Genomic DNA, 68,360 nt, shown 5'->3' with positions numbered 1-68,360 from the left:
GAAAAGTTAATCGTGCTGTCCTGCGCAAACTGCATCTCTGATCTTTTAATTCCGACTCCCTAAATGCCTCCAGCAGTTTCATCTAGTGTCAAGTTTTTTCTTCACCTCCAAGTGCTGTGCGCTCTTAGCTGTCATGCTCTCCTCCAGCAGTGGCTGCATTGCAGGGGAAGGTGGATCACTGGATAGCTGTACCTCTCACTGAATTCGCTTAAAGTGCTTATAGATTCTCAGAAGGGGCAAAGGTCTTATATTGGAGATCTCACACTGCCAGTGCAAAAACACCCTTGGAATTTCTAAATATTACAGATGACAATTTCCCAACTTAGAAAGTGTTCCAACCAACCCAGGGGAATTCTATATTAGACCTAATCCTGACAGAGAAAGAGAAACTGATCACAGAACTAAAAATTAATAGCAGCTTAGGCATAAGTCATCATGGCTTGATCACATTTATAATGTGCAAGCAGAATAAAGTCCAAACCAGTTGTTACACACACACACACACACACACACACACTTAAAAGGGCCAGTTTCACAAAGCTGAAAAATCATGAGCCAAATCAGCTGGGAAAAAGAATGTAATCAGAAAATTTAAGAACATTTAACAAGATGCCCCAAAATTGAGGAAGAAGGCCGTATGGGTTAAAAAAAACTGAACTAGGTTAGCGGGGAAATTAAGGCAGCTAAAACAATTATATAACAAATAGAAGAAAGGGGAAATTGATAGTAATGTAAATCAGAAGCTAGGGATTGTCAAAAACTGATAAGGAAAGCCAAGGGGCACAAGGAGAAATCTATGGCCAGCAGAATTAAGGACAATAAGAAGGAGTTTTATTAAGTATGTTAGGAACAAAAAGAATCCCATCAACGGTAATGGTCGACTACTAGATGGAAATGGTAGACCTGTCAATAATAATTAAGAAAAGGCAGAAGTGTTCAATAAATATTTCTGTTCTTATAATAGGGGAAAAAACAGATGATGTAGTCAACATATGATGATGATAACACTCTTTCCATTCCACTAGTATCTCTTGAGGATGTTAAACAGCAGCTACTAACATCAGACATTTTTAAATCAGCAGGTCCAGATAACTTGCATCCAAGAGTTTTAAAAGAGCTGGCTGAAGAGCTCACTGGACCATTGATATTGATTTTCATTACATCTTGGAACACTGGGGAAGTTCCAGAAGACTGGGAAAAAAGCTAATGTTGTGCCCACATTTTAAAAGGGTCAACGGGATGGCCTGGGTAATTATATTCTTGTCAGTCTGACATCAGACCCAGGCAAGATAATGGAGCGGCTGATATGGGACTTGATTAGTAAAGAATTAAAGGAGGGTAATATACTTAATGCCAATCAACATGAGTTAATGGAAAATAGACCCTGTCAAACTAAATGATTCTTTTTTATTCGATTACAAGTTTGGTTGATAAAGGTAATAACGTTGATGCAATATATTAGACTTCTGTAAGGCCCTGGACTTGGTACTGCACAACGTTGTGATTAAAAACCGAGAATGATACAAAATTAACAGGACACATTAAATAGATAAAAAGCTGGCTCAAAACTTAACTGTAAATGGAGAATCATCAACAAGTAAGTATGTTTCTAGTGGAGTCCCACACAAATCTGTTCTTGGTCCTATGCCATTAAACATTTTTATCAATGACCTTGAAGAAAACATAAAATCACCTCTGATAAAGTTTGCAGATGACACAAAAAGTGTGAGCGGTAAATAATGAAGAGGACAGGTCAGTAATACAGAGCGATCTCAGTCGGTTGGTAAACTGGGCGCATCTCTAGAGTAGGAATAGAGCGATTAGTTTCTCTCTGTATTTGTCACTGGTGAAACCGCTGCTGGAAGCCTATGTCCAGTTCTGGTGTCCCCTATTCAAGAAGGATGTTGATAAATTGGAGAGGGATCAGAAAAGAGCCACAAGAATGATTAAAGGATTAAAAAACCGCCTTATAGTGAGAGACTCAAGGAGCTCAATCTATTTAGCCTAACACAGAGGTTAAGGGGTGACTTGATCACAGTCTATAAGTACCTACATGGGAAACAAATATTTAATAATATTGCATCTGAAGAAGTGAGGTTCTTACCCACGAAAGCTTATGCTCCCAATACTTCTGTTAGTCTTAAAGGTGCCACAGGACCCTCTGTTAAATATTTAATAATGGGCTCTTTAGTCTAGCAGAGAAAGGTCTAACACAATCCAATGGCTGGGAGCTGAAGCTAGACAAATTCAGATTAGACATGAGGCATACATTTTTACCATTGAGGGTAATTAACCATTGGAACGACTTACCAAGGGTTGCGGTGGATTCTCCATCACTGGCCATTTTTAAATCAAGACTGGATCTTTTTTCTAAAAGTTCTGCCCTAGGAACTATTTAGGGGAAGATCCCTGGCCTGTGTCAGTCTAGGTGATCACAGTGATCCCGTCTGGCCTTGGAATCTATGAAAAGTGTTATCGTCAGTGCGGGTTAGGGATCTAGCTTCCCTGACTGTCTCTTTGCCTTTTTAAACAGCCTGGCAAAGAACCCTAAACAAGAGAAATATCCAATGCCTGCGCTCTGTGCATGGTCATTGAGCTAAAAATACTAACGTTGGAGCTCGTAGTTCTAATAACAATGCCTCCCCTACAGAATCACAAAGGCTTTGCAAGCTGTGTGGACAGAGATCACTGAAATGCAGCCACCCTAGCAGTGGGTAACTCTTTATTCCAGGCTCCCTCACCCACCACTAATATGCAGCACCTTCTGGGGTGGGGCACAGCAGCTGTTTATACAGGGATCCCTCACCCAATGCTGAAATGCAGCTGTCTCTGGACAGGGGCGGGAGGGGGGACGGGACGCGCAGGGGCTGTTTATACAGGGATCCCTCAGCCAGCACAAAGATGCAGCCACCTTGTGGGTGGGGCTGTCTATCTGTTTAACAGCTCAGAACAACACTGTTCAAAATGTCTGAGGAAAAAAAAAAAACCCAAACAGAAACTGTTCTGGGATGTTATCCATACCCAGCAAATACCGAGGCACCTGGCTAGCCAACCTGTGCCCAGACTGCCAGTGAGGAGGGGCCTGTGCCCCAGGCCAGTTCATCACCCCAGAATTAGGTAATTCTGAGGTAGTTACTCTATTAAAACCCTCTCTATCCCCACATACATGCTCTATCCATCCATCCCCTCAAACACCCACTACCCATCCATCCCCATATACACCCTTCCATCCTCACACACCCTCTATCCCCCTACACGCCCCATTATCCATCCATCTACACCCCTCTATCCATCCATCCACAAACCCACCCTCCATCCATCCCTTCACACACCCCAGTACCCATCCATCCCCATATACATCCTCCCAACCTCACACACCCCTCTATCCCCCTACACGCCCCATTATCTGTCCATCCACACCCTCCCCCCATCCCTCTATCCACCCATCCTATACATAAGCATCCCTCCATCCATCCCCATATGTACCCCCTCCATGCACCCCCATGCACACTCATCTATCTGTGGATTTTCCCTAGTGCCCATCACCCTGGGCACCTATGAACACAGATGTCCTTGCCCTCTTACCATCCTCTGGCTGGCATCATTTACATAACAGACAGGCTGTCCAACCTCACCCACCCTTGGGGTCTGTTGTGCCATAAGATGTCAGTTACACAAGCTCCTGGGCCCGTGAGTTAGGGCTGCCACACAAACGGATATTATTTTGCAATCCAAACGGCTTAGCTGGCACCGAGGCCAAAGAAAGATGGCAGAGGGAAGAGGCAGGGTGTGCCAGAGAGATAAGAAAGAGGGAAGTAGTTGGAGCACCTGGAAGGCTGGGCCAGCCAGGTGGTTGAACTCATTGAGTTTCTCATTATTACAAATCCCCATGCCTGGTCTCTCCCCGTACCCACAGCGCCTCGCAGGAGAGAATCCGAGATAAGCAGCAGCTGTCGTGTTCTGAGCTGGTGGGACCTTAACTTCCCCACGGGACTGCCCCTGCAGACGCAGTGCTGATGATCTCAGTTCAGAGGCCGGGAGCTAGGCTGGGTGGGTGATCGCCGGGCCAAATCCCAGGTCGCTTCTGCAAGGGGCTCGTCTCGCTTGAGACAGGGCTGAGCCCCCAGCTCCTTCGGGTGCCGCGTCCCAGGAGGGGTCTCAGGTCTTGCCAGTTTGTGGCTGTTAAAGACCCCCAACCCTTTTCACAGGAGTGGAGATGGCAATGCCAGCGTCCTGACCGGGGCAGAGCCAGGCTTTGCACTAGGTCATTGGCGATGGGCAGGAAAGCAAGTCCACACAGCACCCACCTAGCAGTGATGGCTCCTGTCCTGTGGGGCTGGGCCCGGTTCCCCATTCCGGGTGTTGCGACCTGGCATTCTTCCTTTTGTCAGTCGCATAATACGCTTGAAAAGGTGCCACACATACACCAAAAGGCTGCCGGGGGGTCGAGGGAGGGGAGGGCTTGTGACCCCTTGGTACCAGCTGGCAGAGGGCACAGGCATGCATAGGGTTACAGGGATCCCGTGGGTCTGATATCTACATTATAGCGCGCCAGAGGGTGGCATGTGAGGTCTCTACCCACAGCCAGCAATGCACGGGACGGCATGACAAAGGCAAAATGTACGTACCGATGATATTTAAGGCGCTACGTCTCTATACTCAACATTATGGTCTTAAGGTCTGTGAGGTAAAGCAGGTCCCCAAGCAGGAGGGAACAGACACGTCTCCCTTTCTGTCTGGGTATGTGTATATTGCATGTCCCAGGGCTAACTCAGTCAGCATATAAAGCAATGGACACCCGTGAGACAAGCTATCTTTGCTGTCTGGGCCAGGGGCGGGCTGGAGGATTTGCAAAGACAGAAGAAGCCCAAGATGAGTCTCTGAAGGGGGGGGGGGGGGCTCTTGGGGGAAGGGATCTTATTCCATAGCTGCATAACAGAAGAGGAGAGGGGATGAGGTTTAATCTTTCACCTAGGAGCTAGGCTGCCGGCTCAGGGTTGGCACGTGCCTATCGCTCACCTGCGGCGGGGCAGCGGTCGAGAGGGGCTCTCAGCCCCACCTATAGCTGGTGGAGTCGGGGGGCTGAGCCCTGACAGGCCCAGACCAGGCTTCCTCATGTTAACGGCAGGTGGTAGCGAGGGGCCTTGCAACCCTCGGTACCCCCGGGAGGTGTCACCCCACCACAGGGAGTTCGCCCCCCACGCTTCCCTATCAGCTCTCCCAGTGGCGGTGATCTCCTTTTCACCCACTCACTGTTTACACCGTTCCCATCACTCTGGTTCCGGAGTGCTTGGGGGGGTTCTTCGGAGGAGGACCGTTGCGGGACGCTGACCAGCGGAGGTGTTCCACTCCAGAGGGGGCTCTGGCATGTGACATGGTCCCTATACACGTGTACCAAGGCAAAGAAACCTACAGTAAGTATGGGATTAAGACTGAGAGTCCAGATCAGTAACCGAAGGGTAAAAACAGGACAGGGATATTGTACACCAGGACTTTCACAGTGACATCCAAGCATGTTAAGGCTGGAAACCCACAGTTAAGGCACCCAAACAACCTTAACTCTGCCCATGCACTGACCATAACTTTATCCATAGAGATTAAGGGCAGACGGGATCACTCCGAGTCTGACCCAACAGCGCAGGCCATTACGCTTCACCCAGTTATCCTGCGCTGAGCCCAGTGACGCGTGTTTGCCTAAAGCCGCTTCCAGAACAGGCCGCCTGTGTGGACGGAGAGCCATCGAGTTCTGCTGATTCCATCCCTACCCCTGGCCATTTGTCCCATGGGCAAGCAGCTGGATTTAAACATCGGTGCCTCATGGTTCAGCTTCCAGCCATTGTTGTTTGTTCTGCCTGTCTCTACTGGAATAAAGAGCCAGGATTTTCTCCCCGTGATGGCGCTGAAACAGCCACCTCATCACCTCGCTAGCATTTTGCTAAGCTCAACAGCTCCAGCTCTTTCAGCCTCACAGTCAGGCATTTCCTCCAGCCTGTGGGGGGGGGGGGTCCTTTTTGTGGCTCTCTGATTTTTCAACATCCGTTTTAAAAGGTGAGCTCCGGTCCTGGCCCCAGACTTCCAGCCACGGTCTCCCCAATTGTGACTTAACAAGTCTGACCAAGGCACCTCAGGTTGTGCTCTGCGCAGCGTTTTTGTATAGTATAATTATTGCTAGAACTGTGACTTTGTACAGAGACAGTTCTACCTGTGCAACCCCTGGTGTGAATGCACTTATATCAGCGTACAGGTGCCTTATGGGACCCCTCTCCCCTCCCAGAGCTGAGACTAGAACCCAGGAATCCTGCTTCCCAATCCCCCCCAACCCTGCTCTAACTACTGGACCCCGCTACCAGTAGCCAGACAGGCCAGTTTTACGCCCTGGGACAGCAGTTGCGGAGGCTGGATTTTAAAGAGGGTGTGCCTTTTGTTTATCACTCTTACTGTGCAAGAGTTACAACCCGTAAAAAGCTGCTCCTCAAACCTTCCTCTTCTTCCTCCTCCTCCGAGCCTCCAGGAATGTGGCACACGTGAGCGTCAGACTGTGCAAGCCAATATCCTGGTGAAGGCGGAAAGAGAGAAGGGGACAGGATCACATGCCCTGAACAGCCTGTTCTACAGGCAGAGTAAGGTGTTCCCATTGAGACGCCAACTCAGCCTATACTTGGTTTAAACTCAGGACAGGAATGATGGTGGAGGAGAGGGGGGACAGTATCCAGGGACGGGGGTGGCTAGTGGTCTGAGCAGAAGCTCACCTGATGAACTCCGGGTCTCTAGTCCTTGGGAAGGAGTGGGGGCTAGCAGGGGAAGGGAAATGGGAGTCGGGACACGGTTTTATTCCCAGCTGTGGGGGTGAGGGGAGAAGCTAGGAATCAGGACTCCTGGGTTCAATTTCCAGCTCTAGGAGGGGACTAGGAGTCAGGTTCTACTCCCAGCTCTGAAAGGCGCCACGGGGATAAGAGGAGTCTGGAACGGAGGACTCCTGGCTCTAGTCCCAGCCCTGGGAGAGGACTACGTTCACCCACTGACCTGTCCATTGTCTGTAGCTCCAGGAGAACAGAACATCCACTAGTGGCTGGTCCTGCTTTGCCTCTGTCCAGGCAGCCAGCAGGTGTTACTGTCCAGCCCTCTCACTAGGGCTGCACTAAGGAAGTTACAGTGAATCCAGACCACCTGCCCCAGCGCCACGCCCTGGTGGCAACCCAAACAAAAGCACCTCCCAGGCTGTAATTAGCCCATTATCCTCCATTAATCCTCAAAGGCATTTAGGCTCCTAACTTCCACCAAACTCAGTGGAATGAGTGGAGGGGAAGGGCAGTGGATCATGAGACCGATTTCAGTGCAAGTTAAGAGCCTAGCCACCTTTGGGGATGTGAGCCAGAGAGACGTGCCCACCCAAGCCTGGGAGAGAGCAGAGATTTGAACCCAGGCCTCCCAAATCCCACACTAGCACCTAACCACTGCACCACCCTTCCTCTCACAGAGTTTGGAACAGAACCCAGGAGTCCTGACTCCCTGTTCCAATCACTCCTGGTGCCCAGCACCCCTGCTCTAACCACTAGACCCCACTCCCCTCCCACAGCTAGGGTAGAACCCAGGAGTCCTGACTCCCTGTTCCTATCACTAGACCCCACTCCCCTCCCAAACCTGGGAATAGAACCCAGGAGTCCTGGGTCCCAGTACCCCTGCTCTAACCCTCTATACACCATTCCCTTCCCAGAACCCAGGAGTCCTGGCTCCCTGCTCTACCCTTCTCTAATCCATTAGGCCCCAGTGCCAGGGATAGAACCCAGGAACCCTGCTCTAATCTGTAGCCTCCCTCCCAGAAGAGAGCTCGCACTCCCCTGTTTTAAATTTAGTTACCAGAGAATCTGGAAATACCAGAGGGAAACTCCTGGAGCCAAATGAAACTGCAAGTGTGTGGGATGGGGACTCCTTGGCAGGTGGGACCTAATTACCAGGGTGCCAATTAACGCCCTGACCCTTGGGACAACACCGCAGCACCAGTGCTGACCACCAGGGGGCAGGGCCTCATTTCTCAAATATGCCCGGGTGCCCTTTACAGTCTCTTCCATTCATTCAGAGCTTCTTGGGGGGAGGCTGCTCCTGAGATTTTCCTTGAAACCTTTTATCAGCTGGAAGGGGCAGAGCTGAGCCATGGGAACTGCCCACTCGCTCCTCCACAGCGACCCCCGTCCTGCCCCCAGGACCCTGGAGAACAAAACATCACAGACCAACTGTCAAGCGCAGTTGACTTCCCAGGCCCACCTGGGGGGGGGGGTGATGGCTGTGTCTCCGCTGAGTGATTAGGGATCAGGCAAGGGGAGCCCTTAGCATCTCGCACCCAACTCACAAACCCAGGGGGGCATGTTTAGGGAGGAGGCAGAATAAGCAGCCGGCATCTCAAATGAGTTTGGAGGCCGTGCGATGAGTTCTTGAGATCCAGAGTCCTCTGCTAGGGTCAGCTGCTCCACTCACGAGGGATGGAAAGGCTCATTAGATCCTGCACCCAGATTCCTGTCCCCTTGCAGTCTATTCTTGCCTGTTCCTAGCTTTAAGTGTCCTCTGAGTGATGGGGCTCCCACCTTTCCTTTGGGGACACTTCCCCCACACGCATCACTGCAGGGTTTAGGGGCAGTCTCCGCTGTCAGCCCCCACGGGGTCCCGTAGAGGACACACTGGTTGGTTTTATCTCTGGCAGCGCTGAAGATATGTCTCCGTTGAGATATCAAGAGCTCTGACATGACTGGAGGGTTTTTTTAGGGGTCTGTATGGTTTAGGGCAGGTATTCCCAACCTTTCCCATATTGGGACCATTCCCACACACCCCTCCTTCTCACTATGGGAAGGGCAAGGTGGTCGCAGCATCTCCACAGCACCTGTCATGACCCCCCGCTGGAGAACCCCAGACTTAGGGGGGAGGGATTCAGAACCTTTCACGGCTACGCTGCCACTTCAGATCCAGCCCAGGAGCGATCAGAGCCCATTCCCATCTGGTGCCCCCACCATGTGATATGAGGTTGCTGGGGCTCAGCCAAATTGGTCGTGGGACAGGTGCCCACAACACCCAAAAAGGCAGTTTATTTAGCACAAATCAGCTCCCGGTTTAGCAGTGTTGGCAGAGGGCGTGGCGAGCGAGTGAGCCAGGAGTGAGCTCTCTTCCCTCTGGGATAGGGGAGCAGCACCTTGGTAGGGGGCAGTGAATCTTGCCCTGCCAATGGCTGGGCTGCACCTGAATTCACTTTCTATTGCTAGAACTCATTAGCTAGCTTCGCCCATAAGCAAACAAGCTGTGTATAGCCAGCAGGAAGTTGTAATTACACCTACCAGGAGGCCCCAGGTGGATTAAACTTCCATGGAGCCTACATTGCATTGCTGCCCGCTGCCCAGCTGTGGTTTCCATCTGCCACGGTGCGGGCGGGTGTGTGTGTCTGGCACACCCCCTGCCTGGTATTTAACAAACAGATTTTGTTCCATCATGATCCAACACCCATCATTATCTTGACAATTTGTAAGGCTGCCCATAGAGAGGAACTGCTGTTCATCTTCGTGTCTGGGTTGCCGCTTTAGGTGATTTTATCACAAGTCTCATGATCTTTGGGGTTTGTCTTAAAGCGCCAGCTCCCAGAGTCATGGGATTACAGGAGAACTGCAGCTTTCGTTGAAAGAGAGTTTCTTGACCTTGTAGTTGTGGAGAAAAGCTTGAAAATGTAACCTGGATGCGGCCGAAAGGCTCAGACATGAGAAGGCAAAGGAAAAGAACCCAAAATTTATTTTTTTAAAAGATGATTTTGAAGCCAATTTCATGATTTTCGAGGCCTGACTCGTGATTTTTGGATGCTTGGAGTTGACAGCACTGCACTCCCCCTGTTGGCACGCGTGAATAAGCAGCCCTCCGGTTTCAGTAGCACCGGATGTTTCGCACGCTTGGTGCACACACAGTGCTGCTGGAATGCAGCCACCTCTGGGCTGGAGAGAACCAGGGCCAAGTTGCACAGCAGAAAGGGGAGGAGTCTCAGCCCAGCTACATGGTAACATCCACCCGTGGCAGCTGTGCTGTAATATCCTCAGGCAACAACCAAGGTGACTAGCCTGTGCCCATCGCCATGGTAACCAGGTGCCTTGGCGTATAACTTGGGCCCATCACCATGGCAATGGAGTGCGTCCTCACAGCATAGCCTCGTGGCGCCTCAGAAAGTGTGATACACATGTTGTCATGGTAACCAAGTGCCTCATGCCATCCTCACGCCATGTCACAGCTGCCCAGGTGGGTGGGATGGGCCCATCACCATGGTAACCAAATGCCTCACCTGATGTCACAGACACTCGGGTGGGAGGGATGGGCCTGTTGCTATGGTAACCAAGCCCCTCATGACATCGTCCTCAGGCCATGTCATTGTGTCATGTCTCTGGAGGCCCCAGTGACCCCCTGAATCTACCCACCTACGCAAGCCTGTCCTGTCTTCCCCCCTCCAGGCCCCACACCCACCCCACAGCTGGGGATGGGGCCTCATGGGAGGGGCGCTGCCACACCCAACATGGCGGCCAGTGAGACCCTTGTCTGCATGCCCCTCGCAAGGTGGCGACTGGGATTTGCCGCCTTCCCATTTAGCCACACTCAAGATGGCACCTGACACGAGCTACTCCATCCTCCCATGTTCAGGGATGGTGGCCGCGGGGCTTTAGCAGGAGCGCTTTTATGCCACACTCAAGATGGCAGACACCAAGCGGCCCTCACGAGGTTGCCCTTCTTGCCACACTCAACATGGCGTCCGTCCGCTCGTCGATCGATTCGTGCCACGCCCAAGATGGCGCCCGAGTTGGGCCGCCCCTTTTGTGCCACACTGAAAATGGCGGCCACCGCGTGGTAACGAGAGAAATGCCATATCCCCCGGAAGTGGGTGTGTTTTTTTTTCGCCAGCACTTCCGGGGCGAGAGGTCACCCGGTTTTTCCCCGCCCCGCCCCCTTCGGCAGGGATGTCCCCCGCCATGGCGACGGACGGGCCCGCGCTGGCTGAGCTGCTGCTGCAGCAGCTGGAGCGGGCGGGGGGCGGCGGCCTGGGCAGCCTGGAGGCGGCCGCGGCGCTGGGCCTGGAGCACCAGCAGCTGGTGGGGGCCGTGAAGAGCCTGCAGGCGCTGGGGGAGGTAGGGCCGGGGGGGGGCGTGGGGGAGGGGCTGTTGGGGTGGGAGGGGCTATAGGGGTGGGGTTCCCGGGGGGAGGGGCAGTGGAGGGAGGGGTTCCCAGGGGGAGGGGCAGTGGGGCGGAGGAGGGGGTCCCAGGGGGAGGAGGAGGTCCCCAGGGGGAGGGGCAGTGGGGGGAGAAGAGGGGCCCCAGGGGCAGTGGAGGGAGGGGTTCCCAGGGGGAGGAGCAGTGGGGGGAGAAGGGGGTCCCAGGGGGAGGGGCAGTGGGGGGAGAAGGGGGTCCCAGGGGGAGGAGGAGGTCCCCAGGGGGAGGGGCAGTGGGGGGAGAAGAGGGGCCCCAGGGGCAGTGGAGGGAGGGGTTCCCAGGGGGAGGAGCAGTGGGGGGAGGGGGTCCCAGGGGGAGGGGCAGTGGGGGGAGAAGAGGGGCCCCAGGGGCAGTGGAGGGAGGGGTTCCCAGGGGGAGGAGCAGTGGGGGGAGGGGGTCCCAGGGGGAGGGGCAGTGGGGGGAGAAGGGGGTCCCAGGGGGAGGAGGGGTTCCCAGGGGGTAGATATACCTATCTCATAGAACTGGAAGGGACTCTGAAAGGTCATCGAGTCCAGCCCCCTGCCTTCACTAGCAGGACCAAGTACTGATTTTGCCCCAGATCCCTAGGTGGTCCCCTCAAGGATTGAACTCCCAGCCCTGGGTTTAGAAGGCCAATGCTGAGCTAGAGGCGGACAGGTGGGCAGGGCAAGGGGGAGCAGGGGGGAGGGGAGGCTCATAGGGGAATGGGGGTGGGGAGGGCCACGTCGAGGTGGCCTTCAGGACAGCAGCTTCTTCCACCCCGTCCCCCGTTACAAAAGGTCCCCTTCTCCTGTACAGTAACTCCTCACTTAACGCTGTAGTTCTGTTCCTGAAAAATGTGACTTTAAGCGAAACAGTGTTATGCGAATCCAATTTCCCCATAAGAATTAATGTAAATGGAGGGGGAGGGGTTAGGTTCCTGGGAAATTTTTTTCACCAGACAAAAAACTCTCTATTCTGTAGCTATACACACAGTGTACGTTTTAAACAAACAATTTAATACTGCTCACAGCGATGATGATTGTGAAGCTTGGTTGAGGTGGTGAAGTTAGAGGGTGGAAGAGGGAGGGATATGTCCCAGGAAATGCCTTGCTGCTAAATGATGAACTTGCACTCGGCTGAGCCCTCAAGGGTTAACAGGTTGTTGTTAATGTAGCCTCTCCTAGTCCGTGTCCCCTCCCTGCTCTATGTGGAGAAGGGGTAAGCGGGGTGCAGGGGGAGGGGGACACCCTGACATTAGCCTCCCCCTTCCCCCCCTGCACAGCAAGCAGGAGTCTCTGGGAGCAGCTCCAAGGCAGAGGGCAGGAGCAGCACATGGCAGGCGGGGGAGGGACGGCTGCAATTGATAGCCTGTTGTGCAGCTGCGGCACAGGGAACTTAGGGGAGCGGGGAGCTGATAGGGGGGCTGCCGGTCCACCCTGGTTCCAAGCCCCCACCAGCTAGCTGCAACGGGCTGCTCTTCTTGCAAGCAGTGGACAAAGCAGGTGACTGCCAGACAACGTTATAAGGGAGCATTGCACAACTTTAAACGAGCATGTTCTCTAATTGATCAGCAACGTAACAATGAAACAACGTTAACCGGGACGACTTTAAGTGAGGTGTTACTGTATCTCTCTTTACCCTGATACCCCTCCACACACCCACTGCCTCTGAAATCCCTCCTTGATCCTCTCCCCCAAACCATCCTCCTTGTCCCCGTCCCAGTCATTTCTAGTATCTCTTTGATCCTTGCAGGACCTCTCTGCACTTCTCACACTGCCCTTCTTGAGCAGCCATGGAGTTGTGCCAGGTCCCGGACGGCCTGGAGTAGGCCGAGCTGTGGCTGTTGGCGTATCCATGGTATCCCTATAATCACTCACTGCCTTTTTAATCTTGCTCTGTTGGTCTCAACGATGTCTGGTGGCAGCAGACTTTTCACTTGATAAATCTATAACCTGTGGAACTCCCTGCTGCTGGATGTTGCTGTGGCAAAGAGCTCAGCAAGATTCAAAGCGGAATAGCAGAAATATACTGAAGGGCGATTGCTGATGCTAAAATAAGAATCCCAGAAGGGATAAAAACACCTCATGCTCCCCAATCAATCTAGGAGGGAACAGGAGGAGACCTTCATGGGGGCAAATGACCCCTCCCTGCCTGCTGTGTGGCTCTCATGACTTCCTCTGAAGCCCTTGGTACTGAGCACTGTCAGAGACAGGATACTGGGCTTAAATGGGCCTTGGCTCTGATCCAGTGTGATGGTCCCTGTACTTCACAGCTCCCCTGTGTGCTCCCCTCAGGTCATCGAGGCTGAGCAGCGATCCTCTAAACGCTGGGAGCTGACGCCCGAGGGGAAGGAGATCGTCCAGGAGGGAAGCCACGAGGCGCGTGTCTTTGACAGCATCCCTGCCGAAGGGCTGCCCCAGAGCGAGCTGATGGTGAGGCTGACTTCCCATCCCCCATGCCTCACGTCTTCAGTGTCTCATCTCCTGCCAGAACTTCGCTGTTCTTCTACGTTCTGCAGCCTGGGAGTCAGGACTCCTGGGTTCTCTTCCTGGCTCTGGGAGGGGAGTGGGGCTAGTGCCTGGAGCGGGTGGGGGCTGGGGAGCCTGGGTCACATTATAAAATTGGGATGACTCTGGCCTTCCCCATGAGGGTGGTTGTGATGCTTGACCAAGTGCCTGTAAGCAGCTCTGAGCCCTGGGATGGGGGGCAGAATTCCTGCTTGTCCCACCTTTCCCTGGGGGTGTTTCTCTTCTGCTCCGCCTGGATCTGAAACCTTCCTTGTGTCTCGTTGCAGAAACTGCCGAGTGGGAAAGTGGGATTCAGCAAGGCCATGTCCAACAAGTGGGTGCGGCTGGACAAGAACGCGGACGGGGGCCCACGCATCTTCCGGGCTGTGAGTGTTCCGTCAGAAGGGAGATTTCCAAGCCGGGCCCACCTGGGCCCCAAATCCCCCTTTGAATCTCCCCTCTTGGGCCGAGCAGAGACCCTTTAGCTCTCGCAGGCCGGGCGGTTGGACCCCTGGGCTGAAAGGCACTATAGAAACGTACAAGGTTCTTCCACCCTCTGCCATTAGGAACGGCACGGTGCTGTCACAGCTCGAGCCGACTAAGTCCCTGGCTTCCGCTGGGCCAGGCTACCTTGGGCACCTGTGGAGGCTGCTTCCCTTGCCCTGCTGGGGATGGGGGATTGCTCCCATGCCCAGAGGTGTCCTCACACCCAGCTGCACGCCTCTGGGGGGTGCTCACTGCTGCCCTCCTGTCCCCCAGGTGGAGAGCGTGCGGGACGCGGTGCGGGAGAAGCTGCAGCTGGTGCAGCAGGGAGAGGCTGAGAGCCTGGAGGAGAAAGACAGGAACGAACTGAAGAAGCGGAAACTCCTGATGGAAGTGTGAGCTGAGCCCCCCCGTCCCCTCCCCTGGCTTGGATCCCTCTGCTGCTGCAGCACGGTCGGGAGTCAGGGATTCTCCCCAGCAGTAATGTGGGGTGCTGGGGCTCCCCTGTGCTCAGGGAGTAGGCATGGGTCTGATTGTCCCTGTGGGGTGCACATTCCCCTCTCCCCACTAGAGGGCAGCAGCTGGTGGGTCTGTTTCCCACTGCATCTGGGCAGCGTCCCTAATCCAGTCACTCTCCAGGCCCCTGCTTCTGGTCTCTCCTGCGTTGGTGGGGAAGCTTGCCGTGTCTGACAGCCCCCCACTTCCCCCCAGGCTGTGCTGCTTAGCCAGCCCCTTGCCTTTGCCAGCCTGGCTGCTGGGCCCCCAGCCGGGACGTCCAGTCCTGCCGAGGGCCGGCTGTGGCCTGGCTCGTGGATTGTAGCAGCCAGCGTGGGTGCAGCCCGCTCAGACACAGCGCCCAGCGAAGACGGAATGGGCCACGCTGGGATTTGTCATCTAGAGGAGCTGGGCGGCCAGTAGAAGTCCCAAGGGCCCGATGTGGTTCGTTAGGCAAATGGGCTGCCTGGCTCTGCTGGGCTCTTCTCCCAGTCCCAAGCTTCCCGTGGGGGTCACCTCTCCGCTTCCCTTCTTGGGTACAGGATCATCAAGACCTACTGGATCCGGAAAGGCAGCGCCTTCAGCACCACGGTCACCAAGCAGGAGACGGACCTCACTCCGGAGATGCTCGCCAGGTGAGGCGCACGCTGCCTCCGTCCGAGCCTGCGGCCTTGCTCTCCGCGCTGCGCTAGGCACGTGGGGGAGCTGCCGCAGCGCACACGTACACATAGCTCTTCAGAATCTCTCTGCAAACGGCCTCTGGCCACTCCTGCCCTGGCAGGGCTCTGTGGCTTCTGTGATGGCAGACGGGGGCGCCCCCAGTGGGCTCGCACGCTGTTTAAAAGGCCATGAACGAGGCTGTAAGAACATTGGGAGCTGCGATACCGTTGCAGGAACTGTGGGGGGGGGTTATGGCTGCCGCACATTTGAGTGGTGGCTGTGGCCCTGCGGCGTGTGGGGTCACAACGCCACTCAAAACCCCCCATTTTTGTACAGTTTTGGATGGGGGGTGGCACATGGGGTTTGATGGCGTTGGAACCGAACTCACCAAGGCTGCAGCGTTAACAAGCCACGACCACAACTTTTGAACTAAAATCTCTCGACTTCCTGACAGCCTTCGCCCTTCCCCAATGTCTAGACGCTAGGGGTCGCTCCTGGGCGGGCAGGGGGCGTGGCGGTGAGGGGATGCTAGTGTCGCCTGAGGGGCTTGGAGTGCCAGTACCGCAGGGCCCATGGGGCGGGGGTCCCGATGGCTAGGTGGGTGTGGGGGGGGTACAGAATGTGTGAGCATCTTCCCAGTGCCTCAGGCAGAGCTCGTTCCCCCACTTGGCGAGGGGGGTGGGGCTGGGGGCTGTTGGCTCAGGGAGCAGCTGGAGTTGCTCTGTGCTTGCTGACTGGGCATGGCGGGGGTGGGAGTGTGAAACTGATGACACCCGATTCTCCCTCCTGCCCCGGCAGCTCCCACTGCTTCCTCTTTACCCGCTTCCAGCTATGGCTGAAATGTCGACTCCGCCCCATTCTCTGGGCTCCAAGCGCCAGGTTTTCCTCCACGTTCGCTGCGGGTTCAAATCCCCCTGGGCCCCCCTCCCGTCACTGGTAGATGTACAAAGCCCATGTGGCTCAGCCTGATGGGTCTTTCAGACAAGCCCTGCCCACCCTGCATGGACGTTGGCTGTGGCCTGGGTCCTCTTGTCCCCACTGTTATGTGCTGGCTGGCTGCTGCCCTCCACCCCAGAGGTGGCTGCATTTCAGTGGCACCATGGACTATAGTTGGGTGGAAGGTGCTGTACAAGGCCTGTTACTCGCTCAGTCAGTTCCCCAAGGCTCGCCCCCTGTGACCTTTCCCCACCCTTCGTCCACAGCGGCTCATGGCGTGACCTGAAGTTCAAGGCGTACAACTTCGAGGCGCTGGGGATCATGCCCGAGAGCGGGCACCTCCACCCGCTGCTCAAGGTCCGCACCCAGTTCAGACAGATCTTCCTTGAGATGGGGTGAGTAGCCGCGTGTGCCCCTTCAGTCCCTACCCTGGTGGTTGGCATGGGGCATCTGCCCGGGGGGCAGCGGTGCAGAATGCAGAGCATGTCCTGCAGTGGTGGTACCGGCCAGGGTCTGCACAGCTGCTGCCAGCCCTCTTCTTTGGGAGGGGCAGGGAGACAGAGAGCACCCGCTAGGTGCCAATCAGTCCGGCCCGGGACTGTTCCCTTCAGCATGATCTCCAGTGTTGCGAGCCAGGACTCCTGGGTTCTCTCCATGGCTCAGGAAGGGGAGGGGGTGTAGGGGTTAGAGCAGGGGGGGCAGGGAGTTAGGAGTCCTGGCTCAGCTGTTCCTTTGCTGGGTAGCTTTGGGCAAGTCACTCCCCTCTCTGTGCCCAGTGGGGCTGCCCAGTGCTGTCCCCCAGGGGGGTGGGTGCGCGTGGAAGCTGCTCTGGGCTCCTCTTGTGATGTCTCCTCTCACCATCCAGAGGCCTTGTGCCCCTGCCCATGTGGGGGGCAGTGCCCACACAGGGCCAGGCCTGCCCTGCGCGCTCTGGAGCGGGGGGTGCTCACTGGTCCCGTGTCTCGCTCAGCTTCACAGAAATGCCCACCAATAACTTCATCGAGAGCTCCTTCTGGAACTTCGACGCCCTCTTCCAGCCGCAGCAGCACCCGGCCCGCGACCAGCACGACACCTTCTTCCTGCAGGGTCAGTCAGCCGCCAGCCCCTGCTGCCCTCTAGGGGGCGCCGCCACGGCTCCTGTACGAGCTTGCAGGGTCTCCACCAGTCCCTACCTGGCCAGGGCTCCTCATCTCAGTGGCACTGGCAGAGGCGCTGTGGGGAGTGCACGGAGTCCCAACCCCCCCCCGGGCTGGGGTGCAGTGAGGGGCTGGGCGCTCACCCAGCCCTGTGGCTAAATGGGGGGTATCTAGCTGGGGGGGGTGCAGCATCTTTCACCCACATTAGCCCCACTTGCCACCTCTGCTGCCCCTCTGGCTCCCTGCTGCCCCTTGGGCCCCCTCCCAGACCCTCTAGCATCCCCAGTTCCCTGGGGGCTCAGCCCCCTTTGCGCCTCCTGGATTCCCCCAGATCCCGCCGAAGCCACGGACTTCCCCATGGACTATCTGAAGAGAGTGAAGAAGATCCACTCGCAAGGAGGCTACGGCTCCCAGGGGTGAGCGTCCCCCGCTGGCCGGCTGGGCTTGGGGCCCAGAGGAACAGGCTGATCTCGGGGTGGGGGTGGGAAATGGGACACGGGGCCTTTCCCCACTTGGGGGCGCTAACTCTGATCTGGCCCCAGGGCTGCAGGGACTGGCTGGCTCAGGGGGGTGGGGAATGGGGGCACGGGGCCTTTCCCCTCTAGAGGCCCTGGCTCCGAACCGGCCCCCGGGGTGGGGGGACTGGCTGGCTCAGAGTGGCGGGGAAGGGGACATGAGGCCTTTCTGCTCTAGGGGACACTGGCTCTGATCCAGCCCAGGCGGGGGGGGCTGCCTGGCTGGGGGGGCAGGGAATGGGATTCGGGGCCTCTCCACTCTAGGCTGCTCCTGTGGTCTGGGGCAGCTCCCCTCCCCCATTGCTGCTTGTGGCACCTGCCTCTGTTCCTAGGGCAACCGCTCAACGCTTTGGCGCCTGGATGCACAAACTCAGCTGGGAGCTCGCCTGCGTTGGGGGACTGTAGAGTGGGGGGACGGACGTTCCACCCTCCCCTTCCCCCAGCAGCCTGGTGCCATGGGGAGCTCTCCCTGCCCACGCCCAGCGTGTCCCGGTCTCGTCCCCCCCAGGTACAAATACGACTGGAAGCTGGAGGAGGCGCGGAAGAACATCCTGCGGACGCACACCACGGCCGTCAGCGCCCGCATGCTCTACCGGCTGGCCCAGCAGGTGGGAGGTGCCACGGCTCCCCCTCCCCCACTGTGCCCGTGCTGTGCAGGGTCAATCCCCTGCTCTCCCCCGGGGGGGCAGAGCTCTGCTGCCCCCAGTGACTGGGGCTCAAGGGGCCGGGGGCTGGGATCCCATGCCGCAGTGGGCAGGGGATGGGCTGGGGCTGTGACTGACACCTCTCTTTCCTGCTCCCCCCCCCCCCCCCCCCCCCAGGAGAAGTTCACCCCCGCCAAGTATTTCTCCATTGACCGGGTCTTCCGGAACGAGACGCTGGACGCCACCCACCTGGCCGAGTTCCACCAGATCGAGGGGGTGGTGGCCGACTACGGCCTGACGCTGGGGGACCTCATGGGCACCCTGAGGGAGTTCTTCACCAAGCTGGGTACGTGCCCACTGCCGGGGGGGCAGAGCTCCGTGTGCGGACGGGTGGGAAAGCCGGCCTCCCCGTGGAGCTGGCAGCATGGGGGTCCCTGGTAGGGGGGCTGGTGCTGGCGTTTGGGGGCACTCAGCGGTACCTGCTGCCAGCGAACGCCCTGGGCAAAGCCCAGTCCAGGGCTGAGCTGCGGCCACCAGTAGGCACCAGAGGAGGGTCCTGGCAGGGGGCCAGGCAGGGTGGGGATGCAGTAGGGGACATGGGGTCTGGCAGGCTGTGGGGTGGGTGCAGGATGGAGGGCCCGGCGAGGCCGTGGGGTGCAGGATGGAGGGCCCGGCGAGGCCGTGGGGTGCAGCAAGGAGGGGGCCCGGCGAGGCCGTGGGGTGGCTGCGGGCGGCCCAGCAAGGCCGTGGGGTGGCTGTGGGGGGCCCAGGCAGGGCGTGTGGGTGGCTGCGGGGGGCCCGGCGAGGGCCTGGAGTGTGGGGTGCAGGGAGGAGGGGGCGTGGCGAGGCCGTGGGGTGGCTGCAGGGGGCCCGGTGAGGCTGTGGGGTGCAGGGAGGAGGGGGCCCGGAGAGGCCATGGGGTGGCTGTGGGGGGCCCAGCAAGGCCGTGGGGTGGCTGTGGGGGGCCCGGGCAGAGCGTGTGGGTGGCTGCGGGGGGCCCAGCAGGCCGCAGGCTCTGACTGGCCCGTCTCTCGGCAGGGATCAGCCAGCTGCGTTTCAAGCCGGCCTACAACCCCTACACGGAGCCCAGCATGGAGGTGTTCAGCTACCACCGAGGTGAGGGGGCGCCAGCCCCTCGCAGCCAGATCAGCCCCTTCTCCTGCCGGGGGTGGGGGCGGGGCAGCTCCAGGGTCTCGGAGGAGGGAGCTGCAGGTTGGGGTGGCATGAGCCCCCCATTCAGGAGGAGCCGTGGTGCCCACTGCAGCGTCTCCCGCCCCCGGGAATCAAGGGGTTCCCTGATCCTGAGCCGCACAAACCAGCCCTGGGCGGCGAGAGGCCCCAAGTCAGGCCCTGGGCTCAGCAGGGGGGTCCCCTCCCCCCGGCAGGCTGGCGCTGCGAGGCTCCTGCTCTCCACAGACGCGCCCTGCACAGCCGTGCCTGGCCTAGCAGCAGCAGCCAGGCCAGGGACCTGCGGAGCCCAGCCCAGGCGGGCTCAGCCCCCCACATCCAATCCCACAGAGACAAAGGGGTCAGGGTTTGAGGTGGGGGCTGGGCCGGCAGCCCTGGCCCCATGGCAGGGCCTTGGATCCCACTCAGAACAGAACCGTCTGCTCCAGTCGCTTCTCTAGATGCCCGGGAGCGTCTGTCCCCCGGCTCCACCGCCCTGCTCAGGGGGCCCGGCCGGGACTAACCGAGCTGCCATCTCCCTTCCCGTTGCAGGGCTCCAGAAGTGGGTGGAGGTGGGTAATTCGGGGATCTTCCGCCCGGAGATGCTTCTGCCAATGGGGCTGCCGGAGGGCGTGTCGGTCATCGCCTGGGGCCTCTCTCTGGAGCGGTGAGGAGGACGCGGGGGGAGGGGGTGGGCACGCGTGTGCTCACAGGCGGCTTTGAGGGTGCCAGTGGGGGCAGTCAGGGCCCCTTGCAGCTCCTGCTAATGTGGGGGGCCATAGGGCTGGCCATGCTGGGAAGGGGATGGAGACCCCAGCGTGTGCCACGGCTGCAAGGCAGCTCCCAACTCCTCTCCCTGTGCCCACCTGGCACCCGGCACTCCCCGTAGATAGTAACGACTTGTGCTAATCCCCATGTAACCCTGCCCCTGCAGGAGGGGGCGTCTGCAGAGCCCAGGCGGAGCTCTGGGGCCCAGCGCCCCTCTCAGCCGGGGTGACTCGGGGCCAGGGGGCTTCCAGCCAGCAACAGCCTAGCTCTCTGGATCTGGAATGGGGGCATTGGCAGAGCTGTGGGGTGGGAGCCCGGGGCTGAGCTAGCAGGGGGCTGCGGGGCGGGACTGAGGGGCACTGGCAGAGCTGTGGGCGGGAGCCCAGGGCTGGGCTAGCAGGGGGCTGCGGGGCGGGACTGAGGGGCACTGGCAGAGGTGTGGGGCGGGAGCCCAGGGCTGGGCTAACGGGCTGCAGGTCGGGAGTGAGGGGCACTGGCAGAGCTGTGGGGGGGAGCCCAGGGCTGGGCTAGCAGGGGGCTGCGGGGCGGGACTGAGGGGCACTGGCAGAGGTGTGGGGCGGGAGCCCAGGGCTGGGCTAACGGGCTGCAGGTCGGGAGTGAGGGGCACCGGCAGAGCTTGGGCGAGAGATCCCTCCTCTCCTGGGGTTGGGGACGTGCTCGGCCTGTGCCCTCGGCTGCCCAGCGGAGGGTCCCTTACGGGGGGCCAACAGCAGGGCTGCACCCGCCTAACACCCGCCTTCTCCTCCAGCCCCACCATGATCAAATATGGCATCAACAACATCCGGGAGCTGGTTGGGCACAAGGTGAACCTGCAGATGGTGTACGACGGCCCGCTCTGCCGCCTGGACGCGTAGGCTCCCGCCGCCTGCCCGGCCCCGTATTTATTAGTGTTCGCTCCGGGGGCGCCCCTCCCCCTCTGCAGCTGGGCGGGGCTGCCCCCTTCCTCGGCCCCCTTCCGTCCAGGCCCCTGCTCCGCCCTCCCCGCTGGGGGACCCGGCAGAGCTGCCCGGGCTGGCGCCTGCAGCCTGTTGCGCCCCAATAAAGGGCTGGTGTCTGGACTGGCGACTCGGCTCTGTTTGGAAGGGGGCGGGCACGGGGCCCCCTCCCCATGGAGCACGCTCCTTCTCGGGGGTGGAGAGAGAGGACTCCTGGGTCCAGTTCCTGGCGCGGGGCCCTGGTGGGGGTGGGAGTCAGGACTCCAGGTTTTCCCCTGGCTACGGGCGGGCAGTGGGGTGTAGGGGTTAGTGCAGAGGCCTGGGCGCTCTCCCTCCCAGCCCTGTTTGTACATGGGGTGACTGCACCCCACATGATGGGGGCAGGGGCAGCATGTGTGTGTGGGGGGGATTTCCTGACCCCCACCCTCTGCCCGGAGTGTGTGCTGGGGGCTTTGTTCAAAGGGGGTGGGGCCAGCACAGAGCTAGGGGGAGCCCCATGGCCACTTCCTCTGCAGGGCCTGGATGGGGGGGGAATGGGAGTGAAATCTCCACCTCAACCCCAGAGCTGGGCTAGCCAGAGGCTGTGGGGCGGGAGTGAGGGGCACCGGCAGAGTTGGGGCGGGAGTGAGGGGCACCGGCAGAACTGGGGCGGGGCAGGGCTGGGCTAGCAGGGGCTGCGGGTCGGGAGTGAGGGGCATTGGCAGAGCTTGGGGGACGGGGCTGCGGGTCGGGAGTGAGGGGCACTGGCAGAGCTGGGGGGACGGGGCTGCGGGTCGGGAGTGAGGGGCACTGGCAGAGCTGGGGTGGGCAGGACTGGGAGAGCAGGGGGCTGCGGGTCGGGAGTGAGGGGCACTGGCAGAGCTGGGGGGGGCAGGGCTGGGCTGGCAGGGGCTGCGGGTCGGGAGTGAGGGGCACTGGCAGAGCTGGGGGGGCAGGGCTGGGCTAGCAGGGGGCTGCGGGTCGGGAGTGAGGGGCGCTGGGGGGCAGGGCTGGGCTAGCAGGGGGCTGCAGGGCGGGAGTGAGGGGTGCTGGCAGGGCTGGGCTAGCAGGGGCTGCGGGTCGGGAGTGAGGGGCGCTGGGAGAGCTGGGGGGGCCTAGGGCTGGGAGAGTACAGGCTGTGGGTCGGGAGTGAGGGGGGCTGACCCCGGGGCTGTTTCAGGAGCCCCCTCTGGCGCGTGGGGCTCAGGGCTGCGTGAACCAACGACCGGAACAAGGGCAATTTTCAGCGTCAATATTTTATTTTACAAACCGCTCTATCCCTGGTGCTGCCCGAGCCCTGGGGGGCCCCCTCCCCCACAGGTGCCTCGGGGCAGGGGCCGTGTCCAGACCGAAGTGCCCCCCTGTCCCTGGGGCTTGTGGCTGGGGCAGAGCCCCCCCCATCCCCCCCGGCTGGGGGAAATGGCTCCCGCTGTGACCTCCCGTCAGAGGGGCCCGTAGGCAGCACCTGCCCTTCCCTTCTCCAGGTCTTGACTTGCTCCCCCCCCCCCCAAGCACAGACCCGCCCCCCTGTGTCCCGGCCCCCTCCCAGGGGGTTACAGCCACAGAGCCAGGAGGCAGCTCTGCTGGGCGGGGGGCTCACTAGCCACTGAACTCCCCCAGCTGGGTCGTTGGCGCCGGGTGCAGGACACAAAGCGACAGGAGACGGGGCTGAGTCCCCCCTGCTGGCCGCGCTGGGGCTCTGGGCTCTGCGGCGTGTGGGGCTGGTGGCCGGCGCAGCCCGCTGGGCTCTGGGTGCACCCGCCGGCTCAGCCCCTCCTGTCCATTGCCGGGCGGGGCCTGCCCTACGTGGGCGGGGCCGCCCCCTGCAGCATGATGTGCACCTCGCCGGGGCTGTGGGGCTCGGCCACAGGGGGCTGCGCACGGTAGAACCCTGAGGGGGGCGGGGGCGCGGCGTCTGCGTCGTTCTCCTTGTCGGGCATGTCAGGCTGTGGCCCCAGCAGCCAGTCTGGGGGGAGATGGGACAGCAGTGAGGGGGGGGGGAACGTCTCCCTGCCCCCCAGCTCCACCCTGTGTCACCACCCCTCAGCCCTGCACTCTGAGCCTCTCAGGCGCTCTTGGGCTACATCTGTGTGGGGAAACTGAGGCACAGAAGTGACTTACCGGAGGTCACTCCAAGCTGGGAACAGAGGCGAGCAATCCTGCTCCTATTTAGGACTCTTGGGTTCTAGCCTGGCTCTGGGAGGGGAGTGGGGTCGAGTGGTTAGAGCAGGGGGGCTGGGAGCCAGGACTCCTGGGTTCTATCCCAGCTCTGGGAGGGGAGTGGGGTTGAGAGGTTAGAGCAGGGGGGCTGGGAGCACAGTTCTCCAAGTGTCTTTATAGCTGCCACTTCCACCCCTGCAGGGGCAGCTTGGCTGGTTCTCAGCCTTTTGGGGGTCCCCTGGGTCACAGTCCTGAGCTGCTTGGGGGGAGCCTGGGCCCCCGTCCCAGGGAGAAGGACTCTTCTCTCCCCGGGGGGGGAGAAATGGGGGGAGGATCCCAGCAGGAGGAGCAGGGGCTCATTCTCAGTGGCCCAGTCACCCCCTAGCTTCAAGCTGCTTGTAATCAGCCTGCCTGGCTGCAAAGACTTTTTTTGGGGGGTGGGGGGCATTTGAAACCTAAAAGCCTCAATTCGCCCCCTCCCCCCAATGGTGTTCAAGTTTTTAAAAACTCTGAGTTTTAACGGCAGCTTTTGGAAACTCTGCTGGTTGTTTTTCCGGGTGTGAATATCCCCCCCCCCCCCGAACGATGTCAGTGCCGCTGCCAGCACTGTCCACACGGGCGCTTCTGGCCGGGCGAGAGCTCTCGCCGACGCAGCTCCAGCCGCTTGCGGCGGTGGGTTTATTACGCCGACGGGAGAACGTTCTCCCCTTCACCAGAAGCACTACAGCCTGCAGTGTGACCTCGGACAAGTCGCTGCCCTGCTCTGGGCCTCGGTTTGCCCTTCTGTGAGATGGGGCTAATGCTGCTACCCTTCCCGGGCTTAGGGGTGCCTGAGGAAAAGCGCTAGATAAGAGCGGTTCTGACATACAGGAGTCCCTCTTGCTGGGGTGGAACATGGCTGCTGTTTAACACCCCACAGCGCCAGCGTGGCAGGGGAAGTTGAGGCTGCCCTCGTGCTCCAACCTGGCAGCAAGGGAGGATGGGTCCAGCAGGATCCGTCCGTCTCTCCCGCCCCGACTCACCTACGAGGTCGTGGGCCAGGTCCTTGATGAGGTGCCCCACGATGGCGTAGGCCACACCCACCACCACCAGGGCGGCCATGAGGAGGTAGAGCACGGCCTTGGGCAGGGGGATGAGGTCGCGGACGGGCGGCTTGTACTCGCTGTACAGGGGCTGCTCGTTGGCGGACGAGTGCTGGGACAGGAGCCCCAGCGGCTCGGTGCGGTTGAGGCTGGTCAGGTTCACGAGCTGCAGGGCGGACACGGCTTCCATGCCCTGGCGGGGAGGCGCCCGGACGCCTGGGGCGGGAGCTTCAGGGTGGACGGAGACGGCCTGCAGCATAGGGACAAAGGTCTCGTTATCCCTGTTATGGATGGGGAAACTGAGGCAAGGGGTGGCGCTTGGCTCATGTAGTGAGTCAGTGATGGCTGGGACTCGAACCCCGGAATCCTGCCTCCTACCCCCTCCTTATCTGCTTCATTGCGCAACTTCCTGCTTCAGGGAGAAAAACCCAGTCCTGGCCCCACCTCTAACCACTAGACCACATTCCCTTCAAGGAGTTGGGATGAGAACCCAGGAGTCCTGACACCCTGTCTGCTGCTCTAACCACTTGACATCACTCCCCTGCCAGAGCCAGGTATAGAATCCAGGAATCCGGGCTCCCAGCCCTCCCCCACTAGCTCCCACTCCCCTCCCAGAGCTGGGGAAGGAACCCAGGAGTCCGGGCTCCCTATCCTCTGTTCTAACCATTTGACCCTACTCCTCTCCCCAAGCTGGCACCAGAACCAGGAGTCATGACTCACCTTCCCTCTAATTGCTTCATTCTACAACTTCCAGGCTAAGAACCCCGGAGTCCTGATGTTCCACGTCTAACCGCTAGACCACCCTCCCTTCCCAGAGGTGGGGTAAGAACCCAGGAGTCCTGACCCCCAGTCCATTTCCCCCCTGCCCTGCTGGAGCTGGGAATAGGACCCAGGAGTCCTGGCTCCTACTCCCCTGCGCTGACAAGGTGGTCAAGCCCACGTATCCCGATTCCATAGGCTTTACTGTAACCGCTGGACCTGCTCCCCCCACCCTGGGGGCAGGGGAACGGAGGGAGGGGGCTGCAGCTTGGGCAGGTGTGGAGCAGGCAGAGTTTAACCCTGCGCTTGCTGGCCCGGGCCCTTTGTCATTTTCCTTGTGCTCTGGATCTTGGTCTCACTAGCAGGCGGAGCTGGAAAATCACTGACCCCTCCGCCCTGCCCAGCCCCGGCAGGACCGTTCCCCCCGGCGCTCCCCTGCGGCGTGCCGGCCGGCTGTGCTTGGGTCCGGGCTCAGGCCTGACCTGTCACCCTTTGGCTGATCCCCCACGAGCTGCTGGTTAGCCCCAGAGTAATGGGGGGCAGCGGCTGGGAGCTCCGGAGGGAGGGCGGGCGGGGCTCAGGGGAAGCTCACAGTCCCGCCTACAGACCCGATCCCAAGATTGGGGTCCCCATGATGCTGGGGGCCAGACAGACCCCTGAGATCAGGGCCCCCACTGGGCTGGGGGCCACAGAGAGCCCCCCTGAGATTGGGGACCCCGTTAGGCCGGGCGCTGCCCACATGCAGAGCGAGAGCTCATGAGCTAATCGGCCACGGCAGAACAGTTCTTCTCACTTTACTGACGGGGAAACTGAGGCCCAGAGAGACCAAGCGGCTTTGCCTGGGGTCAGCCAGGCCGCCTGTGGGACTGTCCTCCCTGAGAGCAGCACAGTCCAGTCAGCAGTGCAGAGCTGGGTCCTGCTGTCGGCTCTGCCCCCGGGGCCAAACCCTTCCCCCTCCTCCCGGCTGCGGGTCCCCCTCCCCCTGGAGACAGCAAGCTCTGGGGCAGGGGCACAACGGGGCCCCTGAGCCATCTGCTCCTCGAGTGCTTCTGTTACAAGCAGCCCGAACCCCAAAATGTTGCACCCTAAGGGGAGGGCACCTGCTAGGGGGGCCTGGCCCTGGGGGGAGCGTGCCTGCTGGGGGGGCCCGGCCCAGGCTCTGGGGGGAGCGTGCCTGCTGGGGGGGCCCGGCCCAGGCCCTGGGGGGAGCGTGCCTGCTGGGGGGGCCCGGCCCAGGCCCTGGGGGGAGCGTGCCTGCTGGGGGGGCCCGGCCCAGGCCCTGGGGGGAGCGTGCCTGCTGGGGGGGCCCGGCCCAGGCCCTGGGGGGAGCGTGCCTGCTGGGGGGGCCTGGCCCAGGCTCTGGGGGGAGCGTGTCTGCTGGGGGGGCCTGGCCCAGGCTCTGGGGGGAGCGTGTCTGCTGGGGGGGCCTGGCCCAGGCTCTGGGGGGAGTGTGTCTGCTGGGGGGGCCTGGCCCTGGGGGGAGCGTGTCTGCTGGGGGGGCCCAGCCCAGGCCCCCCTTTCTAGGAAAGTCCAGTGACGTCAAAGCAGCGATACCCCCACCCAGGCAATTGACGATCACACTGCTCTGCTGGGGTCAGCCCCCCCAGGTCTCCCCCCGCCCCAGGTGTCTCAGGCTTGCATGTGGCCCTGGCCCCATCTTGCTGGAAGAACCAGCAGCTCTGCCCCCAAACGGAGGTAATTTCACTTTTGTTTCCCTTTTGCTGCTCCAGGTCTCCCCTCCCCCTGGGTCCCAGAGCGCAGCAGAACCGCCCGCCCCCCACCAGCCATCCTGGGGGAACCAAGGGAGAGACCGGCCCTGCCCCCCAAAACCTCTACCAAACGTGGCTCCGATCCTGGCAGGACCCCTCCCCCATTGAGTGCGCCCATCTGGCCCTGCCAGCCTCTGCCCGCTCTGGGGCTGCCCCCTTGGGCCTTCTCAGGAGGGGTTCGCCTGCAGGTGCCAACCCCCGGGCTCCAAAATCATGAGCCCCCAAATCACGAGCCTGGGTTCCAAACCCTGAGCTCGTCCGACTACCCCACAGTGGGGGGCTGGTTATCTGCCTCCGGGGGCACTTCGGGGTCGCAGCGCCCAGCTTGTCTCCACAGCAGGGAGCTCCCAGCTCCCTCTTTGTGCAGCTCTCTGCCCCACGGCAAATACCCCGACCCTAACGCCACCTACTGCCAGCGGTACCACCCTCACAAGAGCGGGCGCCCGCCCAGGGCTGACGTGGGGCTGTGGGACCCCCCCACCCCGAGCTGTGTTCAGTGTCTGGGGGGCTCGGGGCTCGGCCCACGCAGGCAGGAGCAGGCCCTGCATGGTCAGTTCAGTGGTGGGCCTGGCTGCCAGCACCCTCCTGTTCCAAGGGGTTTCATCGGGGTTCAGGACTGAGCCCTGCGTTTGCACACACCCTGCGGGCGAGGCAGCCTCTGGCCTCAGTGCGGCTGCAAAGCAGGGAGAACAGGTCCAGCTGGCTTCTCTCACCACGTCTGCAGCACCTAGCACCATGGGCGGCCCCTGACCTCAGCTGGGGGTGCATCTGTCTGTGCATCCCCCGGCGCCATGGGGGAGCCCCCGATCGCAGCTGGGGGATCCATGCAGCCCCCGGTGCCATGGGCGGCCCCTGGCCTCAGCTGGGGGTGCATCTGTCTGTGCAGCCCCCGGCGCCATGGGGGGGCCCCTGATCGCAGCTGGGGGATCCATGCAGCCCCCGGTGCCATGGGCGGCCCCTGACCTCAGCTGGGGGATCCATGCAGCCCCCGGCGCCATGGGGGGGCCCCATCTCAGCGGGGGATCCATGCAGCCCCTGGCGCCATGAGGGTCCTCCCCACCCCACTCCCTGGATTTCGGCTGGGGCCTCGTTGTGAAGTGTCCCTTATTCTGACTTTTTTGGTCAACTCCAGGTCTTTCCCTTCCGCCTCTCGGCTGGGGCGAGCAAGCCCCCGAGCCCAGAAAACGAACCGTGGGTGTTCGAGCAGGCCCAGGATAGAAAGGCCGGACGGGAGCACTGTGCCCTCTGGCCTGCCCTGCTCAGCCCAGCGCAGGGCTCCCTCCCAGCCAGTCCTGCACCAGGCCAGTCACTTCCCAGGCTAGATCGCGCCGCAGGCCCCACCCTGGAGACAGGGTCAGTTCAAGGGTCAATTCCCTGCCCTGGTACTGGGCCCCTTCCTCGGATGAGCTCCCAGAAGGGCCAGGGGCTGGGGGGTTCCCCACTGCACAGCAGGCTAATTCCCTTTGCGTAACAGGCTGCGCTAGGAGCCAAGGGCTTTGCCGAATGCTGAGACTGGTCCTAAGCTTTCCGAGTAGAAGAACCTATTAAGGAGTCACAGATTTATGAGGTTTAAAATAACTCCCCCGTGGCACAGGGCTAACGCCAGGGGCAGCAGAGGGGCTGCTGGGCGAGGACATCCAGAGAGCTCTCCACTCAAACTCCTGTTAACTGTCCTGCTGCGATCCCACCTCCGGGGACAGGAACAGGAACCCCTGACTCCCAGGAGCCCCTTGCAGCTCTGAGCCCACCCCTGGGACCAGAGATGGCACCCAGCAGTGTGGGCTCCCGGTGCACTAACCACTGGACCCCACTCCCCTCCCAGAGCCAGGGATAGAACCCAGGAGTCCTGGCTCCCCCTCCCCCAACCACTGGACCCCACTCCCCTCCCAGAGCCAGGGATAGAACCCAGGAGTCCTGGCTCCCCCTGCCCCCCAAACACTGGACCCCACTCCCCTCCCAGAGCCAGGGATAGAACCCAGGAGTCCTGACTCCCCTCCCCAGCCACTGGACCCCACTCCCCTGCCAGAGCCAGGGTTAGAACCCAGGAGTCCTGGCTCCCCCCCCCTCCCCAACCACTGGACCCCACTCCCCTGCCAGAGCCAGGGATAGAACCCAGGAGTCCTGACTCCCCTCCCCAACCACTGGACCCCACTCCCCTGCCAGAGCCAGGGATAGAAGCCAGGAGTCCTGGCTCCCCCTCCCCAACCACTGGACCCCACTCCCCTGCCAGAGCCAGGGATAGAACCCAGGAGTCCTGGCTCCCAGTGCACTAACCACTAGACCCCACTCCCCTTTCTCACCTGGGCTGCGTGGATTCCGTCTGCCCTGTGGCTTGATGGTGCATCTGTTCTCACTTGGTGGCTTCCCCCAGGCGGTGGATGGGCCGGGCCCAGCCGGGAGCGCTGCCTTGGAGGTGGGGAGCTGGGAGTCCCTGGAGCGATCAGCCACGGTCGGACCCTCTGGAACGATCAGAGCAGACAGCTGGAGGTGAGCATTAAAGGAGAGGCTCCACCCACTCAGTTATGTCATTACAAGGGCTGTGGGTGATTGGCTGCCTGAGACTGTTCATAGGGGGCATTGCAAAGGGGAGAGCTGGGCTGTGGGGTTTGTTGTGTGAAATTCTGCTCCGGACACCTGGGTTCTATTTCCAGCTCTGGGAGGGGAGCGGAGACTAGTGGTTAGAGCAGGGGGGCCGGGAGTCAGGACTCCTGGGTTGTATTCCGGGCCTGGGGAGGGGAGCGGAGACTAGTGGTTAGAGCAGGGGGGGGACGGCTGGGGGTCAGGACTCCTGGGTTCTATCACCAGTTCATACAAGGTCCAGTGAACGGCTGTCAGAGCACAGGACAGACCCCAGTCTGGGGAATCGTGAAATCCTGCTTTCCTATAGGCCCTTGAAAGCTTCTGTTCCAAACTCACGTCCAGTTCCAAACCGCCGCGATCGCCTGCCGCCCGAGGCGCGGCTGCGTTAGATGAAGTGATGAAAATGAGGCGGGTTCCCCCCCAAGGCGTGATGTAACTATAAGGTAAAATACATGCTAGTGAAATGGGATCCGTCACTCAGCCAAAGGATAGCAGCATGCTTTGTGCTCGGAAACTGCTGTTCAAACGCTAACAAGTACAGGGATCGTTTGCCCACCACTGAAATGCGGCCACCTCTGGGGTGGAACATGGCAGCTGTTTATACAGGGGATCACTCACACACAGGGCCGACAAGAGGGGGGGGAAGCCGGTACAAATTACCGGGGCCCGGCTTCCCTGGCTTCCCCCCCTCTCATCGGCTCTGTTTAGCCGGTCCGCCCTTGCTGGGGGGCCCAAAACATTTTTTTCACCGGGGCCCGAACCCACTCTCGGTGGCCCTGCTCACACAGCAATGAAATGCAGCCACTTCTGAGGTGTAGCGTGGCAGCTGTTTAACAGCACAGCAGGAGAATCTAGCTAGCTAGTGGTTTCTGGCTGTCTAGCCACCATTCGAGTCAGCTAGTCGTGGTCTGGGAGTTTTCTTTGCAACCCTAAGACCCTTATTATTTATTATAATGAAAGACTGACATCTGCAAAGCCTGCTAGTGCAGCCCCCTCATCCCCATTCCAGTGAAGGGGACAGGGGATAAGTAGGTCTAGAAAGAGGCAGCCTGGTTTATTGGCTAGGGCACTGCACGAGGACTCAGGACTCCTGGGTTCTATTTCCCGCCCTGCTGTCTGACCTTGAGCAAATCTGTTCCTCAGTTTCCCCTCCCACTCGGTGTCTACTGAGACGGTGTGCGCCCAGCACGGTACGGCCCTGGACTCGGAGTGGGGCCTGAGGCACAACCGTAATACACACACCACGAGACTACAGGTGCGGGGGGTAATTTCCAGACTTGCCTTCCGACGATGAGCTGAATTTGGGAGTCGCTGCACGGGCAGAACCCAGTGTGGTCAGGTTTTGATCTCCAGCCCTTCCCCAAGAAGGGATGGAGGGTGAAGCTGGGATCACTAGCTCCAGAGCACAATTTCCAGCTGGGAGCAGTAAGGAGCCTCTCTGCACTGGGGACACAGAGGCTGCGAAGGCAAGGATGGCAATCTCCCAGGGCACAGGATGGGCCCCTGCTGTTCTTCTTCACTTCACCAATCCTCCTGCTTCCCCCCTCCGGCTGCTCAGGAAGATGACGAGCTGGGAGTGCGAAGAGCAGAGGGGTGTTAACGAGGCAGTGTCAGCGCCTCTCTCCGCAGGCCTGGTGGCATGGAGCTCTCCTGGCAGGAGACGTGGGAGCTGACGTGATCCAGCACAGGATGAAGCAGGGGCCTGATCCTGGTGCTCTGGCTGATGTAGGGATTCGACGGGGCAGGGCCCAGTGGGCTGTGGGAGGGTTTTCACTGGCGATTCACTCGGGTGCATTCTGGCTACCAAGGTTCAGCAAATTCCACCCAACAGCGATTCCCACGGTGTCCTGAAGAAAGTGAGAGGGAAGGAAACAGGGAAACTGCAGGAGGTCTGATGAAATGGAGGTGAAAGAGAGACAGAGACGCTAAAGAGCCGGAGGGAACCACAGGGTCAGCTCTGTCCAGCAGCCTCAGTTGAAAATAAATCAGTCAATCCCCTGTGTATTCCTCACAGCTGTGTCTTGGCTCTTCTTCAGGTGCGCCTACACTACGGAGCCCATACTGGCATAGCTATGCCGGCCCAGCCCCCTGATGTAGACGCAACCTAGACCAATACACGTTTTTTTGTTGGTGTGGGACCACCAGCCTGAACACCGTTAGCTATCTCGGCAGAAGGCCTCTTCTGTCAACACAGCTGCATCTATACTGACGGCTTTGTCGGCAAAGCTACATCGGGTATGGTTTTTTCCCACCCTGACCGACACAGCAACGCTATCACCACTTCGAAGTGTAGTCCAAGCCTTTGCCACCAGGGACACTGCAGAGTGACGGCAGAATTCCCGGCGGATAAAGGAGTGGGACGTGATATGAGAGAGAGAGCAATCTCGGGTTGACCAGAAGGCAATGGACTAGCTGATCAGATGGATCTGATCTGATCTGAGTCCAGCAGCCTGAACCGCAAGGGAACCGGCCTTCTTGTCAAAGCGACCTGCCTCTGCAGTGCTGAGGGCGACCTGCTGCTAATGGTATTTAGGTGACAAGGTGAGAAGCTGAGACATCAGATGCTGGCACCTCCACTGCTATAAATATCACCCTGCTGCTCCCTGCACAGATGCCAGGCTCAGAAGAGAAGCTTCCGCTCTGGGTCCCCACACCCGGGCATTAGCCCTGATACACTTGACACGTGGGAAATAAACACCTGCTGAACTTGACATGTTCAAGAAAGGAGCTGGTGGGAGGTGCCTCTAAACTTGACTCTTTCTCCTTTGGATTTGGGCCGAGCCTGGCGAGTGCCTGGGCAAGCAAGGGGGTTGAGGTGCTGGAGAGCAGAGGGGGCAGAGAGAGCGAGACCCATCTTGATGTGTATACGGTCGTCCAGCTACAGAAGTGATGTCTAAAGTGGTGTGAGCCATGGGTGAAAGGGGCTAACGCTGCTGCAATATATGCACCCCAGGGGGGATCGGAACTGGCAGCGAGTTACTTCCCCGTCCAGTCCTGCCGAGCAAGCCGATTGCACGGCCCTGTGAGACAAAGCAGGGCCTCCGTCTGGTCGCTCACTCAGCACTCCTGCCTTGGTCGCTAAACCCATTTGCATGGAGCCCAGTTAGGCACAGCAGCACTTTGAAGTGGCATGCCTCAGAGAAAGGCCTGATCCAAACACCCCCAAATCCCACACCTCGAAGCTCATCTCTGAGCACAGCTCCCCCCTCCGCCAACGCTTGGCTCAGACGCCCTGGCCTCCATCTCCAAGATTACCATGCTGCCATCCCCCCCTCAGTTTGCTGCATTCCTAGTGTTCTGCTCCTCCAGGGGCAGGCTCAGCATATTCCTTCTGGCCCGTGCATGCAGGCGGAGTGGATTTCTCTCTTGAAGTGGCACAGTTTCCAAATCTTAAATCCTCTCTGGGAAGGGGGGAAAAAGCAACCAACCACCAACCCCAGTTTCGCGAGGCGGAAGATGCTGCTATTCCAGGCACCAATGGATTACAAGTGTAAAAATAACACCAGCTGGAAGAACCAGCCTGTGATGTCACCCAAATCCCAGATGGGAACCATTCACAAGTTCTTACTGAGCAGGGATCACGCTGAACTTCTCAATCCCAAACCTGTGAAATTGGATATTTGCCACAAAACGTTTGTTTACAAAATGTTCCTTTCTTGTCCAAGGATCCCTGGAGTGAGATGAGCTGTCAGATAAGGCCGGGGGAAGTGTCTATTTTATGGTCAGAAAGACAATAAACGTTATTAGTCCTCTTGCTGCCTTCTTTTCTTGTTGAGTCCCTCCTCCCTAGAACTGTTAAAGCTGCCAGAATACCTGCTTCCTGTAAAACAGCTGGACTTTTGTGGAGATTTTCTGAGGCTATTGACTACACTACAAGCACTACATTGGCACCGGGTTTTTTCCTCCATCAATGTAATTAGTCCACCATTCTGAGAGGTGGTAGCTAGGTCAAGGGAAGAATTCTACATTGTGTCTACACTGGGGGTTAGGTTGACCTAACTATGGCATCTTGGACGCAATTTTTTTCACAGCCCTGAGCAACGTAACTAGGTCAATCTAATTTTTGTGTGTAGACCAGGCCTGAGTTGCCATATTGGAACAAGGCACCAGCCTCCTATTGAATTTCAGTGGGGTCTAAACACCTATTTGGAAGTCCCAGCCTTCTTCAACGGACTGTTTTTTAAATGATTCTTATTCGAAGTGAAGTCATCAGGCAAACAGAAATGAAGGCAATGACACATCCATGTGAGGCATCCCCTGGTCTTAAATACTGGATCTTTGATCAATCTGAAATGGTTATTCCTGGACAGGGACTTCCCGTGTGGAACTGAGGATGGACTATCCTTAACAAGAGAGGCACCAAGAACTGACACAAGCCTTTTGTTCAGATATCCATGTGTGTGTAGATAGCATGACGCCTCCGTGGCCATTCAATGGGCTCGATTCTCAGTCACACGGGTAACGGTAGCATAAAGGAGGCTTAAGGTGGGTGGAAATGGCTCCAGAATGCAGGCCATCGGGGGGGCCACTGGCAGCGGAGCATAAACTAGAGCAGCCTCAAAGATACTGTAATTTACTGGGCCCAGCACAGCCTCAGAATATGGAGACAGCCACATTGTCTTAAAGGCCCCATCCTCACAAGGGAACTGAGAATCATATCCCAAGTTCGAACTTTGACTCTGCCGCACATCACTCCAGTTCCTTGTGTCTCAGTTTCCCCAGCTCTAAAACGGCATAGCACTTTTAGATTAAAACAGAAATGCATAGATCCCTCTGAGCAGGAGGATTGATGTAATTTTAACTAGCCTTTGAAATGCAAGCATTGAATAATGTGAATCGCCATAAGTAGGAGAAGTTACGTAGAACAAATCTACGGATTTTTATTAAGCTGTTCCAGACAGCAGTGGGGTCTTTGCTTTGCTTTGCTTCCTTAATACAAGCAGGCATTAAAAACAAAGCCAAGATGGTTTAACCATCTCTTGCTGGTTTCCAGCTACTTCCCATATACAAGATTGGATTGGGGTAGGGGGAGAACTGGACTCTAAAAAGCAGCAGACAAATACATCTCAGTAGAAGTTGCATCCCCTGGTTGGACACAATCATGCACATTTGTATTAAAGAGCCCTCTCGCCATGAGACCAAGAGTGCCTCTGTCTATAATCATCGTGTTTTCAGCACCGCTGGCAACTGCCAGTTTATTTTCATTTCTTACTGGTGGGAACCCGTTGCATTCAGATGGGCATGAAGAACGCCAGGGAGGTGCATACACAGCAAAATGTGGGGATGCGCTACGCTTCTGAGCCACAGAAACCAAAATCTCTTGTGGGTGAGCCTCTCCTAGGGGCTAAAGCAACAAGTGAGGGTAGATGATGTTCATGCTTCTCCAAATAGCTCTCCCAATGCACCTGAAACCTGCCAGAAATCTGTGGCTATCTAGAATTTCTTTAAAAAAAGAACGAGGAGCACTTGTGGCACCTTAGAGACTAAGCCATTTATTTGAGCGTAAGCTTTCATGGGCTAAAATCCACTTCATCGGATGCATGCAGTGGAAAATACAGTAGGAAGATATATATACACACAGAGAACATGAAAAAATGGGTGTTGCCATACCAGCTATAACGAGAGTAATCAGTTAAGGTGGGCTATTATCAGCAAGAGAAGAAAAACTTTTGTAGTGATAATCTGGATGGCCCTTTTCCAACAGTTTACAAGAAGGTGTGAGTAACAGTGGGGGGGGGGGAATTAGCATGGGGAAATAGGTTTTACTTTGTGTAATGACCCATCCACTCCCAGTCTTTATTCAAGCCTAATTTAATGGTGTCAAGTTTGCAAATTAATTCCAGTTCTGCAGTCTCTCGTTGGAGTCTGTTTCTGAAGTTTTTTTGTTGGAGTATTGGGACTTTGAGGTCTGTAATTGAGTGACCAGGGAGGTTGAAGTGTTCTCCGACTGGTTTCCTGTCCTATGGCCACCTAGGATTGAATGGAGAAAACGGGGAGAAATGAGCAGAGCTTTTCCACACCACAAGTAACCCATATTTCTAGAGCTAGTCAGTCCTGAGCTACCCATCCCCCACAGCTCTGCTAATGTCCTTCAATCTCAACCCCAGCTACTGATATCCCTCAATCCCCACCCGCACCAGGGGTGTAAAAAATGCTTTTTTGGGGGGGGGGAAGCTTCTGCTCCAAACTCAGTGTTTCCTTTATTAGTGCAATCTCTAGATTGGGGGGGATAAAAGTCCCCCTAACACTGCAGTTGTCTACACCCAGGCCCCCTGCTAGTCCAGCTGGCTTTCGAGTAACTAATTCTGCCAAACTGTGCTGTGGTTGGATGTGCCCCCCTCCCCCAGCCTGGACCCCCTCAGCCCTTCCCCCAAACTAGACCCCAGCTCAGCCCCCCTCCCCCAGCCTGGACCCCACCCCAGCCCCCTCCCCTAGCCTAGACCCCCCCCAGCTCAGCCCCCCTCCCCTAGCCTGGACCCCACCTCAGCCTGGACCCCCTCAGCCCTTCCCCCAACCTGGACCCCACCCCACCCAGCCCCCTTCCCCCAGCCTGCACCCCACCACCTCTGCCTCCCCCAGACTGGACTCCCCCTCAGCCCAACCCCCTCACCCCCCTGCTTCATGCCCTCTCGACCTCTCATTGGAGGAGCTGAGGGCGGGGAGGGCGCTGATTGGCCAGCAGGGCTGGCATTCTCCGGCCCAGGCCCAGGCCCCGGCCCACCCCTCTCCCCAGCTGGGCCGTTGAGGGGCGGGGAAGTGGCGGGAAAAGCTGTGGTGAGGGGGGAGGGGCGCTGGGAGCCCCGATCCAGCCCCATCTCTGGGGGGAGCCCCTCTACAGGGCCCCTACTGGGAAGCTTGATATCAGAGAGGGGCCCACATCTATATGGGAGCCCCAATACTGGCCCCCCAGTTCTATATGGGCCCCCCTGGGAGCCCCAATATAGGCCCCCAGTTCTATATGGAATCCCCCTGGTGAACCCTGATATTGGGTCCTCATCCATCTATGGGGGATCTTCTCCCCATGGGCTCCTCACCCCCCTATGGGGTCTCCCCCACTGTGAGCCTGGCTACAGCTGTCCCATGTGGGGGTCCTCTTCCCTAGGGGCTCCTCACACCTGCTCATTGGGGATCCCCCCAGCCTTGCTATAGGGCACCGCATGCTCCTATGGGGTTGGTATAGGAGCCCCTTCACCCATAGGAGGGAACAAAACAAACACCCCACCCTACAGAATTAAATCAAATTAGAGGGGTTTATATATATATATACAGTGGCTTAACGCTTACCATCGGTATTCAGACTCAGTGGGAATTCCTTTAGGACCTTTTTGAGCATGAGAAAATCTTTGATCAATTAATTTTTTTAAAAAGCAGATATTAAGAGTCACAGTACTGCCAACCCCCCAAAATCCAACCCCAAATCCTAAAAAAATCATGAGATTGGCTTAAAAATAATGAATAGACAAATAAATTGGGGTTTCTAATTATTTGCTGTCTTTAGGGGGTCATGATTTCAAGCATTTTTCCTCAACCACAAGACCTAGGAATGACTTCTTTCATTTTTTTGTTTTTAATGAAAACTGAGATGCTCACATGATCCCAGGAGCTGGGGCTTTAAGAAAAACAGCTAATATCCTCAGAGCAGGGAATCCAGAAGTCAGGTTTTCCCCAGTAAAACTTAGCTAGTTATATAAAGGAGGGAGGGTGTGGAGCGGAATTGTAATGACTGGTCAACATCTAGCTTCCTGCAACATTTCAGCTTAGTAAATGATGTGAATTTAACAATCATTGTATGTACTTATCTCTCCTTTTCAAAATTAATTTCCTATAGAGTTTTGAAGAACTTGGTTGAGGTCAGACAAGGTTACACTTTCAAATCCAGGTAACCAGTGTAGGTTCTAGGTGCTTTATTATTAATTATTATTATTATAGTAATTGCTAGAACCTCTTGCCTGGGGATAGTGTTAGATGCTGTACATACACCCATAACAAAAAGACATTCCTTATCCTGCAGAATTTACAATCTAGGTAAATACAATTGACTTATAGAGCTAGAAAGCTAAAAATGTTTCTAGATAGATGTAATTTCATAGTCCTCTAACAGAGGTTAGAGTAGCAGTGTCTTTATTTTTATATATATATCCTCAGTGTTTTAACAGTTTTTCTTACAATAAATATCAGTTTAGCAAATTTTGTCCTAAAATACATCTAATAAAATACAGATTATTTCAAACTCTCCAAGCGAAATCAAGTCATAGATAAAAATAGCTTATTTTGTCCAGCTGTCTTGGGAGTAACTCCAGGGAAATTATATCAGTGTAAAACTAGTGTAGAAGAGAAACAGACTCAATATTAGAGCTGGTCAGGAAATGGATTTCCCATCCTATGACAAATTTTGAGCGTTTGACTTTTTTCCTGGTTCCAAATAGGGACGAACAGCCAAAATGTCAAAAATTTTCATAAACTGAAACACTGAAAAAAATCATTTGGGGTAAACTGAAATATTTCCTTTCCATTAATTCAATCTGTCGTGTTTCAGTTTTGACCTTTTTTATTTTAAAAATATAAAACAACATACATTTTTAAACAAAAAGTAGTTTTGAACTGATAATTCCAAATGTTTAATTATGAACATGTCAAAAACGGCTGGTTTGATATTTTTCAAAACTTTCTTTTTCAAAACAAAAATTTAATCAAAACTGACATGGTCCCATGGGAAGATTCAGTTAGGAAGAATCAGCATTTTCCACACCCCCGCCCCAAGAAACGTCATCAAAAGTTCCCATCAAGCTCTACTGAATATGTTTAAAACTCTCAGTTTGCTTTAGTAGCTCATGTAGGTCAGTGATTTTGAGCCTGTTATTCTTATTAATTATATGAGTTACTTTAGAGACTAGAGGCTGCACGAAGATCAGGGCCCCATTTTGCTGAGTGTTGTACAAATACTTTGTAAGAGACAGTCCCTGCCCTGGAGAGCTTCTACTCTAAATAGACAAGGCAGAAGGGTCACACAGCAAATTAGTGGCAGGGCCAAGGGCTAGAACAAGTCCCAATGCAGTGCCTGATCCATGCAGCCTCCTGAACAATCTCTCTACTTTTTAAAGGTTACGATGTCTAATCAGGACTGTGAAAGTCCAGAGCCAGAAGAGGAGCTGGCTAAACCGGACAGCCCGTTCTTGGATGATGTAGAAAGACGTGAATTACACAGTGAGAGCCTGTCCAGGTGAGGAGTTTTGCACAAACTTCTAATATTTGCTGAGAGCCAGAGAAAGGGGAGAAAATGCTGTGCCTTGTGCCATGAATATGCCAACAGAAACTTCCCAAAGGAGAAATGTGTTCTTAATAAATATATAGTTGGGAATGCCCTGGTTGTTCATGTTAATTGTAGCAATTTCCCAGCCTGTATTCAGACTAGGTTTTCTAATTCATATAATTGGGTATGGACAATGTGTCTAATTGCATTCTTAAGTTAAAAAGTTAGTTTGGAGGCAGTGTTTCCCAATGGATAGTGCCCCGGAATGGCATTCAGGAGACCTAGGTTCAATTCCTGGCTCTGCCACTAGTTTGCTGGGTGACTTTGGGCAAGTAAAGGCCCATGCCTCAGCTTCCCCATCTGTAAAATGAGAGTAATGATACTGACCAATTTTGTAAAGTGCTTTGAGATCTCCTGATGCAAAGTGCTGTCTAATTAATGACTCACACATTCTCTGTGTTGGGCACAGGCAGAATTACTCATTTTAAGTCCTATAAAGTGGTTCCCAGGACAGCTACTGCTTTTAAAGAGGTGGTGACGGCCAGTGCATTTACGGCTACTCTAAACACAGGCTTTGGACCAATGGAATTATTTCAGTGAGGGGTATGATTAGATATTAGTTTAGTATAGTTACATTGGGATACCCCTAGTGTGTGGATGCAATGACATGCTACACTGGAAAAAAAAGGACAGATGAGTTATAACCATATTGGTTTCATTTTCCCGAGACAAGACCTACATGTAGCTAACAGTATCCACACTACAGGGTTGTACTGCCGCACCCCCTGGCTTGAAGTGGATTCCACTATATACAGGGTTTACAGTTTGGTCCAATGACTCACAGCACCTCCACTATACAAATTGTTCCAGCACCCCTGTACTGGTTTGAAACTGATACAAAAGCTGTGTGTAGACAAGCCCTTGGATGGGAGCAGTTAGTCTTTCAACTCCTTTCTGTGGGACTTAAATGGCCCCCAGCCCCTGACACTTTTAGTGTATTTATTTAGAACCCAGATCTCCTGACTCTCAGTGCAGTGCCCAATCCACTGGGCCCCACCGCCTCTCTTGCAGTAGCTGCGTACATACAGTGCACTCAGGTGGAGTGTATACAAAGCCACCTGGCATGGAGGTTGTTTACTTGTACTTCTGTACAAGAGGACAGAGCTAATCAACAGCAGGTGTCTCTGGCTTTTAATTCCATCACTGAGCTGCTTCACCTTGGCAGATGGCTTGGTTTATTTAGACCCATTTCCTCCACGCCTCCTCAGGACCAAATGCCAACACAAGGCAAGGTTAAGAAACACTGACGTAGGAGTGCCGGCCAATAGCATCAGGAGTTGAGCGGGGATCCTGATCAACCCCCCCCCCATCAAATGGAATTAAATGTCAATTTTGCTAGCACTGCAGAAGTAGTTTCACAAACAAGTCAGCCAACAGGGACTTTGTATTTCCTTTATAAAATAGAATTAGCCAACACAGGAGCTGTCAAGTTTGTGATGAATGGATTCTGGTTAATAAGCTGCTTTCATTATTGAATAAACAAATGTAAAGGACTAAAATTCACACATGAGAGAAATTAACAAAATAGCTGGCAACAGTTTTCTTTGGCATCTGATTGTGCTGGATAACTTTGGCTCTAGTCTTTGTAATTTTTCTTCATGTATTGAATTGTGAGGGTAGTTTTGTACAGCTGCAGCCTTTTTACATGCACAAAGGCACCAGGGGAGGATCTGACCTCCTATGTTTGGTTTTAAAATGCTCCCTTTCTTTAGGAATGACAGCAAGGGAAAGGATGGGAAGTTTACCTTTTCCACAGAGCAGGTAAACTTCCCCCTTGCTTCAGATATGTCAGTTACTCTTATCTGGAAACAAAGCAGATGCTTTCACAATGAGTCCTCAAACTCACCTGAGTTTTGGCCTTTGAGTGTAAGTTGGGGTACAGAGGAATACAACACATGCTCATTTATTTCAATTTAAATGCAGGAAGGAATCGCCCAGCACATCTCTGCTCTGCCCCACTGCAGATGCGCCCGTAGCAGCATTGGACGGCAAGTCATCCAATTATTTCGCAGCCCTGGATTCAAACATTGAAAATCTGCAGAGAAGAACGCAGCAGCTGATTGAGAAGATCAACGAGAACCGGAAGAAAGACCACACTGTCATGAGCAATTTCAGGGAGAGCCTCATGCTGAAGGTGAAGTGGATATTGAGATGGCTACAGACAAGGGCTCGAGGGTGGAAGCCAAAGGATGGAAGAGAAGTTAGCTAGTTTGGTAAAAGAGGAGGCGCTTTAATGCTGAGCAAAGGAAAATGTGTGTGTGGGGGTGTGTGAAGTGCTGTATCATAGGGATGGATTGCCCCCTTCCATGATATAAACCCCATGTCATTCCAGCACGGAGGCAGGGTTTGCCCTGGGCTGGAACAGGCAGCTGGACCCAGCATATCTCCCAGGGGATTGGCCTGAGACCAAAGACATCTACAGGAAAGGCCTGTGCTTCCGATTGCATCCCCCCTCTCACACACACGCTGGAGTTTCCCTAGAAGGCCCTCCCAAGCAAGAGGTGTACTAGGGCCCCTCCTCAGAGGGATACGTCACACAGCACGGTGGTAGCGCGGTGGGAAGGTAATACAGCCCAGAATGGTGTTGTCTATTCCTTTTTAACTTCACTGGGTGCAGCATTCTCCAACCCCCACCCCCAACTTTCCCACCCCTCCTCCAATAGTCATGCTTCCCCCCCACCCCCCCAGGACAACCGGGCTGAGGGGAGGGATGCTGAGCCCTCCATTTTCATGGGAGTGGGAAAAGCTGTGTGAGGAAGGTCCTCTTCTCACATGGGTCTTCTTCCCAGGGACCCATAGTGGGTTATGGAATCATCTCCCCAAGGAAAGTGGGGGGAGTTTCACTGTATAGAGCATTTAAAAGTAGATTGGACAGAACAAAAGAGGGGAGCAGCAGCTAGACTCTACTTGAAAGGAGATGGACTAGAGGGGTCCTGTCAGTCTCCATGTTCTCCAATTCTCTGCTATGTTACAGCAAATCAGTAGAGAGCTTGTTTTCAATGTAAAACCACTTTACTTGCCAACAGAAGTGAAATCCCAATATCACGCCTCAGAGACACGAACTTGAATCGCTGCGAAATGCAGCAACCCGTTTCAGCCGCAGCCGATCAAGCTGCCTCGCTAATCTCCTCTCCACCCTGACCGCACACACAACATTCAAGATTGTGCAGCCACAGAATGTTTATTTCATGTATTTTAATCATGTTATTCTAACTGCATCAGTCACAGATCACCAGTCTGAGTGTCCTCCATGTCTCTGAGGCATTAAATCAGATGCTTTGGAGCATATTTTATGTAAATGTAGAGAAAAATAATGCAACAGCGGGGAGCTTTCCATTATAAAATCAGACACAGACTCTAACGTTTCAGAGTGGTAGCCGTGTTAGTCTGTATCAGCAAAAAGAATGAGGAGTACTTGTGGCACCTGAGAGACTAACACATTTATTTGGGCATAAGCTTTTTCGTGGGCTAAAACCCACTTCATCGGATGCATGCAGTGGAAAATACAGTAGGAAGATATATATACAAAGAGAACATGAAAAAAATGGGTGTTGCCATTCCAACTATAACGAGACTAATCAATTAAAGTGGGATATTATCAGTAGGAGAAAAAAAACTTTTGTAGTGATAATCAGGATGGCCCATTTCAAACAGTTGAAAATGGGGGGGGGGGGAATTAGCATAGGGAAATAGTTTTTACTTTGTGTAATGACCCATCCACTCACAGTCGTTATTCAAGCTAATTTAATGGTGTCCAGTTTGCACATTAATTCCAGTTCTGCAGTTTCTCATTGGAGTCTGTTTTTGAAGTTTTTTTTGTTGGAGAATTGCGACTTTTAGGTCTGTAATTGAGTGACCAGGGAGGTTGAAGTGTTCTCCGACTGTTTTTTGAATGTTATAATTCTTGACATCTGATTTGTGTCCATTTATTCTTTTGCGTAGAGACTGTCCGGTTTGGCCAATGTACATGGCAGAGGGGCATTGCTGGCACATGATGGCATATATCACATTGGTAGATGTGCAGGTGATCGAGCCTCTGATGGTGTGGCTGATGTGATTAGGTCCTATGATGGTGTCCCTTGAATAGATATGTGGACAGAGTTGGCAACGGGCTTTGTTGCAAGGATAGGTTCCTGGGTTAGTGTTTTTGGTGTGTGGTTAGAATAGAATCATAGAATACCAGAGTTGGAAGGGACCTCAGGAGGTCACCTAGTCCAAACCCCTGCTCAAAGCAGGACCAATCCCCAGACAGATTTTTACCCCAGTTCCCCTAAATGGCCCCCTCAAGGATTGAACTCACAACCCTGGGTTTAGCAGGCCAATGGCACTTGGATTGCTGGTGAGTATTTGCTTCAGGTTGGGGGGCCATCTGTAAGCGAGGACTGGCCTGTCTCCCACGATCTGTGAGAGTGAAGGATCGTCTTTCAGGATAGGTTGTAGATCCTTGATGATGCGCTGGAGAGGTTTTAGTAGGGTTACCATACGTCCGGATTTCCCCGGACATGTCCGGCTTTTTGGTACTCAAATCCCCGTCCGGGGGGAATTGCCAAAAAGCCGGACATGTCCGGGGAAATAGGGAGGCAGCATAAGCCAGGGTCCGCCTGGCCCCAGCACGACCCGCCGGGTCCACAGCGCAGCCCAGCCGCCCGGCTACATTGTAGCAAGCTCGGGCAGGGGAAGGGGGGGCGCAGCCGCAGAAGACGGCGAAGGGGCCGCTGCTGCCCCCGGAGGCCGGGCGGACCGCGCGCCCCAGCCGAGCCCGCAGGACCACGGGGAGGCCGGGCCCAGCCCACGGCTCGGGCTTCCCTCACGGGCGGGAACTCCCCGGCCACTGGGGGACCCTTCCTGCGGCCCCGTCACCCCGCGCAGCCGGAAGGAGGCTGCGGCACGGGGCAGGGAGTGCGGCGTGTGCCGGGGCTGCAGGGACCTGTGCTGCCCCGGTCGCCGCTGAGCATCCGAAGCCCCCGCCAGGCAGAGGCTGCCGGGGGAGCGGGGGAGCAGGGCAGGCAGGGGGGTGCAGAGGCTGCAGGGCGAGGAGGAGCAGGGCAGGCAGGGGCATAGAGGCTGCAGGGGCAGGGGGGCGCAGGGGCAGGGCAGACGGGGGCACAGAGGCTGCAGGGGCGGGGGGGTGCAGGGGCTGTAGGGCGAGGAGGAGCAGGGCAGGCAGGGGCAGGGGGGCGCAGGGGCAGGGCAGGCAGTGGGGTGCAGAGGCTGCAGGGGCGGGGGGGTGCAGGGGCTGCAGGGCGAGGAGGAGCAGGGCAGGCAGGGGGGTGCAGAGGCTGCAGGGGCGGGGGGGGTGCAGGGGCTGCAGGGCGAGGAGGAGCAGGGCAGGCAGGGGGGCGCAGGGGCAGGGCAGGCGGTGGGGTGCAGAGGCTGCAGGGCGAGGAGGAGCAGGGCAGGCAGGGGCATAGAGGCTGCAGGGGCAGGGGGGCACAGGGGCAGGGTAGGTGGGGGGCGCAGAGGCTGCAGGGGCAGGGGGGTGCAGGGAGCACAGAGGCTGCAGGGCCAGTGGGGAGCAGGGAAGCACTTAGCAACCCCCAACCAAGATCAGAGCGGGAGGGAGGAGGGGGAATGTGGGGTTCTCAGAGGAGGGGGCAGAGTTGGGGCAGGGACTTTGGGGAAAGGGTTGGAATGGGGGTGGGGAAGGGGCGGATTTGGGCGGGGCCGGGGCAGGGAAGGGGCCCTGTGGAGTGTCCTCTTTTTTAAAATGTTTGAATATGGTAACCCTACTTTTAGTTGGGGGCTGAAGATGACGGCTAGTGGCGTTCTGTTACTTTCTTTGTTGGGCCTGTCCTGGAGTAGCTGACTTCTGGGTATTCTTCTGGCTCTGTCAATCGGTTTCTTCACTTCAGCAAGTGGGTATTGTAGTTTTAAGAACGCTTGATAGAGACCTTGTAGGTGTTTTGTCTCTGTCCAAGGGATAGGAGCAAATGCAGTTGTATCTTAGAGCTTGGCTGTAGACAATGGATCATGTGATGTGGTCTGGATGAAAGCTGGAGGCATGTAGGTAAGTATAGCGGTCAGTAGGTTTCCGGTATAGGGTGGTGTTTATGTGACCATCGCTTATTAGCACTGTAGTGTCCAGGAAGTGGATCTCCTGTGTGGACTGGTCCAGGCTGAGGTTGATGGTGGGATGGAAATTGTTGAAATCATGGTGGAATTCCTCAAAGGCTTCTTTTCCATGGGTCCAGATGATGAAGATGTCATCAATGTAGCGCAAGTAGAGTAGGGGCATTAGGGGACGAGAGCCGAGGAAGCGTTGTTCTAAGTCAGTCATAAAAATGTTGGCATACTGTGGGGCCATGCGGGTACCCATAGCAGTGCTGCTGACTTGAAGGTATACATTGTCCCCAAATGTCAAATAGTTGTGGGTGAGGACAAAGTCACAAAGTTCAGCCACCGGGTTTGCCGTGACACTAACGGGTAATATATATAAGAACGCCTGGCTCTTATCTAGCACTTTTCATTCACAGATCTCAAAGCACCTTACAAATGGTCAGAATCATTGTAAAATGGGGAAACCGAGGCACGGGTCAACATGACTTGTCCATGCTCACCCAGCAGGCCCGTGGAAGAGCTGGGAATAGAACCCAGGCTTCTCAAGTGCTATATGAGAGTGAGATATTTATTATTAATTATTATTATTATTATTATTATTAAGAGAGGCAGTGTGGCTTATAGGATACCCTACTGGACTAGGACCCAGGAGACCAAGGTTCTATTCGTGGCTCTGCAACTGGCCTGCCGGGTGACCTTGGACAAGTGACTTCACCTCTTTGAGCCTCAATGTCCCCATGGGGATAATGGTACTGACCTCCTTTGTGAAGTACTTTGGATCTACTGATAAAAACTAGGGATTATTATGCAAATGGAGTAACAAACCAAAGCTTCATTTTATGCCAGTGCCTTCAAAGCATGGAGCTAAGTTAAGAGGAAAGTAAGTCGAATTCTTTACCACCTTCTGATCGCTGTTGTCTAACGCACTCCAACAGGCCATAAAGCTTCCACGTGCATCTCCAACAGACGCAGAAACCAACACACCTCCCATTTCACACAGGCACTCGCAAAACCTTCATCATGGCCTCTACCAGCAGCAGCTCAGCACATCTGACTGTCACGCATTCCATGCATTTGGGAAGTTATTTCCGCCTTACCATTGCTGAGGCTGCCATTAAAGCTTTGGGCCAGATTTTCAAAAGTATTTAGGAGCCCTAAAAATGCAGCTTGGGGCTTTTGAAAATCACGCTAGCCACCTAACTCCTGGGCGAGTTGGGAATAGAACCCAGGGGTCCTGAATTGCGGTCCAGTGCCCTGGTCTCCGGAGCACATGGCCTCTAGTAGGCCAGAATCCTCCTGTATGTCCCATGAAGATCCCACTCCTGCATTCAGATCCATGCAGGCAGATCCTCATGGAGTTGCATTGAAGTGCTGCATGGACCAGCTGCAGGGCTGGGGTCTGCATAGGAATTGCCAGCCTGGCCCAGGCTAGCAGTCCCTTGAGTCAGTATCCTGGCTCTCACACAGCCAGCTCCAGATGCTTTCAGAAGATGGTGCAAGAAGCCTGCAATAAGCATTTACATTTATGCAGAGATCAGTTTTAGTCCATTCTGTCTAAAACTCATGAAAAAAAGTCACACTTAGGGCAAGACTCAGCCCCATCCCAACATGGCAGAGCACCCACTGAAATCAACAGTAGTTGCATCCTGTTACTCTGGGAGTAGGGGGACAATGCAACCCTTAATATTCAAGCCATCAGCCTCTGGTCCATTTTAATAACTAAGGCCTGTCTTTCCTTGCACTCCAAAAGGTTTCGAGTTTGGCGGAGAAGCTGGAGGAAATGATGTTTCTCATTTACGATCGCCATAACAAGCAAATGCAGGATAAGCTCCAAGAGCTCTCGGAGATAATGGAGAGGATCAGCCAGATCCAAACGGAGCTCAGACAAGTCTGCCACACTGTGGAGGCAGCATATAAAGACTTGTGCGTGCAGCCGGAGGTGTGAGAACATTAGGAAGAAGGGCCAGCTGGAATCAAAAGCCCAAATGAACCACTCAAACCACTGTGTAGCTACTATTCTGATGCAAAAGGAAAAACAAGACTACAGGTCAGATAAGGGCCTCTTTTTCTATTCCTGTTGCAGTTTGTTTGATTGTTAAAGTTATTTTAAAAACTCCTGAACTTTCAAGCTCTGATAGTGTCCTAAAGGGCATGAGAGCCAGACAGGTTAAAAAACACGCCTGGTAAGATTCAGTCTTTATAAAAGTGGGAATAGGTGAGATGTAATTAAAGTCCACTGAAGATACAAAAGGATTATGCAATGGCCAGTGGCTCTTGTCAAACTTCCGCACCCTGCTGCCTTTGAAATGTCTTTCTACCAGTGTGTCAGGGGGAGATTGTTGTCGCTAACTCTCTCATAGCGCTGTTAATTGTAAAAGGCATTTTATAAAGATCACATGAATGTTACATTCCACTTTGTTGGTTTATCAATACAGACACTCCCTGACTTACGCAATTGTTCTGTTCCGGAAAGCCTTGCATAACCCGAATTTTACATAAGTCGGAAACGTATATTGTGCAAGCATAAAAAAAAAAAAACAATTACAACAAAAATATTACATTTACCTTAATCCTATTATTATCCTGGCACGCTGAAGGCTCCATTTTGGTGGCGGATGACAATGGGCTTAATTTGTAGATGAGGAAGGAGAGGAGGAGACAGGCATTACATCATCGGGGTCGTCGGAGGGGGCTTTGGAGGTGGAAGGCTGTAGAGATGTGGACGTTGCAGGCCTTTCAACCTTCCTTACAAACTTATCGAGAGATGACTGGATAGTGGCCTTTTTCTTCTCTTCATATATCTGTCTATAACAGGCCAGCGTTTCGTCAATGCCTCTGTTCACTTTCAAGAATCGTGAGGAGTTGGGGTCCATCTTCTCAAACCTTGCCATTGCAGAGTCAATCTCACGAAATGCAAGTGCCATCTCCTTGGTGTTGAAGTGTCGTGGCTCTTCTACTTCTTCAACTTCATCCTCCGCTTCAGTCTGCTCTTTTACTTTTGCTGCTTCTAATTCCATGAGATCCTCATTTGATAATTCAGCTCCATGGGATTCGATAAACTCATCCACATCGCCAACATCAACCTCCAGCTCAAGCTGTTCGGCAAACTTCACAATTTCATCTGCCACCTCCTCATATGTTTTGTCTTTTTCGAAACCTTTAAAGCTGTGTACGAACTGTGGGCATGCTTTCTTCCATACGGCATTCAAACAAACCTGGGTAACCTCTGCCCAGGCCTTAGCAATGTTTATGATGGCTTGGTAAATGTTATACGATTTCCAAAAATCACGTAAAGTCTTGCCAGTCTCTCTGTCAGTTGCTTCTACTGCCTGTGCAAATGTTCTTCGTAGATAATAGGCTTTAAAATTAGCAATGACCCCCTGATCCATGGGCTGTAGGATCGAAGTCTTGTTGGGAGGCAGAAACACGACTTTTACATTAGGGTGAAAGTCATCTAAATGTGCGGGATGTCCAGGAGCATTATCGACGATAAGCATAATCTTGAATGGGATGTCGTTTTCTCTGCAGAATTTTTCCACTTCGGGGATAAACAAATTTATAAACCAGTCTTCGAAAAGTGCCGTTGTGATCCAAGCCTTTCCATTTGAACGGAAATGAACTGGAAGGGTAGCCTTGCTAATGCCTTTAAACGCACGGGGATTTTCTGAATGATAAACAAGCAACGGTTTCAATTTGCAATCTCCAGCTGCATTACCCCCAAGCAAAAGCGTTAGCCTATCTTTCGCAGCCTTAAACCCTGGCATCGTCTTTTCCTCTTTTGAAATGTATGTTCTGTCTGGCATTTTTTTCCAAAACAATCCAGTTTCGTCGACGTTAAAGATTTGCTGTGCTGTATAACCACATTCTTCTATAAGTTTTCGTAACACTTCGGGATACTTTTCAGCTGCTTTTGTATCAGCACTAGCAGCCTCACCACTCACTTTTACATTGTGAAAATTTGCACGTTGTTTAAATCTATTAAACCACCCATGACTAGCCACAAACTTTGCGTTAGGATCACTGTATTTTCCCTTTACGTCTTCGAAAATACTTTTAGCCTTCGCTTGAATAATCATTAGGCTAAGCGGCACACATTTTTGAATCTGATCGTCCATCCATATTGTTAATAACTTTTCCATTTCATAGATAGCGCCAGAACGCTGCTTCGTTATGACTGTTGATTTTAAAGGAGCAGAGCCTTTCACGTGCTCTTTTATGCGTGCACTATCATTCAAAATACTTTTCACTGTTGAGGTAGCCAAATCGAGTTCACGAGCAATTGACGAGAGGCTTTGTCCACCTTCATACTTTTTCACTATTTTCATTTTCTGCTCTAAATCAATCTTCTTTCTCTTACGAACTGGTCCTGCACTCTTGCTATCACTTGGTTGCTTTCCAGGCATGATTTGAATGAAATAACAGGGTGAAATAACAGAAATCCAGTATCACTGAAATAACACGAGTCTGAGAGGCTGTGAGAGCGCAAAGCCTTCCCTTGTAGGAGATGCTACTGCTGTATTCCTCTGCACACCGCACTACAGTACTTTGCGTTCCTGTACGTTACGCAATATTTTCTGCAACTCGAACATTTTATTTATGCCTTATGGAACTTTTTGCATAAGGTCGAATTTGCGTAAGTCGGGTCTTGCATAACCGGGGAGCGTCTGTAGCTGTAAACGTCTCCTTCAGTGACTTGCCTGTTCGTTATTTCCAACCGCTATCTGTGCTGATATGAAAAACACAATGGGATTTAAAGCAAAAATATAAGATTCTGTCGCTCCGTTTCTTTACAGGAGAACAGAGTTTAAGCTTCTGTTCCTGATAAACCCTTATTATTCTCAAAGGAGAGAACCAAAAGACCACTTACACATGCAGGGGCTGAAAACAGAACCTGTTCTGCTACCAATCAGGCCTACAAGCACCCTGGTCTACACTACATTTACTTAGATAGACTTACCCCGGTGTCTTCACCGTGGTGAGTCGACTGCTGCTGCTCCCCGGTCAACTTCTCCTGGCCATGGAGTACAGGAGTCGACAGGAGAGCGCTCGGGGATCAATTTATCACGTCTAGACTAGACGCGATAAATCGACCCCTGCTGGATCGATCGCTGCCCGCCGATCCCATGAGTAGTATAGACATGGGGGGAGGGGGGGGGCGGCGGGGAAGAGGAGGAGGGGAAGGGACGGGTAGTAGCACCGCACTTTCTGTCCTGAGAAGCCACTTCCACCCATGAGTCACAGCCAGCATATCAGAAAACTTGCAAGTTCGGCTTATATATTGTTCCCGTTTCCCAATGCTGGACACAGCTATTTTATAACTCCTGGGGCAGCCCCAATTGTCTTAACACATGTAGGTGAGCTGGGACTTTTTGCCACAGTCATGGGACCTGAAATGGTGTGGTGGTGAAGGGTCGTTGCAGGTGGATCAATCCAGAGATACCCCCCTGGCTGTTAAAGAGTTTTCGAGCAAGGATGGCTCAGCTGTCTAATCCCCTTAATACAGGCACATCTCCGACTCTTGGTCCAATTTCTATTTCATATAACGAACAGTACAGGCCAGATTGTCAAGAGTTGGGTGTTGAGCACTTTGAAAAAAAATCTGGAGCTATATGTAGTCACGGGCCATGGCAGTTGCCTGTATGAACCTTTGCTTTCTTGTAACCTATTTGCCAGGGATCAAGAGCTCAACCACCTGCCTCGGCTAGGATTCAATTTGGCTCCAGCTGTTCAGCAAGCTGGACACAGCTGGCAGAGAGACTACAGTACAATTCTGGTATTGAACAGACTGGTTCTAGTGCAGGGCTGGAGCATGCACTGAAAACTCAACCACCAGCACATCACTAGAGCTAGGGCAGCTATTCTGCGTAGGTTCTTATACCACCCCATCACTGTCATACCTGAGCACTTGAGCCTAACACCTCGGTAAAACAGTCAGGCCCGAGGGCCAGAAGTTTCAAGAGAATTCAGCATCCACCATCGGGCCCAGATCACAAGAAGAGCTCAGGGCATCAGGCGTTGACATCCCTCAAAAATCTGGCTCCGATTGTGGGGTACAAGCACTTGAAAAATCTGGCCCTGGTCTCTTTGGAAAAGTGTTCCCCGAAGGGAGTCAAGTTGGGCACCCAGAGCTCCCATGACTGCATCTCATATACACAACCTGAGGGACCCATTTCCAATCCTTCTGCTCTGATGACTGTGGGAGCATTGTGGTGAGTTACTGAACATCTTGGTCTGTGCTCAGCCACTCTGCACCTGCTCAGACTTCACCGCTCACTCCCAAGACCTACAATCTGAGAGGTCACAACACTTTTCCCGAGTCAAGAAAGTTACCTATGAGTGAAGGGATGTGAAATTTGAACACAGCCGATTGCTGATCATTTTCTTCTGTTTTGCAATGGCCAGGGAAACCAGCCACCGAATGTTAACAGTCTATGGCCCGCTTTACACAGTTCGGCAGCTATGATTCTATCCAGCAGCGGGCTGTAGGGTACATAAACAACTAACCACTACAAACAGAAAAAGCAAGATACCGTATTTTAAAATTTATTCATGTAAGTAACAGAAGGGATACGAGATCAGCTGGGTTCAACTGTGGGCTACTGTGAAAGAGAAATTTGGTAACAGGAATGCTAAATGTGTCTTACAGCTGGGGAAACTGAGACACAGAGAGTTGCCTGCAGTGGGTCCGTGGCGGAGCCAGGAATTTAACCCCGTTCTGAGCCCCAGCCCTGTGCAGTGGACAGCATTGCTTCACCTCGGTAACGTTTAGCTCAGTAGCTACATTGTGCAGATGCCCGTTGGACATGTCCCATGACCTGGCTGTGCGTGAAGATTCAGGTTTTATGGCTTCAACACAGCTTTGTAAAGAGAAGAGAGTTCTCCCAGCATGCAATAGTGCATCATTCAGATAATTCTGAGAAGCAAGTTAGCTGAACTTGGACATCCAGTGGAAGGAGAGATGAACCACTGATGAGTGAGACTGCATTTCCACCCTGTTGATACAGGCAGCCTTTCCCACACAGGTCCTGAATTTACACTCAAGGAGAAAGCAAGCAAGCCAGCTCCATGCATCGAGCAGCCAATCCAACATCACAAATCCACTGACTTTTGTTACATGACAATCCACTTCACAGAAGTTTCGCTAATTTCACCCTCTCCCATATCCCCAAAATACAAATGCAATGCTGGCAAAGACGGTCCGTTACCGCGCCTGTCTCCTTGACCCTTTACTGCAAACAGACGGGAGAAGACCTTCTCCCAGATGCTTCAGCTTGAAAACCAACTAGCTGATTTGGGAGCGAATCGTATTGCAAAGTAAGAAAGAATCAAGGAGTCAGCCTGAAGAGCTACATTCAGATTCTGTATCACAGCAGCAGCCTCTGGCTTGTGACTTTTTTATCTTGAGAACGAAAAACCAAAAATCTTTTTATACAAAACGATCATTCTTCCGACGTAGTGAATTTAAGGCTGTTGCGAAGGTGAGTTAGGCCTCCTCCATATTGGATTTATTTGCCGACGGTGAAAGACTGAAGTCCGGTGATTGCTCTGCCAAGGATGAGAGCGTGGATATCATGCGTGCCTGTGGAGCAAAGAGAAATGGGAACAAAGTTCTCACTGGGAAGGGGAATATACCATATCAGTATAAGGCACCTTTATTCCCCTTCTGTCATGTCCACATTAGTGGTTGTACTCATGTAACTATATTGGTAAATGAAAGTCACCCCCCCCCCCCGACAAACACCATTATCTGGGGGTAAAACCTGTGTATAGACCAGGCGTAAATCATCAGATGCTAGAGGATGAGCATGATCCAAGATTATCCATCAAACAGTGGCAGGGCTTGCTTACCCCGGAAGGTGAAGAAAGGCTATATTAGCAATGAGCGAAGCAAATCACTAAAATGCAGCCACCTCTAGGGTGGAACATGGCAGCTGTTTCAGCAGCGTACAGCAATGGCGAACAAGAAAGCAGGGCAGGAAGTGAAGATCATATCCAGTTGGAGCTGTAAGCCCCAACGTGACACAGGGACATTGGATTGGAGGGGAGAATGCCTCCTACTGAGGCCTGCCCTGCTCCCTGAAGCACAGCACCCCCTAGCATCCTGCTTTCTATCCCTTACCTCCATGGTCCCAAAGGAGCTGGGAAATCCCAGGAACCTTCATGGAATTTGATACAAAGGTGTATGGGGAGATTTACCTTCATAGGTGTTCACGGCCTCCAGGTTCATGACATGCCGGATGACGTGGTATTCGTCGGCGATGCCGTTGCCCCCCAGCATGTCCCGGGCCTGGCGGGCAATATCCAGTGCTTTGCCGCAAGAGTTCCGCTTCAGCATGGAGATCATCTCGGGGGCGGCCCTACAGCGACAGGAGCGATCAAGGGCACTGGGGTGGAAGGACAAGCTCCCCGGTGGAACCAGGGTTTGTGTCACGTTGGCGCTAGGCTGAGACCCAGCAGCCTCGTTTCACACTGGGGAGACCTAGCAGCTTGGTCAAAGGCAGGGCCGGCTCCAGGAACCAGCTTCTCAAGCAGGTGCTTGGGGCGGCGGCTCCGGAGAGGGGCGGCACGTCCAGGTATTCGGCGGCAATTCGCCGGACGGTCCCTCACTCCGCCTGGGAGCGAAGGACCTCCCGCCGAATTGCCGCCGCAGATCGCAATCGCGATCGCGGCTTTTTTTGTTTTGTTTTTTGTTTTTGTTTTGGCTGCTTGGGGCGGCCAAAACCCTGGAGCCGGCCCTGGTCAAAGGGGAATGGCCTGTTTTTCTCTAACCATGTGGTCTGGATCAGAACCAACGCTCCTAGAGGGGAATAGGGCCCCTTTCCCCACCTGCATGAGCCAGGCAGTTCCCGAACTGGGGGCTGGATTGGAGTCATTGCCCCTTAGAAGGAAAAGGCCCTGTATGTCACACATACAAAGTGGGAAAGGACTGCCTAGGAAGGAGTACTGTGGAAAGGGAGCTGGGGATCATAGTGGATCACAAGCTAAATATGAGTCAACAGTATAATGCTGTTGCAGAAAAAAAGCAAACATCATTCTGGGATGTATTAGCAGGAGTATTGTAAGCAAGACACAAGAAGTAATTCTTCCGCTCTATTCCCCGCTGATTAGGCCTCAACTGGAGTATAGTGTCCAGTTCTGGGCACCACATTTCAGGAAAGATGTGGACAAATTGGAGAAAGTCCAGAGAAGAGCAACAAAAAATGATTAAAGGTCTAGAAAACATGACCTATGAGGGAAGATTGAAAAAATTGGGTTTGTTTAGTCTGTAGAAGAGAAGACAGAGGGGACATGATAACAGTTTTCAAGTACCTAAAAGGTTGTTACGAGCAGGAGGGAGAAAAATTGTTCTTCTTAACCTCTGAGGATAGGACAAGAAGCAATGGGTTAAATTGCAGCAAGGGTGGTTTAGGTTGGACATTAGCACTGGAATAAAATGCCTAGGGAGGTTGTGGAATCTCCATCATTGGAGATTTTTAGGAGCAGGTTGGACAAACACCTGTCAGGGATGGTCTGGATAATACTTAGTCCTGCCTTGAGTGCAGGGGACTGGACTAGATGACCTCTCGAGGTCCCTTCCAGTTTTATGATTCTGTGTCATTCCACAACGCCTTATGTCACCAGTCCCTCCGAGCCTGGGGCTGGATCAAAGCCGGTGTACCCTGGCAGGGTAAGACCCTGGATCCCATTCCCCACCCCTGAGCCAGCCAAACCCCTTCTAGCTTTGCAGTCTAACCCACAGAATAACTTTTTAGTTTAGAAAGGCAGGTACATACTTGTCTTCATCCTTTAGCCTCCCCAGCTGCAGGCAAGCTTGTAAGCCAATGGTGATCTCAGTGAGCATATCAGCCAGCTTCTTCTGGATCAGCTGGTTCCTAGCCAGCGGCACCCCAAACTGGATCCTAGGGGAGGACAACTTAGTTAGGAAACCGAGGAGCAAAAGTCACTTAAAACTCCTGGGGCAGATCAACCTCTGGTGACTGCCTTCAGTTGGGATGGAGCATTGTACTAGGTCTATTAGGTAGTGCCTGAAAGCCCCATCCAAAATCCCCATTGTGCTGGGCACTGCCTAGACAGAGCGAGAGAGAGGGGCCCTGTCCTGACAAGCTCCCACGGTGGGAGGGGAAACCAGGGCCCAGAGAGGGGAAGGGATGTGGGACACCTGGGTTCTGTCCCTGATTCTGCCCAAGTCACAGTTCAGTGCCTTATGCACTACACCGTCCTTGCTTCTCATCTGCCCTGATCTCTGCCCAGCGAAGCAGAGTTCCATCGGACGCTCGACGACGGAAAGTTCTTCCGAGAGCTAGAACACTTCATATATACTGCACGTAATTGGCAGGTGGCACAACTGGACAGGAAAGAGCTAGTGAGCCCCATGAAAGCCCTTCACTGCTGGACTCCACTGTGCTCTCCCACAGCTGACGGCTGGCATTCACCCCAGTGGGTTTGGGAAGGGGGCTGGGAGTCAGGACTCCTGGGTCCCATTCCCAGCTCTGCTACTGATCCACTGTGCAACCTTGGTCAAGTCACTTCATCTCTCTCGCTCAGTTTCCCCTCCTGGCAAGGACTCTCCCATGAATGCAGTGAGGTCTAAATTAATCAGTGCCTTTAAAAAGAGGCAGGCAGGGATCCCCCAAACCTACATGGAGCTTCCACCCACCCCAGGGACAAAGAGTTCTCCCCCTCCCCCACACAGGCATTACCTGTCCAAGGCATACTGCCTGGCTGTCTCAAAGCAGAATTCAGCAGCTCCAAGCGCTCCCCAGGCAATGCCATACCTGGCGTTGTTCAGACAGCCAAACGGACCCTGGCAGGACACGAGAAAGAGCCTTGATCATTAACCTCCAGGCAACGCTGCCAAGGAGGAGCACATGACCTCTGCTCCTGCCAGCCCCCTGCGTTAACAGGGCAACAGGATACTGGCTTCCGCGCCATTGTCTGTCTCTGCCCAGAAGGATTTGGGGACCACATTTCTAAGCACAAGCCCACTGACATCCATCAAAACTGACCTGTTAGAGCCACAGGAACGGCTGATCTCTCCAACGGAAGCTCCCTGTACAGTGGGGGCTGTTTTATACAGCCATGACTCACCCCCTGCTGAAATGCAGTTGTCTCTGGGGTGGAGAACAACAGCTACTTATCCAAGGGTCACTTGGCGCTGTGCTGAAATGCAGCTGCTTCTGGGGTGGGGGCAGGGCACAGCAGCTGTTTTCATCAACCACACAGCAACCATGCCCAAGACAGGAAGCGAAGAAGAATCCAGCAGTCGACTGCTTCCTATGGTTTGGGAAGCTGAAGGCAACTGCCAAGGTGAGGGTCAGGCCATGACACCTGGATTAACACCCCTTGTTTAAAGGCCATTCCCTTGCAGCATAGTGCCCCCTAGCACCGCACTGAAGTCAGCATTGGCTCGATGGGGAAAGCGCCCCCTGCTGGCCCCCCTCCCCACAGCAGCTGGAGTCTCTCCTCCAAGCAGTGTCCCCAGCCAACCCTGCTTAGGCCGTGAGATCATGGGGAACCGAAGAATCGGCTGGGGGGAGAGGAGGCTGGACTTACCGCGAGCCCGGAGACATGCGGCAGCAGGTTCTCCTCCGGCACCTCCACGTCCTCCATCAGGATCATGCCGGTGGTGGAGGCCCGCAGGGAGAACTTGCCCTCGATCTTGGGCGTCGACAGGCCCTTCATCCCCCTCTCCAGGAGGAAGCCCCGGATCCTCCCGTCCTCGCACACGGCCCACACCACGCAGAGATCCGCCAGGGGGGAGTTGGTGATCCTGGGAGGAGACATGAGACCCAGCTCATCTCGTAGACTCCCAGAGCTCCCCCCCACAAAGGAAGCAGGACAGTACAATCCAAACAGGGAAAACCAGCCACAGAGGGGAGATGTGAAACACCCCAGAAACTCAGTAGCAGAGCCAGGGATGGAACCCAGGAGTCCTGGCTCCCAGCCCCCCCGCTCCAACCACTGGACCCCACTTCTCTCCCAGAGCTGGGGATAGAAACCAGGAGTCCTGGCTCCCAGCCCCTCTCCCTGGAGAGGCCCAGGATTGGCTGAGCCATGGGGAGCAACAGGGCAGGGCCGAGATTATCGGGGTGCAGCGGTTTGGGGGAGCTTGCCCAGCTCTGGGGACCACAGAGGATCTGGTCTCAGGGCAGGGTGGCAGTGAGACCAAGGGCCTGGAGTGTGGGTGGCTGCTGAGAGCTGTGGGCAGGGCTGGTGGCCGGGGCCTGGCTCTGTCTCACCAGGTCTTGGAGCCGTTGAGCGTGTAGGTCTTGCTGGCCGGGTGGTAGCGAGCCCTGGTCTCCATGCCCCCGGGGTCGCTGCCGTGGTTGGGCTCCGTCAGCCCGAAGCAGCCCAGCAGCTCCCCTGTGGCTAAGGACAGCGAAGCCAGTGGGCGTGGGCTGGAGCCGTGGCCCCTCTGCCCCGACCCTAACCTAGGTCCTGCACCCCCCTCCAATTCTCACTCCCCCACCCCAGGTCCTGCACCCCTCCCCTCAATTCCCACCCCCCCACCCCAGGTCCTGCACCCCCCCCTCAATTCCCACCACCACCCTACTCCTACTCCCCACCCAGGTCCTGCACCCCACCTCCAATTCTCACTCCCCCACCCCAGGTCCTGCACCCCCCCTCAATTCCCACCACCACCCTACTCCTACTCCCCCCTTTCCCCTCCAGGTCCTGCACCCCCCCTCCAATTCTCACCCCCCCCACCCCAGGTCCTGCACCCCCCCTCAATTCCCACCACCACCCCACTCCTCCCCCCCCCAGGTCCTGCACACCCCCCCTCAATTCCCACCACCACTCCACTCCTACTCCCCCTTCCTTCTCCCCCCCCAGGTCCTGCACCCCCTCTCCAATTCTCACCCCCCCACCCCAAGTCCTGCACCCCCTCCAATTCCCACCCCCCCACCCCACTCCTACTCCCCCCCTTTCCTCTCCAGGTCCTGCAACCCCCCTCCAATTCTCACTCCCCCACCCCAGGTCCTGCACCCTCCACCAATTCCCATCTGCATCCCATCCTAGGTCCTGCACCGACCCCTCCCTCCACCAATTACCACCTGTCTTGCCTCCCTCCCACCAAGTTCCTGCACCGCCTTTCCCCCCCAATCAATTCCCCCCCCGCCTCTCATCCCAGCCCCAGATAACCTGCCCCAGCTCCTGCACTGCCCCTCATCCACCAGACACTGCCCCCAACCACTTTTCTCCTAGGTTCCCCCCAGTTCCCAAGCCCCTACTCACCCCAACGCCCTCCCACTGGTTCTCGCACTGCCCACCCCACTGAAGGCCTCTCTCCCTCCCCCAGTTCCCACATTCTGCCCCCAACACCATCCCCATGGTTCCTGCCGCTCCACCCTAGTTCCCACCCCCGAGGCGATACCCAATCCCACAGTTGCCACCCCTCCCCCAATGGCTCTCACATCACCTGGCCCCAACACCTGCCCTGCCCCCAACTTCCACATCCTCCCTCCCCCGACATTCTCCTCTCGGCTCCTTCGCCCCCAGTGCCCCCCCCCCACACTCCCTGTATGCCCACCCCAGCAGACCTTCCCCACCCTGTACTCTGAGGGCCCAGCCTCCTGGGTGCCCACCCCTCTCCCAGCAGCCCGCCTCCATGGGGGGGAAGGGGCCAAGTCCTTCCCCCTCCCGCCAACCCCCACTCCTTCCACGTTACCCCAGCAGAGAGCATTGTGGGAAAGAACCATCCCAGCATCCTCTCTGCTCTGCCAGCTGGCCAGACAGTAGGGGACCGGCTACAGGGGATGTCTACCAGCACTGGAGCCAGCAGCCTCCCAGGTGGATCCACGCTTCCGCTCCTAGCTAGTGAGAGCCCCCACCCGCGCCCTTCGCTCACCCAGACGGGGCAGGTATTTCTGCTTCTGCTGCTCCGTCCCGTAGGCGTTGATGGGGTGCATCACCAGGGACGACTGGACGCTCAGGACCGAACGGTAGCTGCTGTCCACTCGCTCGATCTCCCGAGCCAGCAGCCCGTAGGCCACGTAGGTGGTTCCGGCACAGCCATAACCTGAGATGGGTGCAGAACGTGGACAGGACACACAGCAGCAGCACTGGTCCGAACCCCGCCCTGGGTCAGTCAAGACTGGAACCTCCTCCCCGCCTGATGGTCAGCTGGGGAACGGCTCCCCTCAGCACCTGCTACCCTGTATGCCAAGGGCTGACGGGGGCCACGCAGGTTGAGCTCCGACACCCACTCTCCGGGCTGAGACACGCCAGTAGGGGGCACCGTGTGCGCTGGGGATAGTCCATGGGCACCTGCTGCCTTCCCAAATGGAGCCATGGGGGCTGCATTGCCCGGGCACAAAGCCACAGGGTTAGAGATGCCACAGCCGCCGCTGGAGAATCGGCCCCCAGATACTGGGGAGCCCAATTCAGCACAGCCATGTGGTCCCTTCCTGCCAGACAGGCTGGTGCAAAAGGGCCTCGGGACTGGTGCAACCCCTCCCCCTCACAGGGCAGGAGGCATTGTACCCCCCTCAGCCACAGGGGGCATCCCAGGTGGGGCAGAGGTGGGCATGGCCAGGGCAGGAGGGGGCATGACTGGGGCAAACGTGAAGGCAAGGAGGGGACGTGGCCACTGCACAGTCCCAGGTGAGCACAAGTCAGCTCAGCTCTCGGGACCATCCCTAGGGGTAGCCAGCCTGCTTCAGGAGAGCTCTCAGGGGCGTGTCCCCCATCCCTCTGCCCCGTGTCAGCTGGTGAGATCCCTCCCCGTGGCGTGCCAACCCCTCCCTCCATGGCCCGCACTGTCCTCGAACTGAGATCCGCTCCAGGTCCCAGCCAGTGACCCGCCCAGCCCTGCCCGGAGGGGAATTCCTCCTGGGTCCAGCTCACCTTTGATGGTGGAGCCCAGGACTCCCAGCTCCCCCAGCTCCGACACGATGTCCCGGTGAAAGACTGGGAAGAGGAGACACAGAAGTGTGTCTGTGAGTGCCAAAGGCAGAGTCACCGTCCTCTGCCCCCCCCCGGCAGTTCGGGACTGGGAGCTCCAGCCATGCAGCCCAACTGGCTCTCCCCATCCCTGCAGCCCCACCAGGGGGGTTAATCTGCAGTTCCCTCCCCCAAATGCATTTAATTCAGGCATCCACCGGGCCCTGAAGGAGGCTACAGAAATACAGGCAGGTTCCGATCTCTGTGAGCCCTGGGTAAATCTGGAGTCACTCCCTGACTACAACGGGGTCAGGGCCGGATGCTGATCTCAGATCCCCTGGGGCCACGGAATTTAAAAGAGCAGAACAGTTGGAAGAACAACGGGCGGCATCTGGGTCTGTAAATCACCCCCAAGCACCTCTGGTTTGCATGCAGCCATGGCATGTGGATCTCTGGGACGGGTGGGTCTGGGCACCGCTGCCACAGACTGGATGCAATCGGACGGCTCCCGGTGCTAGCGGCTGCCGTCAGCATCTAAACCCTAAAGAGCTACCGGAGGCTCCAGGGGCAGAGGCGGGGGTTTTTGGAACGGTCACGGGTTCTATCCCCGGTGCCGGCTTCAGGCACCTTCATTCCGGTTGGCCATGACAATTCGTGGCATCAACTTCTCCTGGCAGTAGGTGCGGAAGGAATCCCGGATCATGAGCTCCTCCTGGGTTAACTGCCTCTCCAGTTGCAGGGGATCTCGCCAGTCAAACTGGGCTCCCGGGGCTGGAGGAAGACAGTCAGAGCTGGATGCACACCTAACAGCTTCAGCCCCAACCCCTACCCCTACCCGCGCAGGGAGAGGGGAAATGACAAGCCAGGTACCTCATCTTCTCAACCCAACCTCCCTCCCTCTGGAGGCAGATCACAAATGGGAACATTATTCCCCAAAGTAAAGCGTGACGGGTATTGGCTGTGGGGCGGGGGAGCCCAGGGCTGGAATAGCAGGGCGGCGGGTCAGAATTGAGAGGCATCAGCAGTTGGGCATGGGATGGAAGCCATTCACTAAAGCCGATTCCTGCCCAGCCTTTACTGGAATCAAATTAGTCATTAATAATACACCTAGTTCAAACCAATACTTTTAAACCCCTGATTAACAGGCACTGTAAAAAAAACCAAGCGCTGCCCTCTGGCTGTTTCACTTTCTGCTATTGATGGATTCGTAGAGGCGCTCGGACCCTGTTCTCCAGTTTCGGCGGCTGTCCCAGGGTAAAAAAGTCCTTTCCAATTGGAGCTGTGGGGGCGGGCGGTTACCTTTCACGGGCTTCTCTCGGGCCTTCGTTTCTTTTTCTGGAAAAGCAGACAAGAAGCTGGGCAGGTGTGTGATTTTATCCCTGCTCCGCTGAGGACGCAAAGCAGGAATCACTGGATCAAATCTCTACCCCGTGCCACGCTGGAGGCAGCCCCTTCTGGGCACCCCATTACCCGTGCCAGCTTCTTAGCCCGGCCGAGCTAAAGAGCCAGGGATGGGGAGGTGGGGCTGTGACAGACTCAGATCCTCCATGGATGGGGGACTTGTGACACCAGTGGGTCCATGGTAGTGGGGGCACATACTTCCCCCATAGCTCCAGCCCCCCACCCTTTTAGAAAATATCAACATGTAGGGGGTCTGGCTCGGGGGTGCTGGGAGAGGCTGCTCCCGCCCCTACTCACCCTTCTGTGCTGCTATGGTGCCCTGGGGCCGGATGGCGCCGACCCCCACCACGCGGCACCTGCTGCATCTCAGCACCCTAGTCGCCATGAGTCTCAGAGCCATCTGGGTTTGCTTCTAGTCGGGAAGGGAAACAGGAGAGGGGCTGCCTAGGGGTGACAGCCAGACACACTGATAAATCACTGTCATGATGCAGGGTGTAGACGGGTCCCGCTGATCTTGTACGCCTGTACCCCGATGTATCACCTGAACGTTGTAACATGGTGCTGTCTACACGACAAGGCAGGACGGTGTTTTAATGACACCGGGGCAGCTGTGTTGCAGCCGGGTCCCTCCCATGGGTTCTGGTGCGTGGACGGGACCCACAGCACCGCTTGTTGCTATGCTAAGGGGCAGGAATGGCCCAGACACACAATCCACACTGGATCTCTGAGCCAAGCCCCACCTCTGGGTGGGGAGTGGGGTCTAGTGGTTAGAGCGGGGGGGGGGGGGGCTGGAAGCCAGGACTCCTGGGTTCTGTTCTTGGCTCTGACTCTCCTCCCAGTACAGCTCCCCACGGATTCGGGGTGGGGGCTCTGCTAATGGACCCAGCGCCAGGATCGGGGCCTTCGTTAGGTTACAAGCCCCGGGGGGGGGCAGAACCTGTGCATTAACCCCCTGGCTGCCAGCCCCCAGCCCCTTTGCTTTAGCTGCCGGGGGGGGGGGGGGAGGGGAGAGGGCCAGGCACCGCCCAGCTGCGGGAGCCGGGGGAGGGGGGGGGGGGCAGACCGAGCCCAAGGTCCACGGAGGCTTCAGCAAATGGGACCCGGGAGCTGAGCTAAGCAACCCCCCCGGAGAGCCCCCCCCGGCTGCCCCTGCCGCCTGCACCCGGGCTGGGGGGCGGGGGCTGTCCCAGGATTGGGGGGGCTGCCCTGATCAAAGAGACCGACCCCCCCAGCACAGAGCGACTCACCTGGGGGGAAGGGGCGGTTCTGAAACGGACCAAGGGGCAACCAGGGAGCCCTTTGGCGTGACGTCAGCAGGAAGGGGGCGGGGCGACGCGACATCTTGAGTGTGGCGGAAGAGAGCGAGATTAACCCCTTGGTGTCCCCCTGGCTCAGCAGCGAGGCCGCAGCGAGGCCGCAGCGGGCGGGAGGGCGGGCACATATTGCCTGTAACAGACCGCATCATGCGAGCTCGCACGTGCTGCACTGGACACTCCGGTGCATGCTGCATGCAACCCCTGTGTGGCGCCACTTCTGCTTGCAGCTACACGTGGGTGAATCATCTGCATGCGCAGAACATTGAAACCCTGCACGCCCGCCACAGGCGCATGCCGGCCACATTGGTCTGCAAAAACTGCATGCATGCAACCTCATGGTGCACGCAACGCCCACATGCAGCATTTGCATACACAAACAGGGGAGAAATCATGCATGCATGCATGCAACAGGTGCATGATGGCCACCTCGGCCTGCAGCACCCCTGGGTGCATGCAGCGCTTGCACGCAGACTCGGGGGAGAGGGGTTGTGCATGCATGCAACAGGCACATGCCGGCCGCCTCTGCCTGCGGTAACTGCCTGCTTGCAAGGGCCGCTTGCCTCAATAAGATGCACATTACATTTGTTTGCAACATCTGCATGCATGCAGCATCTCCGGGCTGCCAACTGCTCCTGCAACAGCGGGATCCTTCTGCTGCTTCTCTGCCTGGAGCTGGGCTGCGCCGGGGGTGGAGAGATTTGGGGGTTAAAAAAACAGTGGGAGAAATTATCAAAGGGGAGGGGGGAAGAGGGAGGGAGCGGCACCCCGCCTTTCACGGGGGGGGCGTGGTTGATTGATCCCTCCGTGATTGGCCACCGAAAGGAGGCGTGCGAAGGATCTTGAGCAACACGAAAAATGATACAGCCACGTGTGTGTGCGGGGGGGGGGGGGGGAGCACGTGGTGCAGAAACAGCCCCGCTTCCGACGTGAAGCGCACGCAGATAAAGTGTATTGGGGGGGGATCAAGAGTAAATGTCCCTCGAAGCTCCGCCCCCCAGAGCAGGTGGGGGCTGTGATTGGCTGAAGATGCGGACACCCCCCCCCCCAGCTGCAGATTCTAGCCCGGGGCATCTGGACCACTGGGACCCTGCGTCCAACGGGTGGGAGCCCATAACTCTCGCCCCCTCCCCAGGCTCTGAAAGCCCCCCCCCATCCTACAGGGAGAGCAGGGGTGGCACACACACACAGGGCCTGGACAACCCCTCCCCCCCCCCCAGCTCTGCCGGTGCCCCTCACTCCCGACCCGCAGCCCCTGCCAGCCCAGCCCTGGGCTCCCCCCACCCCAGACAGCTGTGAGAAGGCACCTTGAGGAAGGGACCTGGGAGTTAGAGGAGGGGAGAGGGGTCTAGTGATTACACCGGGGGGGCTGGGTGTCCTGGACTCCTGGGTTCCCACCTTTGCCACTGACTCACTGGGTGACCTTGGGCAAGTGACTTGCCCACTCTGTGCCTCAGTTTCCCCAGGGAGATGACACCGATCCCTCTCCTGGGAGCGCAGGGAAGGCGTTTGGCAGTGGAAGCCCCAAGTGGGAGGGGAGCGGCCCTGGGTCTCCGCCCCCGAGCACGGGAGCAAGGGGGGGTTTCTCAGAAAAACCCTTGCGGTTGGAATGTGGAAAGAGCACAGGCCCCACTTCCCCAAATTGCTGGGGTGGGGGGCGGTGGGGATGGGTAGACGATGCAAACAGCCTGATAAGGGAGGTGAAAAGGTCCCCGTGACATGATGCCACCAGCCTGGGAGGTCACGGCCCGGGCAGGTCGTGCCCTAAACCAGCCCAACTCTCTCCTTGTTTATTTACTCTCTGTGAAATGGGCACATCTGCAACCAGCCCCATTGTACCAGGCTCTGCACAGACCCTGACTGAAATCGGGGCCCCCTTGTGCCAGGTGCTGCCCAGACCCTGACCGAGATCGGGGCCCCCTTGTGCCGGGCACAGACACAGAATGAGCGACAGTCCTTGCCCCAAAGAGCTCACAGGCTAAATATACAGAAGGTGGGAGGGGAAACTGAGGCACCGATGGGGGGGAAGGGACTTGCTCAGCGTCATGAAGCACATCGGGGGCAGAGCTGGGAATAGAACCCAGGTGTCCCAGTCTAGGCCGAAGCCCTGGCCGCTGAGCCAAGTCACCACCCTGCCAATCTTCCCACCCACTTTTTAAAAGACCCTTTAACTCTTTCTTGCACAGAATTTCTAAACCCAGCAGAATCCAGTTCGCCTGCTCAGAGGCTCAGAGAGGGGGGGCTTTGAGAGGGGGGGTCCAGCTGAGCTCTAATGCAGAGAGGTACAGGGAGGCGGGAGCTGCATGCAGTGGAGAAGGCTCTTGAACCCAGAGATGCTGCCTGAGTCAGATGAGAGCCTAAGCCCTGAGCTTCAGCAGGGGTTGGAACGGCCCTGTAGCAACTCAGTGAGGTGTTGACTCTGAGCCCCACAGCTCTGGTGGCCCCTGCTTGGCGCAGGAGGGGGAGAGCCGAGGGATTGTCTCCCAAGCAGAGACAGCCTGGCTGCACAGGGAAGTATGGGGGACCCCACTACTGCCACCAATATCTCTCTGGGAGTGGGGGTGAGGTTGGAGGGGAGCTGGGTCCCTATGGGGCACGGGGAGATCTGTCGGGGGGCTGTATGGGGGGAGCTCTCCCTGCCACACCACCCCTCACGGTGGGGGCATCCCAAAGGCAAAAGGCCAGAGGCAGTGTCGGCCCCGAGGGCCTGGCACCTGCCGCCTGCCGCGTGGTCTGTGCCTGGCAGGGGTCATGCCCTGGGCGGGGGTGGGGCTGTCACATGGCTCATTGTGGCAGCAGGGACATGGGCCAGAGAAGCCACAACCGGCCGGATTTGGGGAACGAATCACTTCCCCTTTTCTACCCGCCTGACCTCTGGCAGGGCCTGTGTGTGCAGGGGGCAGAGCTCTGCCAGTGCCCCTCACTCCCGACCCGCAGCCCCCTGCTAGCCCAGCCCTGGGCTCCCCCCCCCCAGCCTTGCCAGTGCCCCTCACTCCCAACCCGCAGCCCCCTGCTAGCCCACCCCTGGACTCCCCCCCCCAGCCCTGCTAATGCCCCTCACTCCCAACCCGCAGCCCCCTGCTATCCCACCCCTGGACTCCCCCCCCAGCTCTGCCAGAGCCCCTCACTCCCGACCCGCAGCTCCGGCTAGCCCAGCCCTGCCCCCCCAGCTCTGCCAGTGCCCCTCACTCCCGACCCGCAGCCCCTGCTAGCCCAGCCCTGCCCCGCCCCAACTCTGCCGGTGCCCCTCACTCCCGCCCCAACTCTGCCGGTGCCCCTCACTCCTGACCCGCAGCCCCCTGTTATCCCCCCCAAGGCTCCCCCGCTCAGATCTGCCACTGTCCCTCAGTCCCAATATGCAGCCCCCTGCTAGCCCAGAACAGGGGACTGGGAGTCAGGACTCCTGGGTTCTATTCCTGGCTCTGTCCTGACTTGCTGGGAGAGCTCAGGTTCGGTTTCCCGCTCTGCATCATGGGGATAAGGATCCCGACCCTTTCCCCAGCGTGGGGTCGGGTGGTGTGAGGCTGGTCCCTGGCGGCCCCTCGAGCGCTCAGAGCTCCTGGCAGGGATCTGATCTCACAGCCCCCCTTCACACACACCCCCCCCCCGTGCTAATCAGGGCTCACACATGGCCTGGTGCGACTGGAGCTGCAGATTAGCGCCCAGCAGCCCCTAACGGCCATCAGCCCCAGGAGCTGGGGGAGTTGCTGGGGGGGTCAGAGCAGCTAAGGGGGGGGAACCTGATCCCGGCTCCCCACCTCTGTGCAGCCATCGCCCTGGGGCTGGGATCCCCCCCAGACCCCTTGGGAGGCTGCAGGCGCCCTGGTGGGGGGTTAGAACCGACTGGGCTGAGGCCTGGCGAGCTCGTCTCACGCAGGCGTCAGGCCGTGGCTGCTGGGCTGGGAGGGAGCAAGGGAAACACTCAGCGCCCCTGCCCCCCAGCTCATCTGCCCCCTTCTCTGTGCCCAGTGGGGCAGGGGGAGAGATGCAATGGCTTCTGGGATCAGGGGTGAGAGTGAGTCTGGGGGTAGGCAGAGGGGACCCCCTGGGGGGGCTCCCCACTGAGGTGGGAATCGGGTATGTTGTTCCCCCAGCGCCCGGCGGGTCAAAACCCATCGCCAAACTCCCAGAGGCCAAGGCGCCCCCGGACTCAGACCCAGGATTTGGGGACATGAAGCTGACCCAATCCCTCCCCCCCTCGGTTATTCCAGCCCAGGGCCCCATCCCAGCACTTTGGTGCCCCTCAGTCGCGACCTGCAGCCCCGTTCGAGCCCTGCCTTCGCTCCCCTGCCCACCGGGGACTGATCCCCCATGTCTCAGCTGGAAAGTTCCCCGCTGCTGGAGCTGGAGCAGATCCGGGGGGTTTATCTCCAGCTTTGTCCCGGTATCAGAGCTGGGGCAGGCGGCTGGGCCGCGCTGGGGCAGGCCGATAAAGCCCAGGTGGATGGTGATCTATGTCCGCGCGCTTCCCCGAAAGCAGCGGGCCGGGTTTGGGGAAAGGGGGGTTGTCTCTGCAGGGAAGGCCCGACTTGGAGGGTCGGGGGGGGGGGGGGCAATGGGAGCCAGGGGGAGATGGAGCCACCAGGGAATAGGAGAGTAAATAGCTGCTTCAGTCAGTCAGGATCAGAACCCAGGAGTCCTGGCTCCCTGCCCCCCTGCTCTAACCACTAGACACCACTCCCCCCCAGAGCCGGGGAGAGAACCCGGGAGTCCTGGCGCCCAGCCCCCTGCTCTAACCACTAGATCCCACTCCCCTCCCCTCCCAGAGCTGGGGTAGAACCCAGGAGTCCTGGCGTCCAGCCCCCCCTGCTCTAAGCACTAGACCCCACTCCCCTCCCAGAGCTGGGGAGAGAACCCAGGAGTCCTGGCTCCCAGCCCCCTGCTCTAACCACTAGACCCCACTCCCCTCCCAGAGCTGGGGAGAGAACCCAGGAGTCCTGGCTCCCAGCTCCCTGCTCTAACCACTAGACTGTACTCCCTCCCTTGGTTGGGGTCAGGAGGGTGGGGTTCCCTAAATCTTGTTTTGTTACTCAGGAAATTCTAAGCATTTCTGGTTCCTTGTTTCCTTTGATGAAATTCGAAAGGGGCTGAGGCCGGAAGAGAGAAAATAGTGCGGTATAAAAATCCAGGACAGGCAGGGTTAGGAGGACAGAGAGTGACGGGACTCCTGGTTCCCTCCTCAACTCTGGGAGGGGAGTGGGGTCTAGTGGTTAGAGTGGGGGGGGCTGGGAGTCAGGATTCCTGGGTTCTCTCCCCGGCTCTAGTGCGTGACCTGTTCTGGGCCTTGTTTCACCCATTAGAACCTGTCTGGGGGCATGACAATGATTTGTATTTAGGTGGCACCTTCCATCCCCCGACCTCCTGTGATTCATAAACCCTCCTTCCCACCTGGAGGCCCCGGCCAGGTGCTGTGGTGGGGGAGGCTGCTCGCCTCCGACCAGTCAACCACGAACCTTCTACGCTGCTCTGGTCGCTGCGCCTGTAGCAGTACCCCCATTTCACAGGGGGTGAAACTGAGGCACAAAGGCGGGGCGTGTGTGCGTGATTTGGCCAAAGTCACCCAGCAGGTGAGTGGTGGGAATAGTATGTACGAACTCTGACTCCCAGCCCCCCTGCTCT

At 56.3% G+C, this 68,360-nt stretch overlaps 4 protein-coding genes across 5 annotated transcripts; 2 read left to right on the top strand and 2 right to left on the bottom strand.

The window, feature by feature from the left end:
* Positions 1-10,970: 10,970 nt before the first annotated feature.
* FARSA (phenylalanyl-tRNA synthetase subunit alpha) lies at positions 10,971-21,570 on the top strand. The gene is made up of 13 exons (XM_065419268.1): positions 10,971-11,138; positions 13,476-13,613; positions 13,976-14,074; positions 14,448-14,566; positions 15,209-15,301; positions 16,529-16,657; positions 17,233-17,348; positions 17,730-17,814; positions 18,422-18,521; positions 18,735-18,903; positions 19,596-19,673; positions 20,277-20,391; positions 21,262-21,570. The coding sequence occupies exons 1-13, from the start codon at positions 10,971-10,973 to the stop codon at positions 21,365-21,367; spliced, it is 1,515 nt and encodes a 504-aa protein (XP_065275340.1). The 3' UTR covers positions 21,368-21,570.
* Positions 21,571-38,884: 17,314 nt separating this feature from the next.
* On the top strand, positions 38,885-47,089 carry SYCE2 (synaptonemal complex central element protein 2). Its single transcript, XM_065419624.1, has 3 exons — positions 38,885-38,981; positions 40,959-41,221; positions 46,895-47,089. Exons 1-3 carry the CDS (start codon positions 38,885-38,887, stop codon positions 47,087-47,089), a joined length of 555 nt encoding a protein of 184 aa, XP_065275696.1.
* LOC135891825 (tigger transposable element-derived protein 1-like) lies at positions 41,082-50,172 on the bottom strand. 2 transcript variants are annotated; one of them, XM_065419494.1, is made up of 3 exons: positions 50,102-50,172; positions 47,710-49,870; positions 41,082-41,122 (listed from the first exon to the last, which is right to left on the bottom strand). In XM_065419494.1, exon 2 carries the CDS (start codon positions 49,545-49,547, stop codon positions 47,772-47,774), a length of 1,776 nt encoding a protein of 591 aa, XP_065275566.1. In that variant the 5' UTR covers positions 49,548-49,870; positions 50,102-50,172; the 3' UTR covers positions 41,082-41,122; positions 47,710-47,771. The 2 variants fall into 2 exon arrangements, with proteins under 2 accessions (XP_065275566.1, XP_065275567.1); XM_065419495.1 differs by lacking the exon at positions 50,102-50,172 and having other exon boundaries at positions 47,710-49,907.
* Positions 50,173-51,682: 1,510 nt separating this feature from the next.
* Positions 51,683-62,746, bottom strand: GCDH (glutaryl-CoA dehydrogenase). Its single transcript, XM_065419288.1, has 12 exons — positions 62,676-62,746; positions 61,726-61,872; positions 61,327-61,362; positions 60,655-60,798; positions 59,992-60,054; positions 58,994-59,164; positions 57,384-57,513; positions 56,698-56,914; positions 55,845-55,948; positions 54,918-55,043; positions 53,341-53,501; positions 51,683-52,723 (listed from the first exon to the last, which is right to left on the bottom strand). The coding sequence occupies exons 2-12, from the start codon at positions 61,826-61,828 to the stop codon at positions 52,650-52,652; spliced, it is 1,329 nt and encodes a 442-aa protein (XP_065275360.1). The 5' UTR covers positions 61,829-61,872; positions 62,676-62,746; the 3' UTR covers positions 51,683-52,649.
* Between the last annotated feature and the right edge of the window lie 5,614 nt (positions 62,747-68,360).

The sequence above is a fragment of the Emys orbicularis genome, chromosome 19 (genome assembly GCF_028017835.1).
Source record: "Emys orbicularis isolate rEmyOrb1 chromosome 19, rEmyOrb1.hap1, whole genome shotgun sequence".
Lineage (NCBI taxonomy): Eukaryota > Metazoa > Chordata > Testudines > Emydidae > Emys > Emys orbicularis.
This window is presented reverse-complemented; position numbering and strand designations above follow the sequence as displayed.

Excerpts from the sequence above, each read along its gene's own strand:
- LOC135891825 (XM_065419494.1), bottom strand. The coding sequence starts at position 49,547 with ATGCCTGGAAAGCAACCAAGTGATAGCAAGAGTGCAGGACCAGTTCGT.
- FARSA (XM_065419268.1), top strand. The coding sequence starts at position 10,971 with ATGTCCCCCGCCATGGCGACGGACGGGCCCGCGCTGGCTGAGCTGCTG. Across the intron at positions 14,567-15,208 it reads CGGAAACTCCTGATGGAAGT|GATCATCAAGACCTACTGGA; the intron begins GTGAGCTGAGCC and ends TCTTGGGTACAG. Across the intron at positions 17,349-17,729 it reads CGACACCTTCTTCCTGCAGG|ATCCCGCCGAAGCCACGGAC; the intron begins GTCAGTCAGCCG and ends GGATTCCCCCAG.
- GCDH (XM_065419288.1), bottom strand. The coding sequence starts at position 61,828 with ATGGCTCTGAGACTCATGGCGACTAGGGTGCTGAGATGCAGCAGGTGC. Across the intron at positions 61,363-61,725 it reads CACCATAGCAGCACAGAAGG|AAAAAGAAACGAAGGCCCGA; the intron begins GTGAGTAGGGGC and ends CTGCTTTTCCAG. Across the intron at positions 55,949-56,697 it reads CGCATGTCTCCGGGCTCGCG|GGTCCGTTTGGCTGTCTGAA; the intron begins GTAAGTCCAGCC and ends GTGTCCTGCCAG.
- SYCE2 (XM_065419624.1), top strand. The coding sequence starts at position 38,885 with ATGTCTAATCAGGACTGTGAAAGTCCAGAGCCAGAAGAGGAGCTGGCT. Across the intron at positions 38,982-40,958 it reads AGAAAGACGTGAATTACACA|TTGGGGTACAGAGGAATACA; the intron begins GTGAGAGCCTGT and ends TTTGAGTGTAAG. Across the intron at positions 41,222-46,894 it reads GGGAGAGCCTCATGCTGAAG|GTTTCGAGTTTGGCGGAGAA; the intron begins GTGAAGTGGATA and ends GCACTCCAAAAG.